Raw genomic sequence first — 70,345 nt, 5'->3', positions numbered from 1 at the left:
TCCTTCTTCATCAGCAGCGTCATCATGTCACCTGCAGGGGGCGCCACACTGAGCTATCAGCACCAGGAACACAGTAACACCCACGAATACAACTCTAATCTGCGCCTACGTGGAAGTATGCAAAAACAAGTGTAGAGAGCCACATGAGCTCACCACACACACACACACACACACACACACACACACACACACATGAGCTCACCACACACACACACATGAGCTCACCACACACACACACACACACACAACACAGACTCACTAACAAGGACTCACAAACACACACCTCCAGGCAGGAACTCCATGAGTAAATAGAGGTTCATCTTGTCTTGGAAGCTGTAGAACATCTTTACCACCCACAGGGTGTCGGCTTGAACAAGGATGTCTCTCTCTGCACGGATATGACCCACCTACATAAATATAAAGATACGACACTTAAAAAGACACATGCGCTCAAGGGAAAAAAAATACACTGATGAAATGGCGTCCTTGAATCAACAGGATAAGAGGAGGCAAACAATTCCACAACAGCTTAAAACAACAGCTAGCTCTAGACAGGAAGTTATGGAAAAACATAGAATATGAATATTTAAATGGGTTCTGACCAATGAGGTATTATTAGAGGAGAGATATACAAGGCCACGCCCATCATACACTCCGCCCCACCAAAAAATATCCTTGCAGGGTTGGCCCATGCATAACACATCGCCATTTATCAAGTTTAATTAAAATAAGATTAAAAGATAATATTTAATTATAATAATATTCAATGTCTGTTCCCCATTTACTATTAATGAGGAGTCACACTCATCAACCGGGATAGGAGCTACTTGGCCAGACCTGTCCCAGAAAGCATTGCACCTAGGCGGCTTCAAAAGAACTTCCTGTTTGTTGGGGTTTGGTTCTGACATGACGGAAGAACACAGGAATGAGAGGCATGTCTACAGCCTTTGATATATGACAGAGAGGAAAAGATAAGAGAAAGATACACATACTGTATTGTATTTATACACACACACCTGCTCTTTCTAACTCTAACCCATACACACACACACACACCTGCTTTTTCTACCTCTAACCCCCCCCCCCACACACACACACACCTGCTCTTTCTAACTCTAACCCATACACACACGCACGCACGCAGGCACACACACACACCTGCTCTTTCTAAATCTAACCCATGCGCACACACACACACACACACACACACCTGCTCTTTCTAACCCTAACCCCCCCCCCCAAACACACACACCTGCTCTTTCTAGCCCTAACCCATTCTGTCTTTCTCACACACACATACTGTACACACACACACACACACACACACACACACACACACACACACACACACACCTGCTCTTTCTCAAGCATGTCAGCTTTCCGCAGGATCTTCATGGCATATACATGACCTGTGTCCTTCTTCTGCACCAGACGAACCTGGAGGTTAGAGGGTAGAGGTCAAGGGTCAAGCCTTCAGGGTTTGAGCCAACATGGCTGCCTGGAGTTTACCAGGTCAATAACCTGATACGAGGTGACGTGTGAGCACCAATCTCACCTCTCCGAAAGCTCCTCGACCAATCACCTTTAGGGACTCAAAATCGTCCAATCCCAGTCTGGTTCTCTTCAGTCGGAGGAACTCGGTTTCTTTGAGCGCGTGCTGAGAACGGCGCATTCGCTTCTGGAACGCAGACTCTGTGAGTGTGTGTACTCTGTGTGTGTGTGTGTATGTGCGTGTGTGTGTGTGTGTGTGTTTGTTACCTCTTCATCAGGCAGTCCCTCTTCATCCATCACCCTCTCCAGCTTCTGTTGCCTGGCAACAAGGGGTCAAGGGTAAAAGGTTACAATGGCCTCTCATTCACCCGTTCACACACACATTCACACACCAATGGCGGCAGCTGCCATGCAAGGTGCTAGCCTGGTTATTGGGAGCAATTTGGGGTTCAGTGTCTTTGCCCAAGGACACTTCGGCGTGTGGACAGGAGGAGCCGGGATTCGAACCCGCTGACCCTACGATCACTGGACGACCCCCTCTGAGCCACGGGCGCCCCAAGGCTGAAGGGTAATAATAATTCACAAGTCATCTAACCGCCTAATAAAACTCAGCTGTGGATAGAATAACCCTGCAGCATAACTTAAACCGTTCCGTATGATTTTATATCTGCACTGGTAGGTATAAGAGACACAAAGAGGTCTGTTTGAATGAATGAGGCATTCATCTGGTAGCGGAGAGAAGAAAAAAAGGATAAGCATTTAAACTGGAACATTACAGCACGTCTACCTATAACAGTCACACTGAGATACACTCGCATATTTCCTTCTGGCATAGGTCTTGGGCAGCATGAACAATATTCTTTGTTCGGACTTCCTCTTACGACATGGTTGGTTGAAAGAGTGGCTAACCGTTTGCTTTTAGGAGCAACTTCCTTATTCAACCTCGTTTACCAGCTTCTGGTGTCTTAAATATGACACAACGGCAACCGCCGGACTAGCCTGGAAAAAGGTCAACAATCCACAGACTAAACAAAGTCCTGCAGAATACACACAGCCCAGAGCGGGAATGTTTGACCACGCGCGTGCCAAAGCCAACGGGTGTTCGCTCCAAACCGCTAAAGAAACATATTGCAGAGCTGCGACACATTTAACATGACTTGCACAGGGCGCAGATCAAACGATATCCAGGAGTTTTAGGGTTGGTGCTAGAACATAAAATAATTACCTCATACAGCTTTTGGTTGAATATGCTTGAAACACTATGTCGGAATATGAATAGTGCAGGTAGGAATAGGAAAGGTCTAGAATTGCTTGGTTGGTGCATCATCCATATTTTATAGGCTGCACTATTACAAAATATCAAAATCTGTTAATATCAAATGGTTGGCATATATGTAGTAGGTGGGGGTCAAATGTAGGGGTTTGGTTGCCCCCAACCAAGCAGGGGTTTGGACCAGAGAGGAAGGCATGGAGGTCAAGGGTCAGGGGTGTGGACCAGAGAGGAAGGCATGGAGGTCAGGGGTGTGTCGAAAGTGACACCTCTGCTCTCACTTCCTCTTCCTTGTGACACTGCGGTGGATTATTTCTCTGCTCAAGTCGTTCTCTGTGGGATTATTAATCCCTGTTTTCAGTTCCAGACTGGGCCGAGTCTGCATCCAGGAAGTCAGAAGAGCTGTCCTAACGTCTACCTGTCTGTGCTCTAAAGTACAGTGTGTGTGTGTGTGTGTGTGTGTGTGTGCGCATGTGTGTGTGTGCGTGCCCACCTCATCTCTCTCTCTTCGTGCTGAGCGATCAGGTTGCTGTAGAAGTTCTCCAGGGTCACTTTGGCCATGGTCACTCTCTCCTTGGTGTGGTTACTCATTGAGGAGCAGGAGGAATGACCCCTCGTCGCCATGGTTACCTGCCCCCCGACACACACACACATACACACACACACATTACAGTCTACTTCCCACTACGTGTCTGACTTATCCCCTCATCACTCTTCCTTGGCGACAGCTGGTAACTCAATCCTCCTGTTGCTGGTGAATAATTGATGAGCATAATTGATGGATCAGAACTGCTAAAACTCTTTAATGAAGATACTGTAGCTGATCAAATGCTGTGGTATGTGTGTGTGTGTTTGTGCTTGAGCTCAAGAGTTGAATAACTGTGTGTGTGTGTGTAATGCAGACTGCTGGCTGTAGCTATATACTGTAGCTAATGAAATACTGTGGTTGAAAGTCTGTGGTGTGTGTGTGTGTGTGTGTGTGTGTGTGTGTGTGTGTGTGCGTGTGTTGCAGGCATATGACACAGTTGGCTGTAGTTATATACTGTAGCTAATGAAATACTGTGGTTGAAAGCCTGCGGTGTGTGTGCGTGTGTGTAATGCAGGCATATGTCACAGCTGTCTGTAAAGAAAGCTGTAGCCTCCCACTACACTGGTAAGCATGAATCACACATGTCTTCACCATGCTTTAGTGTGAATTGAGAGAGAGAAAAGAGAGAGAGAGAGAGGGAGAGAGAGAGAGAGAGGGAAAGAGAGAGAGAGAGGGAGAGAGAGAGCAGAGACAGAGAGAGAATGTATCTCAGAGTGAGACAGACTTTGGCAGTGACTTTCTCACAGAAAAATGAACTCATGATTTGTGGTGGGTAATTCTAGACTGAGGACATTCAATTATCACTAAGTTTAGAACATAGCAGAGCCGAATCTGGGAGATCCAGCTGAATTCCGTGAAATGAACAAGGGAGGCAGTGCCAGACTGCGATAAAAAGAAAAAAGTCTAAAAATAAAGTTGTTTTACTTCGTTACACTCACTGTGTGCTTCTTGTCTAAATCAAACACATCTTTAGAAGACCAATCATATTTCTAGCCAACTTCTTAAAAACATGTTAACAATACCTATTATGAAAAACAACAAAAACATATGATAATAACCATATATTTTGTGTTTTTAAATGACGGGCATCAGCTACAGTCTAATGTGGGTTGCTATTGGGGGAAATAGCCTGCTTTCAAACAAGTTTCAAACAACAACAATAAACCCCAGCGAAAGATAGCCTACAGGCTGATGTTGATAACGTATATCACTGTTATTTGTTTGTTTTTCATACAGTATTAGGTAGCCTACACATATTAAACTATAAACAGAGTGCAAACTGTTGGGTTCACCCCATGGTTGCCAGGAATTTCAGGGACAACTTGAAATAGCCAACAGGATCCTTTGTTACCCTCGCGAACGTCTTCCGAACTTTTAAGAGAAAGGACAACTATAGCCATAATAACTACATCCAACACATAGCCTAAAGCAAAAGACAAAAGTTGTTGGTGAAATAGCACTACACACGCCTGTGTCCTTGAAAGGTCGATGGTCTAAGCTAATGGTCTAGTAGGGACTAGCTACTTCAGAATAGAAAAGACATAACATCTGCCAAGCGTCACGGCGCATTCATCCTACCCCACAACTTCCAAGGAACGGCAACTCCTAAAAGATGGTTAGTGCAGCTTTATTCTCTTGTCCAACATCAACTTTGTTCCTTACCAGTTGTCAATTTTATCAAATGATATCCACCTCCTCCGTTATTGGCATCAACTGCACTTCAAGTCTATGTAATTTCCCCTGCTCGGGTCTAGTGACGGTCGGTGTCCATTCGAATACGGGAAGTGAAGTGTCGGCCCCTCCCCGCTGAAGACTCGACATCACCCCGGAGGTCTCCGAGCTACCTAAAGACAGGCTTCAGCCTGGAGGTCTCCGAGCTACCTAAAGACAGGTTTTCACCCTGGAGGTCTCCGAGCTACCTAAAGACAGGTTTTCACCCTGGAGGTCTCCGAGCTACCTAAAGACAGGCTTCAGCCCGGAGGTCTCCGAGCTACCTAAAGACAGGCTTCACCCCGGAGGTCTCTCCTAAAGACAGGCTTCAGCCTGGAGGTCTCCGAGCTACCTAAAGACAGGCTTCACCCTGGAGGTCTCCGAGCTACCTAAAGACAGGCTTCACCCTGGAGGTCTCCGAGCTACCTAAAGACAGGCTTCACCCTGGAGGTCTCCGAGCTACCTAAAGACAGGCTTCAGCCTGGAGGTCTCCGAGCTACCTAAAGACAGGCTTCAGCCTGGAGGTAATGGTGGTGATGATTAGGGTGCTGAGCTGATGGGGATAATGATTATGATGATTATGGTGGTGTTGGTGGTGATGCTGCTGCTGATGATGGCCTCCTAAGCAATAATCAGGATACTAGGACTCTAAGAAAAACTAGGTTAAAGCTAAATACGACTAAATGTTTATGTATGGATTACATTCACATTAAATTATACTTTATTTAGGCTACTAGTGTGTAGGCTAAAACAGATTGAATGTTAACCTAAGGAACATGACAAGATACAATCAAAGGCATTGGTGACATCGGTGGGCAAGTGGACACCTGGACATTATTTTAGTGTAAAATGAATAAGTGTCAGTTAACGTAGTTCTGTGGAGGTGAGTAGTAGTCTAGTAAGTAGTAGGCTAGGATACCCTTATATGGAGTAGCGTGAACTACACGTACTTTGCTTTCTTGTGCACTTTTAAATATAAACACTAGGGGGCACTCGAGTCACACCATGACACCGACCCACTACACTTCCCAAAGGTTATAACTTCCAGTTTAAATGTCGGAGGAGGACAGGAACTCTGTTCAGATATAGATACTTTAATGTGATTTCTAAGTTTGCGAAGTCATTTTTTCCCCATGATACGCAGCTCAAAATGTTTTATCCTCTAAAAATGCAGAGCCGATCCAGCGTGAACCAATCTACCCGGTAGCGTTCTTGCCGGGAATTTCAAAATAAAAGCCACACAAAAACAAATGCACTTTTGGTGATTTGTCCAAATATACTGTATACAGAAATAAATAACTTAAATAATCAATTAAAACAATTTTTTTTTTACATCAAACAGGTTAAATCCAATGAGCATTTGAAAGCCTGTAGTGGGTGCATGATTGGTAATACTTTAGTGTACCATATTATGTATGCATCTTGTTATGCATCTTACTAGTCCATCTAGTGCTGGTCTTCAGCTCCTTACTATATGTAATATGAACTATAGTACATACTTTGATGTGGATGATATCAAGTATAATGCCAGCAAGAGTGTTGTTATGATCTGTAGAAAGAGATCAAAGGTCTAAACTGTCCTGGCTTCAAATTGTCTGACAATAATCTTGGGGTCTGTAATAAGGTTAAATATCTTGGACAAGTTATTTCAGAACACACAACAGATGATGATGATATTTATGGGCAATGAATGCAGCAGGTTGTGTGCACAAGCAAACATGCACTCGTGAAAGTTCAGTATGTACATATAGAGTGAAGGTGTCTCTGCTAAGAGCAAATTGCACACCACTATATACTACACACTTGTGGTCAAACTACAGAAAAAAGCAAGCGTACAGACTTCAAGTAGCGTATAATGACGCCATGAGAATATTCCTCAAGAGACCTAGATGGAGCAGTGCAAGAGAGATGTTTGTGGCTGCAGCTGTTGACACTTTACAAACCATTTGAAGAAATCTCATATATATTTATGTGTCGGCTCTCTTAAATACTTGTAAATACATGCATAAATACATGTATACATTTATTTGTTGGCTGTAAACTAAAATGTAATCATCTTGGTTTTACTAAACCATAAACTTAACCTAACACTTACATTCATGCTACCAATCCCAGCTGGAGGCACTGGTACATGTCTTTAAAACCATGATCTCTTTAATTTTTTTATATTTTGTATGTTAAGCATATTCCCTGTATTATATGTTGTGTCTGGGCCCCGAGTCTGCAATAAATGTAATTTCAGTCCATGCTCTTATTTTGAAAAAGGATTGCGTTGTCTACGGAAGTGACCGGTGTTTTTCTCACATCAGCTGGTTGCCTAGAGCTAGCTTAGCTAATAGCCAGGCAGGGACGTGTTGTTGATTCCAATTGCAGTAACGCTATCGAAGTGCTTACACACTCATTTGAAGCTACACAGTGGAAGACTGCAGCTGAATCCAACCCGAGGAGTTACGGTGTGAAGTGCCTCGTTTGTGGCGTCGTATTTCTCCGCGACTCGTTTGATTTTATTCGCCAGGTCAGTTGGTCCTTAAAGCGGGTTGTCTGGCTAGCTAGTGCTAGCGGTGCTAGCTTATGGTGCGTTCGTTTGTGGTCGGAGGTGGGAAGTCGCAAGTGGCAAAATACCTACCTCCGACCTGTGTGCATTCGAGCTATATACCATTATATCACAGTTACCTAGTTATATCTATATACCATTATATCACAGTTACCTAGTTATATCTATATACCATTATATCACAGTTCCCTAGTTATATCTATATACCATTATATCACAGTTACCTAGTTATATCTAGTGCATTCGAGCAACTGGGGGCTGAGAAACATATCCGAATTTGCGACGAGGAAGTGCGAGTTCATGAGGTGTTTTATTTAATCATTCCTAGTAGCAAGTCGCAATTTGCCACCTCCCAGTTAGAAACGAACGCACCATTAGCTACCGGACTGTCAGCGCCGTGGTGGTGGTGCCAGTAGTGGTTGGGGGGCATACTCGACTGTGAGGTGGCATACTCGACTGTGAGGTGGCATACTCGACTGTGAGGTGGCATACTCGACTGTGAGGTGGTATACTCGACTGTGGGGTGGTATTCTCGACTGTGAGGTGGGATACTCGACTGTGAGGTGGCATACTCGACTGTGGGGTGGTATACTCGACTGTGGGGTGGTATACTCGACTGGTATACTCGACTGGTATACTCGACTGTGGGGTGGTATACTCGACTGTGGGGTGGTATACTCGACTGTGGGGTGGTATACTCGACTGTGGGGTGGTATACTCGACTGTGGGGTGGTATACTCGACTGTGGGGTGGTATACTCGACTGTGGGGTGGTATACTCGACTGTGGGGTGGTATACTCGACTGTGGGGTGGCATTCTCGACTGTGGGGTGGCATACTCGACTGTGGGGTGGCATACTCGACTGTGGGGTGGCATACTCGACTGTGGGGTGGCATACTCGACTGTGGGGTGGCATACTCGACTGTGGGGTGGCATACTCGACTGTGGGGTGGCATACTCGACTGTGGGGTGGCATACTCGACTGTGGGGTGGCATACTCGACTGTGGGGTGGCATACTCGACTGTGGGGTGGCATATTCGACTGTGGGGTGGCATACTCGACTGTGGGGTGGCATACTCGACTGTGGGGTGGCATACTCGACTGTGAGGGGGCATACTCGACTGTGAGGGGGCATACTCGACTGTGAGGGGGCATACTCGACTGTGAGGGGGCATACTCGACTGTGAGGGGGCATACTCGACTGTGAGGGGGCATACTCGACTGTGAGGTGGCATACTCGACTGTGAGGTGGCATACTCGACTGTGAGGTGGGATACTCGACTGTGAGGTGGGATACTCGACTGTGAGGTGGGATACTCGACTGTGAGGTGGGATACTCGACTGTGAGGTGGGATACTCGACTGTGAGGTGGCATTCTTGACTGTGAGGTGGCATACTCGACTGTGAGGTGGCATACTCGACTGTGAGGTGGTATACTCGACTGTGAGGTGGTATGTCAAGCATGGAGCTACGGCAAGCCATCAGTGAAAGGAGAAAGACATGACCACGTTAGCTTAATGAATTCCCGATTACTAGTTAGCTAGTACTAATCGGGAATTCATAAGTAACTTGAACATATCTTAACTACGTAGTCTAATGTTACTTAACGTAACCTAATTAGTTGTCAGTGCACGGTTGCAGCTAACACTCATTATTATGTGTAGCAATAGCTGTAGCTAACGTTAGCTAATTATCTAAAACGAAATCTGCTGCTGTACTAACGTTAGTTAGCCAAAGAGCTGATGTTAGTTACTGATTAGATTTAGTGGGAGAACAGTCAAGCTTAGCTGTTGGCTAGCTTTATCTGAGAGATCCTTTCGCCCAGTCCTACGTTAGGTGGGGGGGTGGCTCCATAACGTTACAATGTATAACGTTACAATATAGTTACGTAGTCCATCTTTTTTCCATTAATGTGTACGATTTTTGTCTTAAGCTTCAAGTAGAACCTTAAAAAAAAACTTTTGATACGGACAGATCCATCATACTAGATGGCATACTAGGTCATAATGCCAAGCTTTTATTTCAAAAGTGTAATGTCCCTTTAATGGTCCCACCTTGGGTAGGGTAGGTTTATAGAGGCCTCAGGTGCAATGGAGTATGAGAAGGCCTGTCAGATCCTGCCCCATGACGTTCACCAGGGTGGGAGAGAGCACCCGTGTTTTCACTACGGTCCCTGGAGAACAATAATACCTGTGTGTGTGTGTGTGTGTGTGTGTGTGTGTGTGTGTGTGTGTGTGTGTGTGAGAGAGAGACAGCGAGACAGTCAGTCTTTCACATAGACTGAACCTTTCCAGGCCTACACACGCCAAATGGGCTAGGGACGTGCACATTCGATCTTATCTTGCATATGCCTCCAGGACATGTACTAGAACTAGGCGCCAGACACGGGCATCGCTCCGCACACCTCACAGGTAACTAACCTCCTCCCTCCTCCCTCAGTGTGTGGCCCCATTGTGGATCCCCAGCTCCAGTGCGTGGCGGCGGAGGAGGCAGAGGCAGCCTGAGGCAGAAGGCGCGGAGCTAGCAGCCGGCCGGGGCGCCGGGGGGTGGGGGGGGTGGTGGGGCTCCATGAGCACCGCGTGGAATCACCAGCAGCAGGGGGGCGCGCGGTGGCAGCGAGGCCCAGGCAGGGAGAGGGATGGCGGGCAGGGCGCGGACTGCTGGCTGGCCCCCGGTGCTCTGCGCAGGCTCATCCAGCTGCCCGCTCCCCCGCTCTCCCGACACCAGCTGAAGAGACTGGAGGAGCACAGGTGAGATGGCCGCCGGGCGGCTACGCTCTTCTATTGTCATTTTGTTTTTGTTCTTTTTTCATGACGTCAGATCTGGACCTCGTCTGACAAAACTGCTTTGAGCTCCATGAGATCATTATTAGGCTTTAGCTCAAAGATGCCCGTTGTGCTTAAGGATTAAAAAAAAAAAAGGATCCAAATTGTCATTGAAATCCAATTGTAATCGTTTTTAATTATTATTATTGTATATTGTATTTCTTCTGTTGTTATTTGTGTATCTGTGTGAACTCGTCAACACTAAATGTGGGAAACCTCATTGCTTTACGAATATAAATAAATTTGTTTATTTGTTTTCAAATAGTTTGAAATTAAATGAGTGTTCAATTCAAAACCGACAAATATTTGTTGTGGGGGCCACAGGGCAAGGGGGAGGGCAGCCCCTCTCTAAGTGTCGTCCTTCCAATCCCCCTCCATGCAGGTACAGCAGTGCTGGCCACTCCCTCCTGGAGCCTGTGATGCAGCGGTACTGGGAGTGGCTGGTCAGCTGCGTGCCCGTCTGGATCGCCCCCAACCTCATCACCATCATCGGCCTGGCCACCAACGTCTTCACCACCCTGGTGTTGGTCTACTACTGTCCCACTGCTACAGAACAGGTAGTCACAACGTCAGCATGCCCTTGAACGAGTACGCTATATTACCTGAATAGTCAATAGTTTAATAGAAAAAGCTCTAATTCGGTTGTCACTGTGCAGGCGGGGTGTACAGTAGCCTCGTGAGACCGTCCCGATCTTGCGAGCTCACATTCTGTTTCTCTCGCAAATCTGTCTGGACGCTCTCCATAGAGATCCGTTTGTGCCGGATCGCAAAACGATCTGGCCAATCGGGGGTTCTAAGAGGAAATACAAACAGCTACGCCGGGCGGGTTTAGGCGCGACGACGGCGAGGAGCGGTTGAAGTTATACCGTGATAGACGGCGATAGACAGATGGTTCAACCAATCACCCGACAAGTATTTTTGAAAGCGCCTGCCGTTTTCCAAACAGTTTCCAACGGAGAGTTCCCAGACGGTTAAGCGAAGCGAACCTGGTTAGGTGTACAGTACTAACCAGGCTCCCCCTGGTACCAGCGCACCAGTATTGTATAACACCGTCTGTCATTAAAGTCGTGTTTCCCTGTCGGTGCCCTGGTCAGCATGTGTTCACTGCGAGAGCACAGTTTTATAATCCGCCGGGCTTGTTTACCCTCTCCCGGCTTTAGGAGAGAGGAGCGTTTGGCATACCTCAGGGTTCCTGTTCTAGAGGAACACCTCGTGCCCAAGGCTCTCATGTTACAGCCGGTCCACATCTGATACCCCCCCCCCCCCCCGGGGCTCACACAAGAGCTGGGTAGCACTCAGTCCCGGGTTGTCACCCTAGCACACAGTAAACACCCAGGGAGGACACCGGGAAACATGCTAACTGTTAGCCTGGCTAACAAGCGTATTACTGTGCCTGATTTTTAATCTGCATTACTCTGTTTGTGGAGAGAGGAGGATGCAAGAGCACATGTTACTTGTTAGCTAAACCAACCGTGCCTTATTGTTTGCATAACACACGGACAGCAAGGAGACGTGACAGAAAAACATGCTCACTTTTAGCCTAGAAGACTCGTCTGTCAACAGGTTATGCCTTTACTTGCGGTTAGCAACATAGGCCTTAGCATAGTGTTGAGAAGATTGACAGTGTTAGAGAGCAAGGACACATAATCACCGCGAACATCAACCACAAAATCAATTTCTTATTATTGGGGTTAGGTCAATCCAACGCTCACTTTTGAGGCAAAACATACGCTCAGGTCTTACACACTACCTGATTTAAAGCAGCCTAGTTCACCCTGCTTGCTTCTGAATGGGCCTTTAAGTTGAAATGAATACCCTTATAACCAACAAGCACAAATTCACAATAGCTGCGACCACATACATGCATATGCAACCACACCAAATTTTTATGGACCAACCAACCAACCGAGCTATAGATCTGGTCACAGCTTAAAAAATGTGTGCTGGTAAGCTAACATTAATACTATTTACAAACAGAGAGAGGTTCTCCCATTTTAAATCTCATTGTTTTTACAAGTCAACCTGTGCAAACCAGCGTACTATATAGACTGTACACTTGATCCCTCTGCAGTGAAGACGGGATCTTAGAATACAAGAGAACCGCAGAATGCCACGACAAAAGATACTTGTTTTGCACTCTAAAAATAGAACTCTCTCTCTCTCTCTCTCTGCCCCCCCCCCCCCATCCACCCTCCTCCAACTCCTGTGTTTCCTTTGTAGGACAAAGGTTGCGAAACAACAAGAGCTTTGCTGAAACGTGGTGAAATACTTCTTTTGTAATCTGCTGGACTCTCAGTCACAGTGGCCATGAGTTGAGTTTAGTACAGCGAGAGGCTTGATGATTTTGGAGGGAAAATATTAACGATAGACCGCACTGGAAACGGGTACCGTAATTCTGATTAGTTATGAATGTCATATTTCACGCGTTCGACACGCGAGTGACAGTCACGATCACGGCAACGTATCTTAGACGTGTGTCTGGAGCAGGTGAACACTTTTTAAACCCCAATAGCAACAAAATACCTCCCAGTGTTACCCTAGAGGGGGGTGAAGTCCGGCGGCGTGAATGAGACACTGTAGTGTCCCGTTTCCTGTAGCCCATCTGGCCGGGAGTGACGCGGAGCTACCTGGTGGAAGTCGTAGTACAAGACGACGCGCGCTGTATTTGAACAGGCGCGGGGGTATCGGGCGCAGACGGCCGAGTGGATCCGCGTTTCGTGTGAATGGAAACGTGGCGTGGCGCGGGACTACGCCGGAAGGGGCTGGCGAAGGAGGGGCTCTTCGGCCTCGTTCTCCTCCCTGTCCCCTCCTACATCCTAGGCCTCGGGTACAACACACACACACGGGCTTCTTTCTGACCCCCGATCCCCGTTCCCTTCTCAAAATCCCAATGTTTTGGATGAGTTACAGGATTCATCTACGAGCAAGAGTTCTGCGGTCGTCCAATAACAGGGCTTTAAAGCTGGCGTGTTGCAGCCACGTCTCATGTTTAGGGCAGAGTGTGTGAGCGGCGTCCATCGTCCTGCCAGTGAAGACAGGATAGAGGAAATGAAAGCATGCAAAATGGATGAGGCTGGGAACATATCCCAGTGCTTGTGGATTCATGCCAGGCATAGCGAGGATATTCAGAGGGAAAAAAACAAACCTTCTAACGTTATTTTCCTGATTTGTTAACCCTGACCCTGATTTGTTAATTGAGGTAGCATTTTGTACATTTGTCTTGAGCTACAAAGTGGGTGGGTGATGTGAAAGATTTATCTTTGAAATGTCGAGATGTGATGTTCTAATCTGTACTCTGATCCCGGTACCCTAACACATATCATTTTCCTTCAGGCACCTCTTTGGGCATACCTTTTGTGTGCAGTGGGCCTGTTTGTGTACCAGTCGTTGGACGCCATTGACGGGAAGCAGGCCAGACGAACCAATAGCAGCTCACCCCTGGGCGAGCTGTTTGACCACGGCTGCGACTCTCTCTCCACAGGTACAGACTTGCTCCGAGAGGTGAATGTATTCGTGTGTTTGTGAGTGTGTGTGTTTGTGTTTGTTTGTTTAAGATGGGACAGTGCACATTAACAAACATTCGACAATATTCCTAAATGTAAATATGCCTGATTATATCCAAAGGCTTATTTACATCATGAATCCCACAGGCAAGTTGGTGTATCAGTAAAAATATGACACAAAAAGCATCCATCGATATACGCTCAACACAAACATACAACCGAGCGGAAGAGCAGAAAGAAGAGAAGACGAGAGAGAAGTGAGATTACGCCTGGCTCCAGGCTAAAGGCACAACCAGACAGCCACATGTCTGATCTGCCTTAAGCCGCGCCTTCAGATGCATTTTAAAGGAGCGATAAGTGGGACATTCCCTTACCGCAAGCGGTAGGCTGTTCCATAATTTACTACCTTTAAGCGGAGAGTACATTTAGTGCAAACGAGGCGCTGTGAGGAGCCTCACTGGCCCCTCTAGGGGCCCTCATAGTAGAGCCACGGTTCCCACTGGTCATGGAAATTCGGGAATGTCATGGAGTTTCTAACTCCATTCCGGACAGGGAAAGTCAGGGGGTTTGATCATTTTCGGGACACGTCATGGAATATCAGGGAGTTTTGTTTGTAGCATGTGTCAATTTTAACTGCCATTTATCAAAATGTCATATTTCCCATGCAGTATTATTCTTTATTGGGTTATTTCAGCGTTTACCGTATTGTCACATGAGTGGTTGTTAGGGTTACTTGAATTTTCATCACCCATTTTATCGCCTTCCTGCTTGTCAACAACCGGTGATCTCTTCAGTCGCGGCGTCGTGGCACTCCTACCTCCTCGGGGGCCCATGGGCGGCGGCGCCGGGGGGGTCAGCCATCTTGGCGTCGGTGACGCGGCCACGTTGGGAGTTCAGGTTCCCCTCGGGGCCGTTCCTCCCACGGCTCGTTCCACTTGCGTCAGAAGGGGGGGGGCGTTTGGCCGCGGGGCCGTTGGGAGAGGCGTGAGGGCGAGCGTAACCCGAGGAGGGAACGCATGAGGGCGGGGGGGGGGGGGGGGTTGCGTTCCGGTCTGATGAGGCCCGTCGGTCGGCAGCGGCTCTCTAGGCGTTGTTAGCGCAGCTGCTTGCGGAGCGGGAGTTCGAATCCCGCTCAGGGTGAACCTACCCCCGTTCGTTAAAGCTGCTCAGTTCTCAATTTTCAATTTTTATGAGATGGGGCTAGTGGTGCAGCGTATCAGATATAAACAAGTGGGCGTTTTCACTCCATAAGGTGCAGTTCAGGGGGTGGGGCTCAGCGCCGGGCCGGCTTTGCTCAGAATAAAAAGAAATTCTGCATTTGCTTCACAGGCACGACACAGTTGGCTATATTTTCTGTACAGATAGTTATGCCTCCCCTGGACCTATTTATTGCATATATTGGATTTTTTATTTTTTTACAAAAGGTGCAGTAAATCGAACAGAGCACCTTTAAGAATATGCCGTCTCCCATACCTGCTCAGCGCTAACCAAGGCAAACATCCCCGGACAATGAACATTTCAAGAGCTTTGGCTACAAACGGATGACTTCACAGACTTGGGGTTAGAGTAGATGACAGAAAGGCTAAATGTAAAGCTTGTGAAAGTGCTATTGATCTGTGAAGTAGCCTACGGGAGTGGGAGACAGTGGGAAGCGTGAAGCCGACGGCGTCGTCTTCCACCCAATTAGTCTGATCAGCACAAAGGTGGCCTGTTTTTCCCTTCATTAAAGATCTTGATAATTCTGCTTTTTCGTCAGGACAAAGTCTGGCAATTTGACATTTGACTTAGAGTGGAAACCCTGTAGAGGCACTGTCAGCTCTGCTGAAAGCCCCATTATGTAGAGGTCCAGCTTTGTGCACTTTAGCGGCCCCTAAAGGCCACTAGAGCCATTACAACCGCAGTAACATTGTCGTAAATGGTGGGGTGCTAGCGATTTGTCGACAGGGCCGGGGATTTACCACGTTAGCCTACCGGCGGCCGTTCTGTGATTCTCCAGAACCTGCAGATGGCCAGCACGGCCCTGGCGGCGGTGGGGCGAGGCCAGTCATTTCTAAAATTCTCGCAACTTAGAATAAAAATAAATTGATATTTCTCGAGAATGTTATAATGATGTGAAGCTTTTTCTTGGGAGTGATCCTATTGGTTTGAGAATCGTTATGCCTGTCAGTGTTCAAGTGTCTCTCTCTCTCCCGCTCTCTCTCTCTCTCTCTCACCCTCTCCCTCTCTCTCTCTCTCTCTCTCCAGTGTTTGTGGTCCTGGGCACCAGTATTGCAGTGCAGCTGGGCACCAACCCTGACTGGATGTTCTTCTGCTGCTTCGCTGGCATGTTCATGTTCTACTGTGCCCACTGGCAGACCTACGTCTCTGGCACCCTGCGCTTCGGCATGTGAGTGTGTGTGTGTGTGTGTGTGTGTGTGTGTGTGTGTGGTGTGTGTTGGGGGGGGGGGGGGGTTGAGAAGTAGTGTGTGATGTAATGATTTGACTCTGACAATGATGACTTCACCGTGTTCCAAAGTAGTATTCAAGCACACGTTTGTACGTGTATGTCTGTGAACAGATTTGACGTTACAGAGTTACAGATCTGTCTAGCGCTGTTACAGATGTTGACGGCCGTCGCCGGCGCGCCACTGTGGAACGCAACGGTAAACCCCTCGGCCGCCGTCCCGGCCTCACAGACGTGCAGCGAGCCTCGGCCAATCAGCGCCCCGCTCCCCCCCCCCCACGCGTGCACTCTGACCTCCACAGGATCCCCCCCATGCGCGCACTCTGACCTCCACAGGACCCCTCCCACGGGGTCGCTCTCGAGACCCCATCGCTTGTCCCCCTCGCTAACCGCTGCTCTTAAGTCCTTGTTCTTCTCTCCTCTCCTCTCTCCTGTGCAGCGTTGACGTGACCGAGGTGCAGATTTCCATTATAATCATGTATTTGCTGGCTGCACTGGGAGGATCTGCTTTCTGGCAGTCGCCGGTAATTGTGATTGGCTCAAATTTCCACTGATTGGACACGGATCAGATGAACGGAATAGCCGACTGCCGCTAACAAATCTTCACATACTGTTGTGATTTAGAGCTAGTTTGTTGCCATCGTTTCCTTCATATTCTCAAATGTTAAGAAGAATTGAATAAATTAAAGTTAATGTGGGAGTGTAATAATATGCTATTGCGATGCTTGTCTTATAGTTAACACAATATACCATACCTGGTGATTAGAGGCACTGGTTTGAGTTGTGAATACCACTTAGTTTTGGGGGCTGTTGTATTTAGTGTACTTGTAGTTGAACTCTTGTTTAATCCCACAGATTCCCATCATCAACATCCAGATGAAAATAGTTCCTGCCCTGTGCACCTTTGCAGGGGCCATCTTTACATGTACCGGTTACTTCCGGGTCATTTTCACCGGAGGCGTCGGCAAGAACGGATCAACAATAGCAGTAAGTGTTGTCCAATCTCAAATAGACCCATAGAATTGTCGTTTTCCTAAAGTTAGATTTGATTTAAATGTGTTTTAAATAAGATAATTTGTCCCAACTACATTAGGTAGTTCACCTATTACACGATATAAACATTTGGATGGAGTTTGCGGTGCCTGTTGTAATGCCCGTCTACCTTTTGGTGTAATTCTGCGTTAACTTGTGTACCTTTCACGTCCACTGATCTACTGTTGTGTGTCTTTGGCAGGGAACCAGTGTACTATCACCAGTGTTGCATATAGGCTCAGTTATAGTACTCGCTATGATGATCTACAAGAAATCTGCTGTCCAGCTCTTTGAGAAGCACCCCTGTGTTTATATTTTGGCCTTTGGGTTTGTGTCGGCCAAGATCACCAATAAATTAGTTGTAAGTACGACTTTTATTAGTTGACCCAGTATTTCCTTCCGAACACACTATGTGTAGTATATCATGGTGAGGTTATCAATGATGACAAACTGACTCTTGCTGTGTTTCTCTCCAGGTAGCACATATGACGAAAAGTGAGATGCATCTGCATGATGTAGCATTCCTGGGGCCAGGCCTGCTGTTCCTGGATCAGTATTTCAACAGTTTTATTGATGAATATCTGGTGCTGTGGATTGCACTGGTAGGCACACATGCATGCGCGCATACACACACACACACACACACACACACACTCTCTCTCTCTCTCTCTAACACACACACACACACTTAAGCAGGCTTTTGCTGAATGGATGAAGCCCAGCAAGTGTCATGTAGCATTAGTTCACATGCAAACCTCAGGCACCAGTTTAGAACCCAAGCCCTGGCTAGAGGCCTGCATGGGACAGAATGTGAAAGGCATCTTTTACAAGCATCACTCATTTATTTTGAAGGCAGTTTTCTCATCATATTTCACCTTGGAAGTTAGTCTTTGACTTTAATATTGTCCCTTGAGCTCTATTACAAGGACATGCAGTAGTAAAAAAAAATCCTAATGTGAGCTAAATCCCATCTGTTTCTCAGATGCATATATATAAATATATATATATATATAATATCCCCCCCAGTCTGTTCTCAACTGCATGTATATATATTCCCCAGTCTGTTCTCAACTGCATGTATATATACGCCCCCCCAGTCTGTTGTATTTCTACCTAGTCTTGATCTTTGATCTAGTTTTGATCTTCTCTCACCCTCCTTCCTGCAGATCCTGTCGTTCTTTGACTTGCTGCGTTACTGTGTCAGTGTTTGCAACCAGATCGCCTCCCACCTTCACATCTTTGTCTTCAGAATCAAGCCTTCGACCCCCTTGCCCCCCCAGTGAGAACACGGATGCCATTACTGACTGCCTCCCACTTCCATTCTTACTGTTATTTCATTTCTTTTCAGATTATTTTTGATTTCTTTGGTTTCTTTCAGTGCCCCCTTATTATTTAACAGGGCTGACTTTAGGCTGGAAGTGGAAGTGGTGTCACTAGGACAAGCTCAAGCCAAGAGAATGTGAGGACAAATTATATATTGTTATCACTATTGATACATTTTATTTTATCCATCGTTGCTGAGTGGAATCTAGCTTAATTCATCCTGTTACAGTAGATCCCCAAGCGTGAACAATTCATTTCTGAAATGTATGGCTACTTCTGAGGAAATTTACTGTATGTGTTTTATGAGAATGGTTAATCTAGGTTACAACTGAATGTGTGTTGTAAGAGTTATGTAGAGGAATTGATTGAAAGGATGTCAGTCTTTGCTTTCTAATTTGTCTTCGTCTTTTGGGGGGTGTAGTCTCTTGTCAAAAAATATATGATTTTGCAATATTTGCAAAAGCTCACTTTTTGCTATCAACAATATAACTTATGATGTTGATGTTTGTTCTATTTTGTCTAAATTGGTTCAGAATTGCTGCTTTGGTTTGTCAATCATTTCTGCATATGTGGTATTTTACATTTATGAACCTAGTGTCTGTCTAAATATAATTTTAAATTCAGATAATATTGCAGCTTTTCTGACTTCCAAGAAATGTCTAATGCGCACACCGACAAGGACACTGCACCATATGCAGGATTGTTAAAGGTTAGTCTATAATTATTACTATAATAATAATTACTTATTACTATATACAACATAATTTTCTGTATATTCTGTTCAACATTGCTGCCTATAGTAAATAAAACTGCTATCTATAAATATACTGTATTAAATAGAATATTTGTCTTTAGTAGGTAAATGAGTTGGGCTTTTTGCTTTAGAATTTTTTACCTGTTTTTATTTTGGTATCAACTGTCCTCTCTGTTACAGTAGTGTTGCATTTGATGATCAATGCTCAATGAGAACTAAAATGCCAAGTGTTGATGACTCATATTGGTGTGCAACTCTTTAAAAAAGGAAAAAAAAAAGTGATGTCTCATCAGAAGCTAAATATGTTTGTCTCCACTGTTTTGACTGCTGTGAAGCAGTTCAATTGCTAGTGTTCATTAGTGTGCCTGATAAACTAACAAGCTAACTTGTGGCTATTTATTGGAATAAGGAGACTAAACCCCATGCTAGGTGGTGCTGCTGCAGCATACGTTTAACAGTATCAAGGCCCGTTTCTTACAAGGTTTTATTTGACATGGATATTCATGTTATGTATTTAAATGCAGTTTTGATTCAGTGACTAAGGTTCTCTTTAATTATTCTTTTGTAACATGTCTACAGAAAACATGACCTCGTCTATAGCATTCTGCCCAGTGCCAGGCACTGTACACTGAGGCGTTATGTGTTGAACTCTGGGTAATTGGGAGGGAGCCTGTGTAGAACAAAAACATACTTTTGACTGTGCTCTGATATCTGTGTACATCTTGTTTCTATACCTGCAGTATAACCCACATAGGATACATCCCACCTTTTTAAATTAGCAGAAGACCCTGAGCTCATACATCATAACATGTACAGTACTATACAGTTACTGATGCCAGGTCAGCTCTCATGGCACCAGTCATTCTGAGAATAGTAAAAAGGTTGCCTTAAACTTTTTTGTTTTTCTTTAGTGTAAAGGCCTAGCCTTTGACCATGGGTGTGTGTTCTTGTTGTGTATATCTCTACTGGCAAAGGCTTGAGTTTTTGTTCTTGTTAATTTACTTTGGCCACACTGTCAAGCTCAGGTATATAGTATAACAGTATCAGCAGTAACGGTGCACAGAACAGTAGGACTCAAGGTTATGAACTAAAACAAGATCACTTGACAATCTCTCCCAAACCTACCAATGCAAATAAAAATGTAATATTCTCACATGGAAGCGGCTATGTGTTTGTACTATTTGCGACCACATGTAGCACTTTATTACTCTTGAAATAGTTGATATTGGATTACATTAATTATACTCAGACTGCATTCCCTCCTAATCTGCTGGCATGATCCTCATGAATTTAAACCACACTTAAACCTTTCACAAAAGCATGTGAGACATTAGATTTTCGGATCCACGTTTCCGGGTTTGTATTTAATGAAGTACATTTCTAGAAATTAAACCAAAAGGTCAAAAATGACAAGTGAATGGCAGCCGTCTAGAATCTGAACACATCCAGTAGAACCCTAATCGACTCAACTATTGGGATGGTTGAATGAAGTTGTGGATGCCAGCGAGACAATGTTCTCTATGGAGGGACCAAACTAGCCTTACTGGACGACTACTGTAGTGTTCAAACTGAACCTAGCTCATGGAACTGTCCTCGCTCAAGCATCTAGAGTGTAACTGATTTCTCCTCGGCTCCTTGCTGATGTCATCCTACATCAGCATAGATTGCAGAGACTTGCGTACTGTGGCCATCTCCTGTTGTTGCTGTCAATCAAAATGTATAATTGTTGGTTGAAATTTTTCTCTTTTAATGTACTTTTTAATCAATAGCTGATTATACACACAATTGATATGCCATAACTCTGGTACTGGAGAACCGTGTAACTGAAATGAGACAGTGAGAAACCTGCACACCAGCTTTCCAGTTCCAGTATCATAATACTGTGTTAGTGTTAGTAACCACGACACTCACTGTGTCCATGAGGATCTTCTTTTGAAGCATCGCCATCTCCTGGCGCAGATCGCTCTGTACAGCTACCTGCTGACCGTTGTGGCTCCTCTCCATTTCATCCAGGCTCTGTCAGCGCAAAAGATCCACATTGCATGAGGAAAAAAAAACAACAACAGGGCAATAGATAACGTTTATAATGCTTCTATTGACCAGTGTCTTCCTTATTTTCCTGTAGGGCTGTAACGATTATGAATTATGGCTCTTTAATATCATGAATGTTAACAATTACATAGAACATATATCCTCCTCGATAAAAAAAAAGCATTGAAAAATTTAAATTAAGAAAATTTGGAGTATACAAATAGCACATGAAGTGGACAATGCATCAGTGCTTCTTTACTTCTTTAATACAGTGTCTCTTGTCATTAGTTGCTATGAACGTATAGGACAAGTGCCAACAAGTTGAAGAATTCCATTGAACTAGGGTTGCTACCATATTAACTCATATGCAACATATTTTTTATTTTATTAAAAAAAAAAAACTTCTTTTTTTTTTATTACATTTTTTTCATAACTGCGGTTACAAAAAACAATCGCGGTCAGAAAAAAATAATCGCGGTTTGACGATTATGTAATAATCGTTACAGCCCTATTTTCCTGCTTTACTACTAGGTGCCAGGAAAAGCAGATCTAAGATGCTCTACTGTACTGGTGCAGTGTTTGTACCTGGGTGTATTGCTCCAACAGCTTCTTCAGAGCCTTCAGTCTCTGGCCCTGAGAGGCCCTCATGTGCTGAAACATCTTCTGCTGGTGCTGGAACATACTCTGTTGTAAGATGGGTAGGAGGGCGAGTGAGTATGAAAGTATGGAATAACACATTTGAGGAGGTGTGGTATGAAAGAGATGAAAGGAAACAGTTTATGATTCTACTCATACGACGGTATTTGTCTCCCTACAGGAAGTGACATTTGGATACATACTTTGAAAGGAAGAATGCACGTCTTGTTCTGTATATGGTTTAAGTCAAATGCTTGACAGCTCATTACCAGCAGTTTCTCTTCTTGATCCTTAGACCTTTGCACATCCGTGTCCCACTGGTGGAAGACTGCATTGAACTGAGTGCAGTAGTCCTCTGTCACTTTACTCCTGCATGGTTAAGATACGGTATGAATTCCTTCATCGTATTTGTCCCTCTCAATCATATCGATGAGGAATACCAGCTGTTTACCGGTCTCTCTGCTGAGACCTCCACAGCTGCTCGATCTTATGATGGTTGGTCTTCACAGAGGACTTGGTGAACGTCTCCAAGCGCTTACGTTTTGCCTCGAAGGCCTTGTTGATATCAGCTGACGGCAAAGGAAACAATACGAGATGTATATGTACTAAGCGCACCGTACAGAACCACAAAAATGTATGCAAGGTAACATATGTGTCTTCAATCATGGCATCAATGCAAATCATACATCTGGGGCTGGGTTTAAAAAATCGATTCATCGATTCTGAATCAAATGATTCAGAATCGATTCATGAATCCCAAAATCGATCTTTTATTTAATGAATGAATTAATAAATGAAGGTATGAATAGTTCATTAATTCATTCAATGATTCATTCATTCATTCATTTTTGGAAATCAGTATTGATACCCAGCCCTAGTATTGATGTGTTGCATAACTTGGCAGTCATGCAATTAAGGTTACAGCTAAGAAAAACAGGTTTTAGTAACACTAACCGAATCGATATTGAATCGAATCGAATCGTGATAATCGATTCTGAACCTTGTGAATCGGAATCGAATCGATTCTTGAAATTCGACTCCAAGCCCTACATACATCAGCAACATCCACATCTGTTCAAGCTCTACAGTATGTAACCTATGATGACGTAGTGGTTTTGTTGAGGGAGGTGAGATTTGGAGCTGACCTTACCTCCAAATCTGTCCAACATGATCATCACATCCCCTCTGAAAGTAGAGAGAAAGCAAGACAATATTCTGTGAGAATTACTGAAATGTATTGTTAGTTTAATCAGATTTGTTCACTGTTTATACCACTTTAACATAAAAAAAAATAAACGTCAGCCACCCTTTGGTGATGTCGCCGTCTTCTTTGCCAGGTGCGAGTCTTTTTCTTCCTCTTTTTAAAGTGTCTGTCTCAACTAGAGTGTAAAAAGCAGACATGTTTTTACAAATGTGTTGTTAAAGCAAAGTCATTTCTAAATTTCTGGTTAAAGGTCAATCATATTTTGATTAACACCTGCTTCAGAGAAAGATATAGGTATATGCCTACAGTAAGCTTGGGTTAGTGCCAACGTACTGTATACCATTACCTTGCAATGAGTCATCGGGGTAACGATCAGAGTCCTCCAGGAGGGCGGCTTTTGGTTTTCCTTTACCAGCAGGTCCCGTAGTCGTCATAGTTGGGCGAGGATTCTCACTTTACGTTGGGTTAGATGGTAGTTTAAAAAATGTTTGGCAGTTACCACTGGATAATTCACTAGTCAAGTCAATTCTACAGTCATCTAGCTCAGCTAAAACCTTAGTAGCTAAAGTTGCTTACGTTGTTAGCTAGCACCTTTAGCACTAACTAGCTAGTGCCAACCTCATTTTTTTCAAACTATCAGCTCAAAACGTTATTTATTAACTAGTCAAATTGTGTACATAAAACAAGTTGTGTATGTAAAGATGTTGAACAAGACAACGTACCTGGAGCTGTACTTGTGAAGTAAAATTAGCTGACGGTAGCTAACGGTTACTTGCTCTTTAAAGACGTTAACGGCTTGGCGCGAGGTCAGTGCTAGGGTGGTGCACGCGGATAACAGGGAGGGAAAGTGAGAACATGCGCCCCCTAGTGGATCTGTTCCTATCGGAGAGGAGTTTACATGTAAACTCCCATAGACCGGATTTTCTAATAATTATGGTGCATTCGTTTATAACTGGGAGGTGGCAAATTGCGACTTGCTAGGAATGATTAAATAAAACACCTCATGAACTCGCACTTCCTCGTCGCAAATTCGGATATGTTTCTCAGCCCCCAGTTGCTCGAATGCACTAGATATAACTAGATAACTGTGATATAATGGTATATAGATATAACTAGGTAACTGTGATATAATGGTATATAGATATAACTAGGTAACTGTGATATAATGGTATATAGATATAACTAGGTAACTGTGATATAATGGTATATAGATATAACTAGGTAACTGTGATGGTAGCTCGAATGCACACAGGTCGGAGGTAGGTATTTTGCCACTTGCGACTTGCCAGCTCCGACAACAAACGAACATACCATTACTACGAAGCCATTTCGGTGAAGTTATCAAAACAAAAACTTGTGAGTGTCTTTATAGTAATAACCTACTAACTGTGAGAATTTGGTGTACCTTCAACTTGGTGTTATTTGACTCCTTTCACAAGCACCTTCATTCGCGATAAATACAAAACAGGACACGTACATTAATTTGTACAAATATGGCATTATTAACCTACTTGAATCTTGCACTATGTTTGTTGTACAGTCAAGGCACCTGCTGTTACAGTTGGCTAGTTAGTGTAGATTAACTTCTAGTTTATCTACACTAGTTATTTGGATTTCTTTATATTTTTTATCTATTGTAAAATTGTACATTTGTATGATTGTATAATCTGGATTGTGTTACTGCGTTGATTTGTTGTCCTTTGATGCTGGTTATTTCCATGGAGGTAAAGGTTATTTCGGGTTACTTGTCAACGAAAGGAGTTTCATTCAATCCGGGTACTTCGAGACCACGCCTCTTCTGAACCCCTAACAGGAAGTGGGTGAGAGGCTGTTGTAGTTTCGGAGCTGGAGTGGAGGTGCATGACCGACAGACTCTCATCTGTGTCATGTACATTTAATTATAGAGACCAAACGTGTCCACTCCAACTTAACCACTGTTGCTTTTTCTTCTTCATTTTTGAGGCCATTCATACCACATGAGACCTGCCGCATGATGATGAGGTGACACCGAGAGGCGCATTTTGATAAAGTAAGTGTACTAACGAGCTATACCACACAACTAGTTCATGGTGATTTATCTAGAGAATAGGCAGCCACGTCGTGGCGCATTGTATTCTGTTTGGAAGAACATAACTAGTGAGGCAGCAGTGTGGATTATTACTGGCGCGGTCTTGTTTGCTTTCACCCAATTCTACCCGCATGATAGGCACAGGATGGGAGCAGCAAGAGGAAGTGAAAACTGAACGAACGTTAGTGTGAGAACAGTCTAGAAAACAGAATACTAGAGCCATACAGTTAGTTATTGTGTGCGCTTGCATCTAAGATAACACCTGACCTCACCAACTTTGTTTTGCTCTACAGGTGTAGCTAGACTTCACCAGCGTTAGTGGCCTGGTGTGTTGTTGACTCAAACACACACACACACACCCGAGGAGGATATGTGGTGGTTTCAACAGGGCCTGTGCATCCTGCCGGTGGCCCTGGTGCTCTGGACCACCGCCACGTTCATCTTCGCCTACATCACATCTGTGGTGCTGAGGCATGTGGATCCGCTGGTTCCCTACATCAGGTCAGACACCTCCCCTCCTCCGCGTCCCATTCACCGCATGACACACACACCCACACACACACCCACCACAGTTGAACAGTGAAAGAGGTGGTAAAGACATGTGCTGTAGCTCTCCAGCCTAACCGTTGTGTGTAATGTCCAGACGTAAAGATGACTCACTCTTCTCTGTTTGTGTTGGTGGTCACAGCGACACCGGATCACTGGCTCCTGAACGATGTGTGTTTGGGATGATGCTGGATGTCTCAGCGTTCTTAGGTAAACCCAGCTTCTACTGCTGCTGTGATCACTGTCTGACTCTTAGAAACGTAGTTTTAGTTTTATTTCAAATGTATTTTTTCAGGGACAGTACACATTCATGAACATGGCGGTAAATGCGTCAGTTTTAGCAGAGGCTGATTCTCAACTGTTGTCTGTGGGCCTGGTGTTGAAAAAGCCACAAAAAACGCAAAAACATAAAAGCAAGCAGAGAAATTAAAAGACAATTAAAAGAAATCGATACAAAACAGTAAAGAAGAAGAAGCCAATAGCACGTTAAGACACATGAAACTGACAAATTCTACACGACAGCATGAGCAATTAGCTGACAGACAAGATCCAGTTAAGACATAAGCACCAGCAGACACAGCAGCCACAGACAACAAAACACAAGCTCTGTCAAACAGCACAGAGCCAGACACAACATTTTACAGTATTAGAAATAAAATGACATTGACAAGACAGAAGCGCCAGTAGACAACACACAGTCAACAGGGATCCATGCAGCACAGTCAAGTTGTAGCTGTGTTTTTTATGGCTGTTCATATGGTTTAATGTTTTGGTTAAGCAATTGACCGCCATGGCTGTCCCGGCAGGTATTGCGACCACATACGTTCGCTATAAGCAAGTCCAGGCCCTGACGGATCACGACGAGTACAAACTCCACAAAATCAACCTGTTTGGTCTGGTGCTGGGCTGGATCAGCTCCTTTGGGATGTGTGTCGTTGCTAACTTCCAGGTTTGTGTGTGTGTGTATTTTTGTGTGTAGGGCTGCACGATTATGACAAAAGATAATAATTGCGATTATTTGCTTCAAAATGGCAATTGCGATTAATAATTGCGATTAATATTTCAAAGTAATAGCTTTAGCTCTGCACAGTTTGCATATGACCTGCTGGACTTGAGCGACATCATCTTTTTCGTAACCAAAATGCTCCCAAATCACGGACGTTGATCCCTTTCTTGCTACTAACTCACTGATCTTGTTTTCCGTAATTTTTTCACTACTCATGGCTACGGGTACTCTTGTGACACTGGTCTTGACCTACTGTTGTAGAAGTTTCTGATCTTAAGTCAAAAATAAAGTATTTGCCCAGGTTCGCACAAAAAGGTTCAGTCAGATTTATTAAGAAAACAATACGATTGCAAAAGGACCTCAAGATAAAACACAGAGTTGTTCATCAGAACAGAAGTGAGTCCAAGCTCCTCTGGTACCGCCTTATATGTGCTCAAACAAGGATGTGATGCTAGCTGACATTTGGTTGGCTGATTCATCTATCTACGTCATAGTAAGGTGACGGATATCAAACAGTGGTCGAGGGATGAAAAGCGCGGTACACTTTGAATATAGACAAACGAACAAAAGGCCTGAGCCAGGACGGGAAGGTTGAGGTGAGGCCTTCCTGTCCTGGTGAGGAAACAACAATAGGGGTCTGTCTTAAAAGAGAAGTGAGGAAGACAGAGGTAGAGGAGGTGTTTGGAATTACAAAAGAGAGAGAGGAACAAAGGTTTAAGGTGTTTACAATAGCAAAAGGCAGGGGACTGGATCAATAGGTTTTAAAGAACAGAAAGCTATCTGAATAGTCTTGAGACTAGTTGTAAAATTCTATGACACTACTGCTATCTGTCTTCTCAGTGAAATTGCTGCACACAGCGCACTCAGCGGGAACGCATGTGATTGGTCAGACAGCATAAGCACCTGTGATTTGTCCGTGTGGTCCTAGCACACTCAATTCAAAGCAAAATTATTAATCACATTAATTGCGGCCTTTTGCGATTAGTTAATCGCGGGGGTCATAATCACGATTTCGATTAATTCACGATTAATTGTGCAGCCCTATTTATGTGTGTGCGCACCGGTTGCACGTGTTCAAAGATAATTCACAAAACACTCTTCCTCTTTCTAATGTTTTTACCTGGTGGTACATTTGTGGTACATGGCATGTTTACTCTACTTCCTGTGCCTGTCACTTCCTTTCTTCCACTATCTCCCTCTTTCTTTCTTTCTTTCTTTCTTTCTTCCTCTTTTTTTCTTTCTTTCTTTCTTTCTTTCTTTCTTTCTTTCTTTCTTCCTCTTTTTTTCTTTCTTTCTTTCTTTCTTTCTTTCTTTCTTTCTTTCTTCCTTTCTCTTTCTTTCTTTCTTTCGTTCTTCCTTTCTTTCGTTCTTCCTCCTTTCTTTCTCTCTCTCTTTCTTTCTTTCTTTCTTTCTTTCTTTCTTTCTTTCTTTCTTTCTTTCTTTCTTTCATTCTCTTTTCCTTTCTTTCTTCCTCTTTTTCTTTGTCTTTCTTCCTTTCTTTCTTTCCTCTTTTTCTTTCTTTCTTTCTTTCTTTCTTTCTTTCTTTCTTTCTTTCTTTCTTTCTTTCTTTCTTTCTCCTCTTTCGCAAACTCATCTCTCACTCCCCACATGTCCCTCACCCCCCCCCTCTCTACAGAAAACCACGCTGTTCTCCATGCACCTGGTGGGGGCGGTGATGACCTTCGGCGTGGGGGCGCTGTACATCCTGGTCCAGACGCTGGTGTCTCTCTACATGCAGCCCCACGTCCACGGGAAGACCGTCTTCTGGGTCCGGCTCAGCGTCGGAGTCTGGACCCTCTCCAGCATCATCAGCAGTATCCTTCCCCAGCACGGGAAACGTCTGTATTAGGGACGCACGATATATCGGAAATCATATCGGTATCGGACGATGTTTCGGCCAAAATGTTCATATCGGTTTATTAGCCCATTCCTCTGTTTTCCCAGGTCACATCGTGCTGGTCTGACTCAGTAGCAGTCATATAATGGCCTCGCTCAGAAGCCCTGGCAACTTGGTTGATCCCTGTTCGGGATCAAAACGTTCTGTTATGTTGCATAATTTTATGAAAATGTTACAGTATGACCTTAACGCGTCCGCAGTGTTTGTGTCGTCTGTCATCATGTACAGCAGCCTGCCGGGGGTGGATGTGGCTCACAAGCTACACTGGATCCCAGGAGAGACAGTGAGTGTGTGTGCGTGTGCGTATGTGTGTGTGTGTGTGTGTAGGGCTGCCCCCCCGAAAGTCGACGAGTCGAATCGTCAGTCGGAGACCCTTTAGTCGACTTTTAGTTTATTTTTGCTCGGCTCCACCTCTCTGCCTTGTGATTTATATAGGACAGGACAGGCTGCTACCGTAGCTATTTGTTGTGCAGTAAAAGGAGACTTCAGACTGATATAGCGGAGGCAGGAAGTCAGGTGACCCCTCCCCTCCAATCACATGCATTTCCCAAATGGAACTAAGATATCCGCTGGAAAAAAATATTTTTTTTACCCATAGATTGAGCTCTAACGTTCGAAAATACTTCAGTGACAAGCAAAACATGTCCTTGTTGACTGCTGCCCAACTCATGAGCCTATTCACGCACGCTTTCAAATGCACAGTTGAGGAGACTCGTCAAACCGCCCAACCCTAACGTAGACTACGGGAAGCACTGCAGAAAACATGGGGGCATCTGGAGTAGATGGGCAATGTGGGCTGGATGATTCATGTTTAGCAAGAAAAACAGGCGTCTTTTATTGTTTGAGTTAGTTAGACAGCTGTCCCGACTCCCACGATCTCCTCTCAGCCTAACGTTAGACATGGGGGGGGGGGGGGTCGAATCATCGAATCTCTGGTTTGAATAGGCAAATCTGATTCGACTCGAGTCGCGGACAGCCCTGTGCGTGTGTGTGTCTGTGTGTGTGTGTGTGTCTGTGTGTGTTGACTAACAGTTGTGTCTGTTGTTCCAGGGTTACACAGCCCACATCATCAGCACCATCTCAGAGTGGTCTCTGGCTCTGTCCTTCGTCAGCTTCTTCCTCACCTACATCAGAGACTTCCAGGTACTCCTACCTCTCTCTCTCCATCCTTCCTCTATCCCTCTATCCCTCTTTTCTCTATCCCTCTACCCCTCTCTCCATCCTTCCTCTACCCCTCTATCCCTCTTTTCTCTATCCCTCTACCCCTCTCTCCATCCTTCCTCTATCCCTCTATCCCTCTTTTCTCTATCCCTCTACCCCTCTCTCCATCCTTCCTCTACCCCTCTATCCCTCTCTCCATCCTTCCTCTACCCCTCTCTCCATCCTTCCTCTATCCCTCTTTTCTCTATTCCTCTACCCCTCTCTCCATCCTTCCTCTATCCCTCTACCCCTCTCTCCATCCTTCCTCTACCCCTCTACCCCTCTCTCCATCCTTCCTCTACCCCTCTATCCCTCTCTCCATCCTTCCTCTATCCCTCTTTTCTCTATCCCTCTACCCCTCTCCATCCTTCCTCTATCCCTCTACCCCTCTCTCCATCCTTCCTCTACCCCTCTACCCCTCTCTCCATCCTTCCTCTATCCCTCTATCCCTCTTTTCTCTCCCTCTACCTCTCTCTCCATCCTTCCTCAATCCCTCTACCCTTCTCTCCATCCTTCCTCTATCCCTCTATCCCTCTCTCCATCCTTCCTCTACCCCTCTCTCCATCCTTCCTCTATCCCTCTTTTCTCTACCCCTCTCTCCATCCTTTCTCTACCCCTCTATCCCTCTCTCCATCCTTTCTCTACCCCTCTCCATCCTTTCTCTACCCCTATATCCCTCTCTCCATCCTTTCTCTATCCCTCTCTCCATCCTTTCTCTACCCCTCTCTCCATCCTTTCTCTACCCCTCTATCCCTCTCTCCATCCTTTCTCTACCCCTCTATCCCTCTCTCCATCCTTTCTCTACCCCTCTCTCCATCCTTTCTCTACCCCTCTATCCCTCCCTTCTTTCCTCTTCCTCAGTCCACATCTTAATCTCTCCCTCCTCATTCTTACTGAATCCACTCATGTTTTACAGTGAATCAACATGTTGTTACGGTACTGTACTTGCTAAGTCTTTATTTGCAGGAGCGTTTTCGATCATCTCTTTCTGGAGATGTTTAAGGAGTATTTTATAGTGTTAACTCTGAGCTTGTTAGTATACAATCAATGCAGTTGTGCTGAAAATCGCTTTGGTCATTTTCATGTTCAATTACAATTCTCCAATTTCCTCCTTTGAAGAAAATATCGTTGCGAGCGGAGGCGGACCTTCAAAGCAGTCACCTCTATGATTCGCCGCACTACAGTATCACCTCACCCGTGAACCAATCAGAGACATCGCCGCTATTGGCCGGCAGCATCTGAGCTTCAGGGAACTCTGACCACCTGATGTACTCAGCCTTGTGTTCACTTTAACATGTCGGAGGCGTGTGTTTTGTAGAGGCATTTTGATATTAACTGCACTATATTCACTGACATTTTGTACTAGTATTGTATAAAAGGACATGAATGTTGTGATGGAAGCGTTCTATTTTTGTTAGGACTTGAAAGTGATATTTTAGACATTTTAGATGGGGGGTACTAGTTGACTTTTTACATAATTATGACGGCACAAGTTTGAGCACGAGTGTGAAAAGTCCTATGAACAGCTAGATGGCGCTAAAGATCTAGATGTGATTGCAGAAAATGTTGGTCCTTTTCACTGAACCTGAACATCAACCAGCCCCAATGTGTTGTTTATATTTCTGACAAAACATATTACGTTCCATATAGTAATGTACTCAAGCCAACTGACTCACTAAATGATTCATTTTACTGGTATTATTGGTGCTCTGCTTTTGGGGTGTAAAACTAAGATGTACTTGCTTACTGAGGCTGCTATTTCTTTTAGGGATGTTAAGTGTTGTAAACAAAGCATTTTCTTGAATTATGCACTTAAGCCATTCGATTTAGAAAACTCAGTAGTCTAGGTTATTCAGTATTTAAATAATGATATTGTTATACAACTTTCATAACGAGGCCTTAAATGTTAGTGTGAATCCACAAAGGTTGTGAATTTATGCTTTTGGAGATATACTATATCTGTGCTTTTAAAATACTTTTCAGATGAGTTCCTCAATAAGTCTGCTTAAGCCTCTTCAAATGTACTAGTAGCAGCACTAACACAGTGTGTGCTGTATTTGTATCTATTCACATCATGTACATGCATCTATTGACATAATGACAAATGATATACTGACTTGTATGTAACAGGTTTATAACTGAATAAAATTTTTCATTCATTTCACAAGAGGCAGATTAGTCATTTTGGAAAATTAATAGTGGTTGATTTCAGTTTGGATTAAGTGATTTACTTCTGTAAAGTAATACTTCAGAATTCTACACAGATGTATATCGTGCAGCAATTAACTATTAAAACAAAGCTAGATATGTATGTGGCACAATAAAGTTGTATAAACCAATTACAGATTAACATGTCAAACCAATTAATTATTATTTTTTAATAAATCCTTTATTAAGATCACCTTCATTTAGTGTTATCCATTTCATTAATCTCAAGGAAGAAATCCATAAAAGTTATCAAACTACAAAGATTTTATTCACATTTCAGAAAAGTGCTTCATATCCCCTTAACCATATCCTTCTCACTGTCTTTCCATAGCTAAAATGAACATAAAAATGTATCTACAAACGCACTATTTTGATAAACAATTTATACAAAATACTAGATAAATGAAATACTCAGAGGTATGTAACTTATGAATGTAACAGCATTTTTTTTCCACCAAGCTTACAATTAAATTGGAATAAATAGTATGTTTTCTTGTACTGACAGTACAATCTTCTAAATGTAGCCATGCTTGTGTAACGTATCTTCAGCTTTCGCAAATCTTGGAAAAATACAGCAGACAACCCAAGCTAACATAGTAGCAACGTAGCATCAACTTCGGTGTAACGACAATTAAGACTTGTGTTTTGACCAGCCTGAGAGAAGGACAGCAGGTGTGAGGACAGGGCGTCTCACACCACCAGGCCCCTCACCCACCCCGTCTTCGCCTTCTCCTTCCTCTTCCTCTCTTGGTACTCGCAAACCTTTTTGTGAAAGAAACCTGCGAATAAACGGATCTTGGTTCAAGAAAGCCGAGAGGATATTCTGAGAACCACCTCAACTTTTGAAACACGTTTTTTTTCTATCTGAAAAATGTTCACATACATTCATCATTATTGAACATACTCCTATTGTCTTTGTTCAACCACTAACAATTTAACATTATTCTCATCACAAGGGCAACATTCATACCTTCCTGTGATGCGGGCTGCCTCTCCACTTCCTGGATGAAGAGGTCGAACATCTGGGTCTTGATGAAGTCCTTGACAAACTGGCGGTAGGCCTTGGGCTCTGCAGCCTTGTAGAAGCTCTTTTTCTGGAACACTCCGGGCTGTCCGCGACCGCTGTGTTTCACGTGGGACATGAAGTGACCCACCGTCTTCACAAAGAAGGCCAGGAAAGCCTCGGACACCACCTTGTTCAACTCCTCTGGAGCTGGACATGGAAACACACACACACACACACACACACACACACGCACACACACAAAGAGTTAACATTAAAGGTACAATACATAAGCCACCAGATCAGGAATGAATAAACACACACAATGAAAAGTATAGAACCCACACACTTGTTTACACCACAATATACTTCGCCTGACGTTTCGAGCATCTGCTCTTCGTCAAGTCATATTTGACCTGATGAAGAGCAGACGCTCTGAACGTTGTCAAGTAACGTTTATTCTGGAGCGTACGAGTGTGCGGGTTCTATTCTTTTCATTGTGATTATTACCTACAGTAACCCAGTACACCAAGAAGAGATGTGCATATCTTTTCTACTTTTCAAAACACACACACACACAACCCTTATGGATCAGACAAGTTCAAAGTGTCAGCTTTCGTTGGAAGCCCCTTCAGTTGCATGGGGGGGGGGGATACAGCAATGTCGGGGCGGAGTTACATCGGGGTCTGGCACCAGCTCAACTTCCATCGCACCGAGCCAGACTCTGGGATTTCCCAGGTCATATCCTGGTCCGCTCGGCGCTACACACGCCCTCCGCATTTCACAACAGCACATCTCCTGGGGGACAACCTACCTTCTAAGTGATTCAATCAAATCTGGGTCCACATTCCTAATGTTGCGTAGCACGTCCCTAATCCTAAACTGTCCATTTCAGGACATTGTGCGTTGTTTTAGGCTCTTGGTATTCAGATGAACGGGTTGGCCGATCAAAGGCACAGTGTGAGTATCGCTCGTGTGAAAGGATTTCCATGTAACTGGTCAGTCCTAAGTGAAGCAACAGAGCAGGAAAACCTTGCCTAGTTCAATAATGAGTGCTGATAAAAAGACAATTGACATAGTTGATATTAGGCCCTAGTTCCCAGGTATGTTATTGAGACAAACCTCCATACAGATGTCTGCCACACTATGCATCAAACGGAGGATGATGAACTCATAATAATAATAACTTTATTTTATATAGCGCCTTTCGTGGGACCCAAGGTCGCTTTAAAAACATATCAGGAAATCAACAATCGACAAAGAAAGACAACAAATCAGACGGAACAGTAAAAGGGACAATAAACAATAAACTAATGGAGACCGGCAGACACTCACTGGAGTCTGGAGTCTTGGAGCACAGAGCCTGAAGCAGATCCTCCTGGAGCTTCTCCGGTAAGATGGAGCTCTCATCCCCCATCTGAGTCAGAGAGAGAGGGGGTGGAGAGATGGAGAGAGGGGGAGAGAAAGAGAGACAGAGAGAGAGAGAGAAGGGGAGGTTGGAGAGATCGAAAGATAGATAGGGATGGAGATAGAAAGAGTGTTTGACTTACGGCGCTCGTGTAAACCTACTTGCACACGTACTGTATGCAAACATTCACAAAGATGATGCAGAAACAAGACATGAATTGTACCATCATAGTATGGTATCTGATTGGTACGTGGCCATCGCAATGGGTGGGGCTTAGGAGGCCGGACCCGCCCCCAAAAGTGCTAGTGCCCCCGACTGCCGCCTATAGTTTGAAAATTAATTTAAAAAAGTGTATTAATTAATTATAGTATTTTTCTGTTAATTTAAAATAACTTAAAAAATATATAAATTTATATTCAGTATAAATTAAGACATTAAAAGAGAAACAACAGTGTTTTTGTTTGACGGGGTTCTATTATGTGAGAAACAGTGTATCTCTGGCCGGAGGCGGCCTCCATATTGGAAAAGGAAGCTACGCTAATGTAGCGGTTAACGCGCGTGTGGTTTCAGTTGGCAGTTGAGCTGAGCTGTGCTCTCCAGCTCTTGCCTTAACTTTGTGGACATCAATGGCAGAGTATGAAAACTCCCTTTCAACACTTCTAAACGTTTTCCTCTGAGCGTCGGCATAGTATGTTGTACAAACACACGGCTCAGGTTGATTCGGCCCGCCTTTGAAAAGGTCAAAGTTCAATGATGGGACATTTTGATGAGAGGATTCAACGCTAAGAAACGCCACCTTCAACTTTAAGAGTCAGATGGGCAGAGTGAGAGAGCTCACTATAATAAGTATGCCTCAGCGCTGTGCAAATACAAAAGCATATAGTATTATCTTAATATTGAATAATAATTATGCCCCCTCTTGGAGGTCATATGCTCCCCTTAAGTACTGAGCCTTGACCACAGGTCTGAATTGATGTTTGGGAGAACAGGAGGAATGTTGTGGTCGCTCGGGGAAGAACACCCACGCTAGACAAAAGCAGAACATGCCTGACCTGGTATGAACTCCAAACATGCGCACACGCATTTGACTAACAAAAGGCAAAGAAAACAAAGATGGCTTTCAAATAGGAATCATGGGAAGACGGAGTCTAGCTTTCTAATCTGATTGGAGATAAGTAGTTGTTTTTAATGTTGTGTATTGTTGTGTGTGTGTGTGTGTGTGTGTGTGTGTGTGTGTGTGTGTGTGTGTGTGTGAGAGAGAGCACCGTGTGCTCCATTAAACTCTTACACTGGCGATGAATCTATTCTCAGCTTTTGCTGACAGATCCACAATCAGCATCTGTTTAAGGACAGAAGAAAACACCACACATCTTAGTGTGTCACATGACAACATAACACTCAGTAGAGAATGTAAGCAACATGCTATACGACTGGCACACACACACACACGCACACACGCACACACGCACACACACACACACACACACACACACACACACACACACACACACACACACACACACACACACACACACACACACAGGTCTATGCAGGCTGTAATTGTGTTAGTTTAATAAGTGTCACTAGGCAGCTGGAAGAACTGTGAAAAGCAGGAATGTCTGACCCAAACAACACAGTAGAGTCATAACACCATACTGACCCTTCACCAGCCTGGGTGACTGAGCTCCATCACATCATCAATTACACAGCTCAAAATTACACAACTGAGTACAGTCTCTCTGCATCCAAGCACAAACCCTCGCCATGCTTCAAATGTAGCTACTGAAGCTGGTACAGTCAAACATCTTCTGACACATACTCCAAACGCTACACACACACACACACACACACACACACACACACACACACACACGTCTGCTCCCCACTAGACCCAGTCACAGACACACACACACATACACACAAACACACACACACAAACACGCACACACACACACTCACGTCGCTCCGCTCGATGACGTGGTCCAGCAGGTTTCTCTGCACACCTAGCAGATAGGGTGTGGGCGCCATGACGACGTCGATCAGCACCGTGGGAACGATGGAGATGAATGTGTGTTGCCATGTGAACGGGTAGAGCAGCGCTGCTACTGCATGGAGCACCTGGGACAGGGTGCTACACACACACACACACACACACACGCACATGCGCACACACATGCGCACACACACGCATACACATGCACCCGCACGCACAAACACATGCACACACACACGCCACACACACAAACGCACACGCACACACATGCGCATGTACAAACACACGCACACACACACGCATATACACACCAACACGCACACACATGCATACACACACACACACAAACACGCACGCACAAACACACACAAAATACCATTACACACATTTTTACAAAATCAAACACACAACACACAAGCTAACCCTAAGGATTCATTTGCATACACAACTTTACAACCCATTACAGCCCTAAAACAAACACCGAGGTACAGCAAGTACAGTAATACACTACAGTAACTTCTAACTTCACTACAGATGTAAATTGTAAATTATTATGGTTTTTGTCTGTAACTTTTTACGCCGCCATTTTGGCCAAGACTCCCTTCTCTTTGAGATATTTGATCTCAATGGGACCACCTCGTGAAATAAAGGTTCATTTTATTTTGTTTTAAATGCCGTGTACCTGAGCTCATCGGCGATGAAGATGATTCGTCGCTCGAGCACGGCGGCGGAGAACACCACCAGCACCTCCTCGTCCGTCAGGTAGTGAAACAGCGTCCGGAAATCCACGTGCTCCAACCACGAGTCACACGGCCTCGTCAGACTGATGATCTGGAGAGACGCGCCGCATGTTTACACGAGGAAACAGAGCGAAAGTTTACGACGCTTTTATCCAAAGCGCTTTACGCTGGCCTCTCGTTCGCCCGTTCACGCGCACGTTCACACACACTTTCACACACCGATGGCAGCTGCTATAGTGCGGTTTACACAAGTAAACAGAGTGTATTGTGCCTTTTGCAGTTTGTAGAAGGCATGTGGTGTGTGTTAGTCTGTGTGTGTGTGTGTGTGTTTGTATGTGTGTGTGTGTGTGTGTGTGTGTGTAGGTGTTTAAGACGTTGTCTGTGTGTGTGTGTGTGTGTGTGTGTAGGTGTTTTTAAGACGTTGTCTCTGTGTGTGTGTGTTTGTGTGTGTGTGTGTGTGTATGTGTATGTGTGTGGGTGTGTAGGTGTTTAAGACGTTGTCTGTGTGTGTGTGTGTGTGTGTGTGTATATGTGTGTGTGTGTAGGTGTTTAAGACATTGTCTCTGTGTGTGTGTGTGTGTGTGTGTGTGTGTGTGTGTGTGTTTCCCGACCTCAGTCCCAGACTCGGGGATGAAGCTCTTGATGTTGACGGTGTCTCCGGGGGCGGGGAACGCCGCCTCTCTCAGACTCTGCATGAAGGGGTAGATCATCGCCATGGAGATCTGCCTCCGCTTCTCCACCTCGTCAAAGATCTGTCAACAACAACAACAGGAGGGGGCGGGGCTTTCTGCCATCAAAATATCACTGTGGGAGGCCAAGTAGATGCAGAACCCCAACAGCTGATTTGGAGTAAGAGGAAGCTGGACCTACTATGGGGCAATTCACACTTCAGCCTCAAAAGACATAATGAGTCAAATCTATTCTTAGACTGGCCAGACTGTTTCTTGATCAAGGCTTGATTCATCTAATTTACGTAATAACCAGTCGTGTGTGTGTGCGTGCGTGCGCGTGCCTGTGTGTGTGCGCGTGTGTGCCTGTGTGTGTGTGTTTGTGTGTGAGTGCGGTACTGTATGTGTGTAAAGCTGTCGGCAGGATGACCTGAAGCAGCGTTTTGACCGTCTTTACATTTTGGTTGAAACAAAACAGGCAGCGATAACGTTGCGTCTTAGGCCTGATTCATACTCGCTACGCTGATGCAGCTGTGAATGCGGGCTCTACGCAAGCGCTTGCGTTAAGTTACAATTTTATTCACGACATACAGTACGCAAGGATGTATCAATGTCCCCTCGCGTAGCCTCCCGGCGCTAGCGTAGTTGGCTTAGAGTTAGCGATGTAACGATAACCGGTATAATCATAAACCGCAATAAAATTCAACCAAGTTGATCACAATAAAATTATCGTTAAAACCGTGTTTGATTCCCACGCTTTGAAAAACTCACTGTACTTACTGTCCAGCATCAACCACTAAGTTAGGAACAGTCTCAAAGACACATTATTTTATCAATCAAATCAATCAACCAATCAAAGCTTTATTTGTATAGCGCATTTCATACACAGAGGCAACACAATGCGCTTTACAGAGAGCAATGGGAGGTGGGCAAAGGTCCCACCCCTACATATTCCAGAGGGAAGCACAAAAACTGTTTCACGCAGGGGCCAAAAAAGTGAGCTGTAAAAATTCTTCCCTGACCTCTCTCAACGAGACGATCGAGCAAGCTCCTGGAGTATATTTGTCTAAATTTTAATTACATTAAATTACATTTTCAGAACAAAAAGGGCTAAAAACATCATAGGACAGACATGGCAAACACTGGTGTATGTCTGTGTGTGCGTGAGTGTGAGTGTGCCTGGGTCCAGGTAGAAGCAGGGGTCAGGGGTAGGGTGGGGGTAGGAAAAGGATACGGACCCGGGTTAGGGTGAGGGGAAGGGGGACTGGGCCCAGGTCCAGGCCTAAAGCCGGAAGTGGACTGGTGTATGTCTGTGTACGTGTGTGTGTGTTAACTAAATGCACAGAGTTGGAAGGAGCTAGTGTTTATGCAAACAAAAAGTGCATAGTGCTGCTATTTTTATCCGTGGTTGTCAATATAAAACTTGGTGAAATGATTTCAGTGTCTGTATTAATACCTTTTAAATATTTCCAGCACATTTTAACAATACTGCGATAATACTGATAACTGTGACCATTTTGGTCACTATAATCATGATGTGAAATTTCAATACCGTGACATATCTACTAGTGTTTGCATGTGTGTGAATGCATGAGAATGTGACCACGCACGTGTGTGTGTGTGTGTGTGTGTGAGGGAGCGTGCGTGCGTGCTTGCTTGCGTGCTACATTGGTCTCACCTTGGAGAAGAGTCCGAAGCACGCCACGCTGCTGATGATGCAATAGGCCTCTGGAGGCCGAGCCCCTTTGCCGTGTGGCTACAGGAAGTAATAGACAACAACAGAGTCATGTGACATTTTAACCCAGCGGCCCTTAATTAATATAACGAGGGTCACACAGACTGACAAGACTGCAGAGTACTAGGGAGGAACACGTTTCTAGCAAGCAAGCTAGTAAGTGCACACTGGCTAGTACAGTAAGTGCTTCACACTCCACCTGTTCGCCGAGGGATAGAAACGGGCTGATATTTACAGGGTAAATAACGGGTGTGAAGCAGAGGTACATCACACCCATGGTGCAGAACAAGTGTATGCAGTAACTGATTACAAAGTAACAGATTACTGTAATCAGATTACTTTTTTCAGTAGCTTGGAATGTTATGGATTACGTTTGAATTTTCCGTAATCAGATTATAGTTACTGACCTAATAAAAATGTGATTACTTTGAGGTACTTCTGCGCGTGCCTGCTCCCTTTCATGTGGTTGATATGTGCATGTGGTGTCTGGGGTCACGGCTGAACTGACTGTTCATGTCATCAGGGTCAAGATGTGCCAAGAGTGCTGGTCTAGGATCAGATTTTCTTGTGTCGATTATGATCTAAGATGTAAAACTGATCCTAGATCAGCACTTCTATGATTTGGGTAGGGAATGATCTGGTTTTACTGTAGAAAGTAACTCAAAAGTAAAGAAATTAGTAATCTGATTACATTTCAGAGAGAAATCAGTAAAGTAATCTAATTACAATTTTGAGAAAGTAATCAGTAACTTTACTTGAATACTCTTATTACGTACAGTAACTTGCCCAACACTGTACGGGAAGCACTCTGAAATATCTCGACAGATATGACTAGTATTTCCTATCTCTGCAGATATGACTAGGATAGTCCCTTAAGCGAAAGGAACTGCTTGTTATGTTTTTATGCAAGGTTATTTACCAGTAACCTTCTGCAGTAACCGTTCCTTCTGCTGCCATCTACCTCTGTGAGAACGAAGGAGAAGGTCTCACTGAGAGAGAGAGAGAGAGAGAGAGAGAGAGAGAAATTATTACACATTACAGAAAACCTGCAGTCTTAAGTCATGTGTTTTATTCATGTTCGTTCAGCATCGTCTCTATCCAACGTGAACTGGAGCCGAGCTGTTCCAAAAACAAAAAAGAGAGAGTTGATAAAAATGTGGCTGTAATAAAACGCGTCTCTCCTTTTCACTTTTCCTTCCGGCTATTCACTCCTTCATTCTCTGAAAATCGTCCATCATCATCGTCACAGGGAGAGACGGACAGCAGAAGGATAAGGGATGACAGCAGGGAGGGATGACAGCAGGGAGGGATGACAGCAGGGAGGTGGAGGAAGGGGAGAGGAGAACGAGGCATAGATGGAAGGTCTAGATGTGATTTTGGGGTAGATAACCTGGCCTCGTTTGCATTTGGCCTTAACAAAGTCCGTCTGACTGGACCACTAAAGGGATCCATTGTAGTGGTGTTATGATTCCATCGGTTCCCTGTCCAAAAATGCGATTCTCTTTTTCAGTTCCTACAGCTCTGCGATGTGAAAGCAACGGGCGGTACTGTGGGTTTTCTTTCTGGTTTGGTGCAGGAGATGGGGAAAAAGTAGGTCATGCATGCACCCCCCCCCCCACCTACACACACCAGAGATAAGACAGAGACGCACACACACACACACACACACAGATACGAATCACAACAACGCACTTGAGCAAGCAGTTTGTTTGCAAGGTGTACCTTGCAGTGTGGTTGGAGGTGAGAGATGCAGTTTGGGTGCATGGGGGAAACATGTAACCACATCCTGAGTAGGCCTGCAGTCTGGATGGCGGTGTGTGAGGAAACGTGGCGTAGCTGGTGACAATCGCTCCTCAAAGGGGCGCCGAAAGCCCCTCCCTATTGGCGCAACTGTCGGCGTGTCCGCCTCGCGAGCGGGAGAGCTTGTCGAGCGTGGGTTCGAATCCGATCGTTCAAAGACCTTACATGGGTTTACAGTAGCATGGAGGGCTGTGTGTGGCGGTCTACATCATAGAGGGTTGTGTGTGGAGGTCTACATCATGGAGGGCTGTGTGTGGTGGTCTACATCACGGAGCGCTGTGTGTGGAGGTCTACATCATGGAGGTCTGTGTGTGGAGGTCTACATCACGGAGGGCTGTGTGTGGTGGTCTACATCATGGAGGTCTGTGTGTGGAGGTCTACATCGTGGAGGGCTGTGTGTGGAGGTCTACATCATGGAGCGCTGTGTGTGGAGGTCTACATCATGGAGCGCTGTGTGTGGAGGTCTACATCATGGAGGTCTGTGTGTGGCGGTCTACATCATGGAGGGCTGTGTGGAGGTCTACATCATGGTGGGCTGTGTGTGGCGGTCTACATCATGGAGCGCTGTGTGTGGAGTTCTACATCATTGAGGGTTGTGTGTGGAGGTCTAAATCATGGAGGGCTGTTTGGCGGTCTACATCATGGAAGGCTATGTGGCGGTCTACATCGTGGAGAGCTGTGTGGCGGTCTACATCATGGAGCGCTGTGTGTGGAGGTCTACATCATGGTGGGCTGTGTGTGGAGGTCTACATCATGGAGGGCTGTGTGTGGAGGTCTACATCATGGAGGGCTGTGTGTGGAGGTCTACATCATGGAGGGCTGTGTGTGGAGGTCTACATCACGGAGGGCTGTGTGTGGAGGTCTACATCATGGAGCGCTGTGTGTGGAGGTCTACATCATGGAGGGCTGTGTGTGGAGGTCTACATCATGGAAGGCTGTGTGTGGAGGTCTACATCATGGAAGGCTGTGTGTGGAGGTCTACATCATGGAGGGCTGTGTGTGGAGGTCTACATCATGGAGGGCTGTGTGTGGAGGTCTACATCATGGAGGGCTGTTTGGCCGTCTACATCATGGAGGGCTGTGTGTGGCGGTCTACATCATGGAGGGCTGTGTGTGGAGGTCTACATCATGGAGAGCTGTTTGGTGGTCTCCATCATGGAAGGCTCTGTGTGGTGGTCTACATCATGGAGGGCTGTGTGGAGGTCTACATCATGGAAGGCTATGTGGCGGTCTACATTGTGGAGAGCTGTGTGGAGGTCTACATCATGGAGCGCTGTGTGTGGAGGTCTACATCATGGAGCGCTGTGTGTGGAGGTCTACATCATGGAGGGCTGTGTGTGGAGGTCTACATCATGGAGGGCTGTGTGTGGAGGTCTACATCATGGAGGGCTGTCTGTCTGTGTGACAGTCTGCAGTCGTAGCTGGTGGGGCCCACGTGGTCCATACCTGCAGTACTCGGTGAGGGGCGCCCAGTCCACCCCCTCCGGAAAGCAGAAGAGGGTGATGGCCTTCAGCGACGTCTCCTCATCTTCTCTCTGTGAGCGTCCCATGTCTGCCAGCTGCGGTCAGACACACACACACATTTTTGTGTCAAGTGCGTATGCATGTGTCCATGCATGCCTGTGCGTTTGTGGGCCTATACGTATATTATTTGCATGTATACAGTAAGTCAATGTACACTTGGACAATGGACACAACAGAGGCCATCCTAAAGAAGGCACAACAACGCCACTACTTTCTGAGGTGTCTGCGGAGATGGGGCATGAGCTCACAAACACTTGTGAACTTCTACTTCTTCACTTTTGAACTTCTACTTCTTCACTTGTGAACTTCTACTTCTACACTTGTGAACTTCTACTTCTACACTTGTGAACTTCTACACTTGTGAACTTCTACTTCTTCACTTGTGAACTTCTACTTCTACACTTGTGAACTTCTACTTCTTCACTTGTGAACTTCTACTTCTACACTTGTGAACTTCTACACTTGTGAACTTCTACACTTGTGAACTTCTACTTCTACGCTTGTGAACTTCTACACTTGTGAACTTCTACTTCTTCACTTTTGAACTTCTACTTCTTCACTTGTGAACTTCTACTTCTACACTTGTGAACTTCTACACTTGTGAACTTCTACACTTGTGAACTTCTACTTCTTCACTTGTGAACTTCTACTTCTACACTTGTGAACTTCTACACTTGTGAACTTCTACACTTGTGAACTTCTACACTTGTGAACTTCTACTTCTACGCTTGTGAACTTCTACACTTGTGAACTTCTACACTTGTGAACTTCTACTTCTTCACTTGTGAACTTCTACTTCTACACTTGTGAACTTCTACTTCTACACTTGTGAACTTCTACTTCTACACTTGTGAACTTCTACTTCTACACTTGTGAACTTCTACACTTGTGAACTTCTACTTCTAAACTTGTGAACTTCTACTTCTACACTTGTGAACTTCTACACTTGTGAACTTCTACTTCTACACTTCTGAACTTCTACACTTGTGAACTTCTACTTCTACACTTGTGAACTTATACACTTGTGAACTTCTACTTCTACACTTGTGAGCTTCTACTTCTACACTTGTGAACTTCTACACTTGTGAACTTCTACTTCTACACTTGTGAACTTCTTCTACTGCAGCATCATTGAGAGTGTCCTGACTGGAGGCATCACAGCCTGGTACGACAACACCACCGCCCACGACAGACGTGCCATCCAGAGGGTGGTGAAGAGCGCAGAAGATCATCGATTTCCATCAGATGTCTTAAGGACAACAATATAGAACGAGGAAAGCAGTTTCGTGTGTGGGATATATTCCGTTTTAGAAAATCCAATTGGAAAATCGACGTGATAAAACACAGAAGCTTTTTTGCGCAGTGAATCTAAACATGGAGCCTTGGAAATCAAACTTTGCCAGTACGCTCCCTCCTCAGCCAATCAGAAAGGTTCGGCGCTGCCGCCCCGCCCACAAGTCCCTCTCCCCCGGCGAGAGTACTACCTCACGAAAAGGGTGTTTTTTGTGAGGGGTGGAAAGTCCCCTGCGAATCGGCCCGTAGACCCCGACCCTTTGGTGTGAAGACGGTGGGTTACCCCCCAAAGGTTTGTAGTTCGGGGCGAAGGTACCACAGTGAGAATATTCTATTCTGTGTGTGTGTGTGTGTGTGTGTGTGTGTGTGTGTGCCGCAACCCACCAACCTTGGGGAACTGGTAGGTGATCTGAGGTTCATAGACACCGTCTCCCGTCCTCTTTCGAAGACTGACCACTATCAGGTACTCGAAGAAGAACTGCCCGCTGGGGTGAGCGCTGTCCTGGGGGTGTGACCGCGCCGGGGCCGGGGGTCTGGGCAACGTCGACTCTCTATCGCCACCTACAGCCCAAGCAGGTAGAGATCATAACCTTTAGGCCCGCTTTGACCTTGAAACAGTAAGCAACTGGTCTTCCAGAGTGCTGGAGTTGGTCTGATGTTCGAGCAGCATTATACAACAGTTATAAATGTACAGTATATTCCCAATATACCACAGGTATAGCCTCTTTACAGTTCCATATGCATTATTACTGCGCCACATTAGCTAAATAGCTAGCTTTCTATCCTTGTGTAGCTACTGTAATGTGGCAGCATTATTAACATATCTAGAGAGCAGCCACATCCCTATGAACTCATCCCAGATAGCAAGCGGATCTGGGCCATATACAGGCCAGATCTGGCCCTTGTAGCTTAGTTCCGGCCCATATATGGCCCAGAATTATTACACATCCGCTTGCTATCTGGGATCTGATACATTGCAAACGTTTTCTGTTGGCGTTCCAGGATACCTCCAAGCTACAATGTTTCCAAATACTTTCTGAGCGTCGCACCTGTGAATGCACTCTAGTATTGCTTTCTTTGTCGGTGGATCTGTTGTTTATCATGAAGGAAAAACAAGTTGTAAAATGATTTGAGGGCAACTATTTCTAGTTGGCTACATACTGTAGCACTAAAGTAACTACAGTAGCTATTGTTGTGTTGAGGTCGCCGCACCTTGTGCCGATATGACCGCAGCACAACCAGTGAGATGTTGGCAATGTACCACACCGTCTCATTTAGTGCTTCAGTATAATATGAGAGCACCTGGCTGTCATCGCTGCTTAATAAGAAACAGTGTGTGTGTTGTTTTATGTTCCAAACTTTATCTTGGTTTAGAAAGGAGGAGTTTAGGTTTGGTCCTAAATGATGCCTTGCCACATACTTTGAATACTAGAGTGTGAGGACCATAACAAAATGATGCAGCCAGCATCAGAATGAAACACACACACACACACACACACACACACACACACACACACACACACACACACACACACACACACCTAGATCTCAGCTCAACCTGGAGGAACTGAGACCAGGAAATTCCATGTCACATGGTGAGATACAAGGTGCCCTACAGTCAAGTTTATTGTAGTTCCTCCACAGTAAACAAGTTCAAGCGTTGTCCATTTAGAATTGAGCAGGTTTGAGTCTCTGGCTTTCTACAGAGCCGTCATAAGCACGCTGAAACTACAGCACATCCCCACTGAAAGACATCCAGCTGGCACACAGCCTCGCTAGCTCTCGATGAGAGAGTTTCTGTGATGGTCACTATAGCTGTGTTCGGAATCGTTCCCTCGTTCCCTCACTCCCTATTCCCTATATGGGGTTCACCATGTAGTGAACTACCTAGGGAACGGAGAAAATGTAGGGTACATGCACTGTTCCCTGGAAATCAAGGTGAATTGTGGGTAATAAATAGTGGACTATATAGGGAATGAAAATTCCGTGGAGAATTCGGACACTACAAACAAAATGGCCGACGCCCTATATAGTGCACTTTATAGTGAATAGGGAGCGATTCCGAACACAGCTTATGTCAGGGGTGTCAAACTCAAATACACAGTGGGCCAAAATTTAAAACTTGAACAAAGTCGCGGGCCAACATTGAACAAATGAAAATTTTTATATGGACCCAAACAAGTTTTGCTTTGACATTGAATATGCACTTATCACTTTCGCTTTTGGTGCGCATCAATGGTGTGCACTAACATATGTGAATACGCCCTCAGACACAAGTGTTGGTGCTCCATCTGCTCAGTAGAGAAGCTTGTAAAACCCTGACTGTCCTACAGCCAGGCAGACAGACAGACAGACAGCCGGCATGCAGACAGACAGCCAGGCAGGCAGACAGGCCGGCAAGAAGGCAGACAGGATTGAATGAACAGGAACAGAGCAAACACAGCGGCCGGCTAGGTCAACACAGGTGTCTATCACAGTGAGACGTTACATAACGTAAAGCTTCTGTTTTCTGTAGTATGAGATTATGAGATGGTTGTAGTATGAGATTGCTACAGTATGACTACTGTCACAGAAGAGAGGGCGTTTCTGGGTCCTGTCTTGATTGACGCGCCAAAACAACAGCAGAGCATTATGGGATTTGTAGTATTAGCGGTGAATGCGCTGTATAATACTGGCGGGCCAGCTCTAGTAGTCATTTGGTATTGCCTCGCGGGCCAAATATAATTACACTGCAGGCCAAATTTGGCCCGCGGGCCAGAGTTTGACACCCCTGGCTTATGTCTTCAAGCAAACCTGTGTCACAGTGACCAAGGTTCCACAAGGGAGTGTCATGTTATTTCTCCACATGCCAGCAGGATGCTTCACACAGTTGAAGGACGAGTTCTCCTCGAGGAACACGCCAAGATTTGGGGGAAATCAGACAAGAAGATGCACACCCTTCTCTTCTCTGTGCGTGAAGTAGGACACATTGAGACCAGCAACGTTAGCCTAGCTTAGCAGCAAACACTGGAAGTGGTTTATACCAGTTAGCCTAGCTCCCTCAAAAGTGACCAACTCCAAAACTTTCTCATTTACATGTTGTGACTTGTGTATTTAGCACATGTGTTAATCCCCCCTCCCTGAATACACGCTACACCCTTAACACTAGGTGTACAGTACAATGTCAAGAACAGACAGAAACACGTCTTAAACAAATTAGCACTGAACACCTCTGATAAAACATTTGAGAAACTATTATGTTTTGTGTTCGCCTAGTTTTGCGCATTCCAAAGAGTTGACACCACAAGCTTAAAAAAAGGTGCCTCATACAACCGTTACAACAGAAAAACCCTCTGAAAAACAAAACCCGTATAGAACCCTTTTCAGGTAAGGTTCCACAGTATATAGAACCAGGAAAAAAATGCTGGGTTCCAACCAGCACCTTTACAAGCTGAAAGAGGTTCTTTTCTGAACTGGAGGTTACAAACAGTTCTACATACAGTAGCACAATTTTTACAGTGTAAAAACATGTAAATAAACCCTGGATTACCCTGGGTGAATTCATGGGTGGAAGAATCGGCAGTGTGTCCGTCTAAAAGAGGCACTCCTTGTTTCAGCAGTGCGTTTGCTGGCAGTGGAAGATGCTAAATGGATTATTTCTGCAACGGGCAGAAGAATGGCTTCTTAGTTCATGTTGCTCATCAACCCTAGCTTGCCTAGGAGAAACTTCCCTGGGATTCAGCTTGAGTTTGTTCTCCTACGTTACAAAGACTGTGTATTCGGGATTTGGGAGAAGCTTCTCTCTCCTACGCTTAACAAAACAGACTAGGTGAAATAAGTTACTGCACTTTTGGGGCGCCCCGGTAGCTCACCGGGTAAGGCGCGCCCCTTATGAAGGCTAGTCCTTCGCGCGGCGGACCAGGGTTCGATTCCCGGCTCGGGTCCTGTGCCGCATGTCCTCCCCTCTCTCTCTCCCACGTCTCCTGTCTCTCTAAACTGTCCTGTCCCATTAAAAAGCTGTAAAGCCCTAAAAAAAATAAGTTACTGCACTTTTAAACAGATCGGGATGCACCGTAGGGCGCTCAAGGCCAAACCGACACTCACGGTCTCTGTGCAGTTTCTCCTGGAGGGAACTGAACATGGAACTGAGTCGTCTCATTGGGCCGTGGTCCCCCGCACCAACATCACTGGACATCCTGGCACCTACGGAGGAAGGAAAAGAGAGGTCGGGGGTCAGATCAGAGTTGATTACGGACAGCGAAGGAGAGTATTACACACCGCCGTGACGGAAAACCCCCCCAACACAGCCAGCCTGGCTACTTTCACTAGCGCAGATGTTGATCCTGGAAATGCCCTAGAATACAGGAACGTGGAATGACGAGTGGAGGGAACGACCCATTCCAGACAGAGCTGAAGTGTTATGGGAAAGAGGAGAACCCACTATCACTTTCACCTCCCGAGTTCAGGCAATGTTTAGAGTTCACTTGGTTGAGGGCAGGAAAACAGGTCATCCGTGACATTGATTTATCATTTCCTATCCATAGGCTACCGGCATTTCTCACTAAAAGGCATATTGTTTACTGGAAATACAGCGAGACGGCAAAAACACAAGACATGAGAGGGAATGAGAAACAGAACCGAGGACCGTAACTCATAAACACAATCTTGACAGAGTACCAGTCTGAGAAAGAGCTGGCCTAGTGAGATCATTGAAGGAATGTAACAGAGAAAGCTCAAACTTGATAGAGGAGGAACACGTTCACAATTATCGTTCTGTTGCTTGACCACCCAGGTGTAACAGGTGTGACTGCGTCGCTCGTCTGTATAACACCGTCACCCTCACGTGACCCACACTGCGCTCGATCTCGGGTCCTCCGACTTACGAACACAGCTCTCATACAACACCGATTTAGCCAGCTATGCCACGGAAAAGCTAGCAATTCGATGGCACTGGTGGTGAGGGCTGTATTGATACTGAGGAGTGAGTTTAACCAATTCAACTCGGTTACCGAAGCACAAAGCCCATCAGTCAGGCTCATCGGTGTGACAGAAGAGGGGATTCCAGCTCTCCTCACTTCTGGATCCAAACAGGTCACATGCAGAGCAGATTAACAGTCCCCGTCACACATGATGTGATAATAATCTATAATGTCCCCCTACTGCCAGCTCCAGCATCGGTGGGATGAACACTCAGCACTTCCTGGTGAAGGAGAATCGGTCTCATGACGAGTTCAACTATAGATCTGAACGGACTGGATGAGTGGCAGTTACATATTGTATAACCTCTGGTTTAAAAAAAAAAGTGGTAAAAATGTGTTAGTAGATGCTTCAGTTTAGGGTAAACTGGCTCAGAATAGGTCTTTGAGGGGTGATGCGCACGCATTTTTTCATATTCTTCGCTGTCTGACTGAGCTCACTTTTCACAATCGTGGGAAATCTCCTGACATGACACAAAATGGATATGAAGCCAAAATGTTTAAGATCCTGATAACCTGTCTATTAATTATCTTGATTACTAGTGGTCCAAACCATGGACAATGCAAGAAAGAGGGATGGGTTGCACTTGAAAAAAGCTATCAAACACATTTGGAGAGGATTTGAATTGCTATTTTTATTCTCAATGTTTTGCATTTTGGCACTGGTGATTTTCCTTTGGCTCTGGCTAAAATCTCTTTGGGGGGGCGCCAAAAAATCCTCTATGGAGGAAAAACCATGCACATGCACACACACACACACACACACACACACACACACACACTGTAATTAGTAACCAACCACGTTCCCAGGGTGAAGTCACTAAGCCAGTAACACCGGATAGGTGACTTTTGTTTAAAGGTCCAGGTTAGGCTGTACTGCACAATCGTTTGTGTGTTCAGTTGAAACTCTCAGGTGTGTCTCTGCTCACTGAACTTTTGAAAACCGTAAACAACAGCATTACATGACAAGTCATCAAGTTATCAATGACATCATGGTGTGTATATAACATAAGAATGTTGAAAGGAAAATCTGAACTAAACACAGAACAGCAACTTATGAGGGGGGAAAAAACGTCTGATGAATGCATTGTTGTGTCTTTTGGGAAAGGTATTGTTTCACTTTTAGTTTGAAAGTGTGTAATCATCAATTTGGAATGTAAACGTGATGACCGAGGACCAATTGGAGACTTCAAATGAAAGTATAGTTGTTTTCACACCACTTCAATATTTCACCATATCAACACCAGCAGTCACAGCTAATGGACTATGGGTGTGGTTGACCAATCTGACAGTGAATCATGAGCTTTCGTCATCAATTGTATCATACTGTGTGAAATATGATTGGCCAAAATAGTATAAACAGCTAAAAGTCTTCTACATGATGTGAGTTGTCTTATCGGTTGGCTACAGTTGAACCGTTCAAAGTCAATAAAGAAAAACAAGAAAACATTTGCATTTACTGTACTTTAGCCTACATAAGTAGTCTAACCCATCTACTGAAAGTCAGCAAGAGCAATCTCAATTTGAGCATTTCTCTAGTTATCTGGATTAAAGACAAACTCGATTGAAGAACCTGCGAATCAGCAACATCAACCACGACGACGACAACAACAACAAAACATACATCAGCAGCAGCAGCAGCAACAACAGCAGACATAATGTATCGTACAAATACTCACTGGTCTCAGTTCTCGCAGGTCTCTAGGCTAACTGTTCACAAGCTGCTATCTGACGTCTTCCATCCCACAGCGACCGACTTGCGCAGTAGCCTAGGGTTCAACCAGGGCAGGTGGATCGACTTTCCACCTGGGGGTGAGAGCAAGGTGGGATAAAATATATATATAGAAACAGCGTGAAGGGTGAATAAAGTATGAAGCCGCCTATTCATTTACCTGAAAGTTTTCGCTTTCAAAACAGAAGCGATGAGTCAAGCTCTTAACAAAGAAACGTGCGCTGAAGAAGAGTTGGTGTAGGGGCGGTGATAGACACGCCCCGTTCGACCTGCATCACACTCGCTCGTACCCTAATTAGAAGAGGCGGGGTTTTCTTTTCAGATTCGTTTTTTGTTTTGTGGTATTTAAAAAATGTCTATAATGACTTGCTTTTTGTTTTAATGCTTTTAATTTGTCCTGCCTTTTGTTTTAAATGTCTATAATGTCTTGCTTTTTGTTTTAATGCTTTTAATGTCTCATGTAAAGCACCTTGAATTGCCCTGTGGCTGAAATGTGCTATAATAAACTTGCCTTGCCTAAAAAAAAAGAAAAATTTGGATGAATAAAATAAGTGTTTTTCTCAATTGCACAATACAGTCGACCTATGGGAATTAATGTTAAATATTTTACATTTAAATGCCGCCCTATCTCCAGGCTCGAGGCTGTTTGTATTGTATTTCTACAGCCTGGAGCTAATATGGCGACTAGACGGTTGGATCTCATCCTGGACAGCCTATTGCCCGCAGCTAGGGCGACAGGGAGATTTCCAGTCATTGTTGTCCCAACCTACGCTTTTCCCCTCTGGAGAAGAACTGCAGACGTCGATTCTTATGAATTATGTATTTTGGGACTATTGAACTTGTAGAATAGCATCGGCATATATTTGGAGAGGGCCCTCCCCCTAGTGGAGATATATGTTATTGACAGAACCATGATTGCTTAGAGAAAAAGAGTGAGAGAAAGGGGGTTAGTGCGAGAGATTTCCTTATCCTGATGCAAACCACCCTTTCATTTCAGCATTTTATCTGTTTGAGTATCAGTCTCGCTTTATATTGAAGCCAGTTTGCCTTCCCTGAGGGCTGAGGCTATAACATCATGTAGCCTACAAGTTTTAACTTTTTCAGACAGCATTTTTACTGTCTCTTCAGAAACCCATCACCCAGTTGCAAAATTCTAGCCCTGTTCACTGTATTTCTACCCCTGCCCCCCTCCAACCAGCCAGCCTACAAATTGTGTTGTTGACAAACGAGTGTCACGGTTGGATTACGTCTTGGGATGCTGTCGGCCTTGGGGATGGTCTCCCCGGGGGGGTAGTCAGGGAGCTGGGGATGGTCTCCCCGGGGGGGTAGTCAGGTAGCTGGGGATGGTCTCCCCGGGGGGGTAGTCAGGGAGCTGGGGATGGTCTCCCCGGGGGGGTAGTCAGGTAGCTGGGGATGGTCTCCCCGGGGGGGGTAGTCAGGTAGCTGGGGATGGTCTCCCCGGGGGGGTAGTCAGGTAGCTGGGGATGGTCTCCTCGGGGGGGTAGTCAGGTAGCTGGGGATGGTCTCCCCGGGGGGGTAGTCAGGTAGCTGGGGATGGTCTCCCCGGGGGGGTAGTCAGGTAGCTGGGGATGGTCTCCCCGGGGGGTAGTCAGGTAGCTGGGGATGGTCTCCCCGGTGGGTAGTCAGGTAGCGGGATGGTCTCCCCGGGTGGGTAGTCAGGTAGCTGGGGATGGTCTCCCTGGGGGGGTAGTCAGGTAGCTGGGGATGGTCTCCCCGGGGGGGTAGTCAGGTAGCTGGGGATGGTCTCCCTGGGGGGGTAGTCAGGGAGATGGGGATGGTCTCCCCGGGGGGTAGTCAGGGAGCTGCTCAGGCGGGAGGGGTCTCTCCTGGGTCTCTCCCGGGTCTCTCTGTGGGGAGTTTGTTTGCATGTTGACTGATGAGGCTGCACACTGCTGCTGGCCGCCCCCTGGACTAGGACGGCTTGGATGGGTCGACTGCAGAGGACGCATTCCACCGGCGACTGCTGGAGATGCGTGTGTGTGTGTGTGTGTGTGTGTGTGGGCTGTTGCTGCTCATTCCCATGTGTGTGTGTGTGTGTGTGTGGGCTGTGTTGCTGCTCATTCCCATGTGTGTGTGTGTGTGTGTGTGTGGGGGCTGTGTTGCTGCTCATTCCCATGTGTGTGTGTGTGTGTGTGTGTGTGGGCTGTGTTGCTGCTCATTCCCATGTGTGTGTGTGTGTGTGTGTGTGTGTGTGTGTGGGCTGTGTTGCTGCTCATTCCCATGTGTGTGTGTGTGTTGGCTGTGTTGCTGCTCATTCCCATGTGTGTGTGTGTGTGTGCTATGTTGCTGCTCATTCCCATGTGTGTGTGTGTGTGTGTGTGTGTGTGTGTGTGTGTGTGTGTGTGTGCTGTGTTGCTGCTCATTCCTGTGTGTGTGTGTGTGTGGGGGGGGGGGGGGGGGTGGCTTACCTGGCGTGAGGCACCTGCAGGGCTGGAGGGGTGCTGGTAACCGCTGGCAACGCCCCTCTGTCTTTTACTGTCTCTGCGGGTCGTGTTTCTGCTGACCTCGTGACCTTTGACCCCTATAGGACAGTGAAGACCAACGGAGGGGAGGAACCTTTGACCTGTAAGAGGTTTCTTCAGGTTACATCCAACATGGGAGAGCCAGACAAGCTCGCCAAGGAGATCACAGCAGAGAGGTTCAAGTAAGAGAACACACACACGTGAACACACACTCATACGTGAACACACACACGTGAACACACACACGTGAACACACACACGTTAACACACACTCACACGTGAACACACACACGTGAACACACACTCACACGTGAACACACACACACACGTGAACACACACACGTGAACACACACTCACACGTGAACACACACACGTGAACACACACTCACACGTGAACACACACACGTGAACACACACACGTGAACACACACTCACACGTGAACACACACACGTGAACACACACTCACACGTGAACACACACACGTGAACACACACTCACACGTGAACACACACACACACGTGAACACCAACACAGTTTTTGGCTGAGATACTCTAGCATAAAACAGGCTTTTGGCTAAATCATGCATTGAATCTAAATCCAAGTTGTGCACCTGGATCTTCATCTGTTCCAGGTTTGCCTCACTGTGGAATGTGGTTATGAAGTACTGTAGCTACATGAGCATCAGGTCAAACCAGGCCAAACCATGTGTTTTGCTTCATGAACACTATCCTTCTCTGAGTTTCTTCAAACCGAGAGATGATTTAGTCGAATCTAGAGATGTTTTGGATCATTGCTCTACTCCTCATCATGTTAGTCCGGTACGGAACGTTCTAGTAGTGTTTGCACCAATGGAACTTTAGGCAGCACACAGAGAGTTCCTACCCTAGCCTAGCTACGAGACGCTATCTGCCCTTCTATTGTCTGTTCAAAGGAGTCTTAAAGAGGCTAGAGGGCTAGAGATGGCATACAGAGGGTCGTTGTGGTTTATGTGCTGCTGCACAGAAGGTTATGTGGTCATACGGTCTTACCCTGGGGATAAAAGCTTAGATACAAAGCAGCTTGAGAGCTAATGAGAGCTAAGTCTTGAGAGCTAACTCTTGAGAGCTAACTCTTGAGAGCTAACTCTTGAGAGCTAAGTCTTGAGAGCTAACTCTTGAGAGCTAACTATTGAGAGCTAACTCTTGAGAGCTAACTATTGAGAGCTAAGTCTTGAGAGCTAACTATTGAGAGCCAACTCTTGAGAGCTAACTATTGAGAGCTAACTCTTGGATACGGAACACACTTTGGTCCTTTATCAAACTACGGAAGGACTTTGTAAAGAGATAAATAGCCCGATGATGAACAAGAGTAAGTAAGTAAGTAAGTAAGTAAGTCAGATGATGAACTAAATATGCAGTGGATAGAGTGAGTGGGTGACATGTATGTGTAAATGGGTCCTTAGAGGCTACACCCTATAAATAATGGTTAATTATCACAGTTATTTTGGCAGTGTTGATACTTAATGTGGGAACAGCTTGTGCGTGTATGTGTGTGTGTGTGTGTGTGTGTGTGTTTGTGTGTATGTGTGTGTGTGTGTGTGTGTGTGTGTGTGTATGTGTGTGTGTGTATGTGTGTGTGTGTGTGTGTGTGTGTGTGTGTGTATGTGTGTGTGTGTGTGTGTGTGTGTGTGTGTGTCGTAGCTGCCAAGGTAACAGGTGCCTCTGCCACTAGGCTGTGTGTGTGTTGTCTTCCACACAGATGTGTGACCGAGTGTGTACATTCTGCATTCTGTGTAGGTGAATGTGTGCATGTGAGTCCATATGCTGGGAAACGTTAACTGATGATCTGAGAAGAGTGTGTGTGTGTGTGTGTGTGTGTGTGTGTGTGTGTGTGTGTGTGTGTGTGTGTGTGTGTGTGTGTGTGTGTTTGTATGTCCTGTTTCTAGAGCTGTCTATCAACGATTTTCTTTTTTAGGCCTATTTTCTGTGTTTTTTGTACACAAACACACACAGTAGTATTTACCTCCTAGTAAGCAGTTATGTGGTCCAATCAGAGGCCGTTTTCTCTGTGTGACCCAGACAGCCGGTACCCTCCCCCCCCCACTGTTCTCCGCTGCGGACGGCTGAGAACCACATGATGTGGTGCCAGTCCAGTGACGCTACCAGGGGGGGGGTCGGGCATGAGTCATCATCCCAACTCTCCGATGGAACAAACGTGTATCGCCTTGAATTGGAAAAGTGTCCTGGTGTCTCGATGTGGTTCTAAAGAAACTGCCTCCTACGTGTGTACGTTCTCCTATGTGAGAAGATAACCTACAAACCTGAGGAATAATCCCTCTTTGTTCCGGCATATCTGGTATCTTATTGTATTGTATGTGTAAAATGGTAAAACCTTTAATAAATGGTAAATGGACTACACTTATATAGTGCTTTTCCACCTTAGCGGCACTCAAAGCGCTTTACAATGGCCTCTCATTCACCCATTCATACACACATTCACACACCAATGGCGGTAGCTGCCATGCAAGGTGCTAACCTCCATTTGGGGTTAGATGTCTTGCTCAAGGACACTTCGACATGTGGACAGTCGGAGCTGGGATTCGAACCGCTGACCCTTCGATCGTTGAACGACCCGCTTTACCAACTGAGCTACAAAAAAAACTCAGATGGGACTGCAGTGAGGATTGGTTGTCGGTGCCTTGTTTAACCAACCCTCACGCTACGACCTGAACACTTCGACCGACGCACAGACCCAGGGGGCCAACACCTCAGGTGACCCCGGCTCTCATCGGACCATATCTCAACCATAACCATAAACCAACCATGACCCAACAATGCACCAGCATCTTCCCCAAACATGCACTGTAGAACGATGGACGATTATCACCTTAACACTGTACTGCAAACATTACTCTGACTGTTTATCCTACCCTAACTGTGTCACTTGTACCCTGACCCAACCATAACCTTAACCCAACTATACCCAGATAGCAAGCGGTAGGTAATAATTCTGGGCCATATATGGGCCGGAACTAAGCCACAAGGGCCAGATCTGGCCTGTATATGGCCCAGATCCGCTTGCTATCTGGGCCCCCCCTCTCTTTCGGTGTGTGTGTGTGTGTGTAGGAAGTGAAGATCTTCCCCTCAAAGTACATCTGAGAGCCCGGTAATACGTCTCCGGGCGTACCAGATGACATCATAATGACATCACAAAGCGAGGACAACCACCAGACAGTGACCTGTTATTTGAGAGGCCGCTTTTTTCTTACATCACTCTCGACGTCGCTATCTACCTGCCCTGCTGGCGCGCTATCTACCTGCCCTGCTGGCGCGCTATCTACCTGCCCTCTGACGCTTAACACATCATGACTCATTTACAGAGGACCTGATTGATAAGTACTGAATAATCATCACCTTGGTAAGAGTACAGATCACCTACTGAGCTGTACGGTGATGGGCACACACACGCACGCACGCACACACACACACACACACACACACACACACACACACACACACACACTGCCATCTCAGCTCAGTCCTTGCCACTCAATTGCCCACGTATCAGAGTTGAGAATGTCTATGTGGATATATGCCCATAACTTGAAATAACCCCTCCCACCCAGGGTCAAGATAAGGGATTAAGGGTCGTTTTCAGTCAGTCAGGGTAAAGGTGTCACCTGTTCTCATCAAAGGGTGTGTGTGTGAGAGTGCGTGATAAGTGTGCCCCATTATCATGGGTGACATAGTGGCTGGTATTGGGTAACCCATGTTTCTATGCCAACATGGACAAAACGCTGAATAATAAAATGTGTTACTGAGATGCTGTGTTAACCCACTCTTTCTGTTAGTCGCCATCAATGGTGTGAAACTTCTTTGAGGGACACGCATGTGGTTGTCTCAGCTTAGTCAGTTGTGACAGAGCTGGACCAAAGCCTGCATAGACGTGGTCAAAGTTCCAGGGCAAAGGCGAGACACCGATTGGGTCGGACAGCTCTCGGGAGGCTGTTCATTTTCCAAACTCTCAACCCCGTTTTAAAATATTTTTTTATGGGTGAAAGGACTCAAATTATAGTATTGCATTCTCTATCTTATTATGCCTATCGTGAATGCATTTGGGACAGAACTGATATCAGGTAGTTACGTTAAATATAAAATTGATGGTTGATACATCAAACACATTTATTTCCATTTCCATCTATTAGGTGGGCTCTCTTGGGGTCTTCGGGGTGAAAAGGCAGCGTTCTTATCAGATGCGGACATGTCTGTTTCTAGAAAGAAAAAAACATGACTTTGAGCTTTCTTTATGTGACGCAAGATCCGGAGAGCAGGGGAAAGCAGCGCTCCAGCGAAGGCGCCACGTCGGCAGAACCAAGAGAAACCGTACAGGGTATACTTTAGTAGGAGAAGTTACAAGCTTCGTGTGAAAGGTGTTTACGTGCCCGCGGACAGGGAATAAGTTATTCAGAAATTATATAGGCCTGCAGAATTGGTGCCGCTTGGACAATAAGCAAAAACCTGGGAAAACAGTTAGTGGAAGGATCCAAGACGAGCGAGCGCACCAATCATTTGTTCCAGGTGTGTTTTTGGAAGACGTAACGTTATCTTGTCTTCTCTGCAAACAGTCGTCAGAAAGTACTGGAACAATGGTGAAGGTAAATATTTGTCTGTGTAATTGTTATTGTGTGGACGACAAACATGTTAAACCTCTCCGCAGAAAGATCGATAGGCTCGTATTGAAATTAGGACGAGTCGTGCTGCAGAATCGGAGTCGGGTGCGATGCTTCTTCTGCTGTTTTAGTTTTGCGTGTTTGTTTCTAGCCTTATATTTTTCCAACAAAATCCTTTCTGGGAAATATAAATTCCATGTAGGGTAGCCGAACGTTTATTCTTTCTTTCTGTTTTCTGTCCTTGCTGGCACACAGGGCAGGCTCACCAGGGGGGAGCTTTTTTGAGAGAACGTCACCTGAGGAAAAAAACTTGTGGCCCACTTCTTTTTTAGGCCTATAACTTTTTTCCAACTATAGGACAGGATATGATCAAGGCATTCATTTGTACGTAAGAGTTTGGAGATTATTGCAATCGGTGGGGCTGAGTTTTGCGCAGGATTAACTTAGAATAGATGTGATGCCTAGATCGGATAGGTCTAGGCCTACACCTTCCCTGATTTTTATTTTTTAACAAACAGTCTTGTACAGATGTTAACATTATTCGAAAAGCCTAATCAACATGCCAGTCGACTGGGACTTGGGACATGCAGGGTTAAGCATTGGATCAACATGTAGGCCTACTTATTTTTCATGCTTCACTTTGCAGCCACGGCACAGCGGGAGCTGTTAAAACGTATCTATTTCGTTTCAGAACGTCAATGTCAGCACTGAAGTTCAGCCTGGAACCAGTCTCGTGGGTGAAGAACCCGAACCCGCAGAGAACGAGCCTGCGGCAGGTAATTAAGAGCTTTTCGTAATGTGCTTTACGCAGTTCTGTGTACGTGTGCTCGATTATTACGCGTCTATATAAAGCACCAGTGGGACTATTCAATCACTGGGGATATGGTGCAATTCAAGGGAGGGGTGTCTCTTTGCTATTTCAGCCATTCAGAGATGTATCAGGGGAATTTGTTTGTTTGTGTAAGTGTTCTGTCGCTGTAGAAGTCCGTTTTGGGCATTGATAGGCTAATGTCCTATGTATTAAAATCCCTATGTGTTACAATTGTAGTACTCTTAACTTAGTTGCATATTCCATAACCAGCATTATATTGTTCAGAATCTGTTTGCACGTGTTGCATGTGTGCACGATGGCCGTTTTCTGTTGTGTGGCCCCCATCACATGTGACATCATTTGGAACCCCACGGTGTGTTTGCCCCATAAGTCATGTTCATCATTCCTGAAGCCGCGCGCTGGTGAGAGTTATGTTTCAGCTCTTATTCATGTCATCTTTGGTTACTGTCTGGCCTGTGTGCCATGGCTGACGAGGACCGGGGATTCAAGGCGATATTTCCCCGAGTGTAGTTTTTTGCGTCATTCTGAAGTTACCGACAATGGTGGACTGACCAGTGTTTCACAGCTCTTGTGGAAACTCGTGTTTCTTTTATATATATATATATATAGGCCTATATATATACTTTATTGTCACATTTTTTCATTTAATATGTAACAATCCAAAATCGTTTATTTTAACATCCCAAACACACAAAAAAACACAAAAAAAACAATTCGAACATAGATTATATTGACGCAGATAAATAAAAGACATGAATAAGAAAAACAAACGGTTTCTGGTACGGAGGTGTGACGCCCGTCTCTGTCTCTCCACAGTGGACACGGCGAAGGAGGAGGGGAAGGATCACGTGGTGGCCCAGCCGGGCATGGTCTGGAGGGTGACGGGCGGCCTCTTCAACGTCACCAAGGGCGTGGTGGGCGCCACCGTGGGGGGCGTGGCCTGGCTGGGCGGGAAGAGCCTGGAGATCACCAAGTCCGCCGTCACCGCTGTGCCCTCGATGGGCGTCGGCCTGGTGAAAGGGGGCGTGTCGGCCGTCGCCGGGGGCGTGTCCTCGGTGGGCTCCACGGTAGCCAGCAAAGTGCCGTTCACGGCGAAGAGGAAGGACAAGGCGGAGTGATGATGACGACAATGACGACGACGACGAAGATGATGATGATGGACTTATACGATATATAAATGCATCGCCCCCCTGAGCCATAACAGAAAGCCATGAGGGTCAAGATGAGAAGCTGGTCGGTTGCTGTTTTCAAAGTTCAGAACGGAGTATATTTTTAATTTCTGTTCAGATTTGTGCAGCACCTTCACTCTATTTGTGTCGGGGAAACTTGAATAGCTCCCCTGTTTCCATGTGCGATCGCTTTACTCCCATTGTGTTTTTCTCAGGTGTAATTCTCTCTTTTCTGTTTGTGAGTTTCACCTCTAGTGTGTGTTCTCTGGTCATTCCAGTGTGTGTTCTCTGGTCATTCTAGTGTGTGAACTCTGGTCATTCCAGTGTGTGTTCTCTGGTCATTCCAGTGTGTGTTCTCTGGTCATTCCAGTGTGTGTTCTCTGGTCATTCCAGTGTGTGTTCTCTGGTCATTCTAGTGTGTGTTCTCTGGTCATTCCAGTGTGTGTTCTCTGGTCATTCTAGTGTGTGTTCTCTGGTTATTCTAGTGTGTGTTCTCTGGTCATTCTAGTGTGTGTTCTCTGGTCATTCCAGTGTGTGTTCTCTGGTCATTCTAGTGTGTGTTCTCTTGTCATTCCAGTGTGTGTTCTCTGGTCATTCTAGTGTGTGTTCTCTGGTCATTCTAGTGTGTGTTCTCTGGTCATTCCCGTCTGCGTTTGTCCAGTGTCAGAGGGTGAGAGCGCAGTGGCGTTCAGGTCACAGCTGGCAACCCGCCTTCTCCTACTGTATCCCTCTCTCTCTCTGTGTCTCTGTCTCTGTCTCTCTCTCTCTGTCTCTGTCTGACTCTGCGTGGTTTTTACACGCTGACGTGCAGATCCTGTGCCAGCTTTCCCCACTCCCGGTCCCAGCCTCAATCATGACGGGGTCAGTCTTGGAAACTGTTCCTGGATCAGTCGGTGTGTTTCCCAGGGTTAATCTCGACCCACTGCTTCTCTCTCACCAAAATGGACGCCTCGAGCCTCCGATTTCAAATAGAGCATTCAAAGTTAGCTGGAGACGCTGGATTGCGCTTCACTTGTGAGCAACTATATAAATATTGCAGTTGAAACGACATTGTCCTGTCATGTATAAGCTTCTCTAGTGACTTCTCTCTTTCTCAAAATATAACGCTGAACAAATCCTGTATACAACAGTTAGAAAATGCTGTTTTTTCTGATATCTGGAGATATTGGAGATAGTGGGATTTTTACATGGGAAAACGGAGCCCTATTTGGTCTCTGTAGTGAGAAGTAGACATGGTTGGTTACTCGAACAGAACATGTAATTCTGAAGTTTGGGGCGGTTTGATTTCTGTGCAGTTCGTGCCAGAGGAAGTGACTGATTTTTGAAGGACCAGCTTCACTCTGGTTCTGCAGCCTTTTAAATATTTGTATGTGAACATTTCTATGAATCTCAATGCAACACTTATGATTTAGTTAAGTTTTTGGTGTTTTTCTTCTGCAACCGTGCCTTTGCTGGTGGAAAATACCAATGTGAATGACTGTTTTGTACTTTCCAATATCACAACAATAAAATATTTTGGAAAGTTTGACAAGATTGTGCCCGTCTCATTCCTACTGTATCTGAAGGTACACTGTTCACTCTGCCGGAGCAAATGATTCCTAACATGGGATCCACTTGGCCTCTGGGCAGACTGGGTTTAACAACACCACACTGTTATCTGGTTCCGTCTAGACAACAGCTTGACTATAACGCAGCAGCAAACTACTGGCAGGTAGTCCAGTGTGACACATTGTGCTTTCACCAGTCCACAGTGGCCCACTTTGAAAGGTACTCTTTGTTCTGAGAGAAGCCGTGCGCTTGTGTCAGTGTTAAAGATCACTGTTATGTCAAGCCTATTTAAACAAGCTGATAAGCCAGCGTTGTCTTATCGCCCCCTCAGAAGAGAGTTGTGCGTCAGTCTGGAATTCAAAAACTGATAAAAGGAGCATTCAGTAACATTTTTGATTGGCGGTTTAAGGTATAAGGCAGTTGATATACTGGTTATCTCTTAATGCTCTTTCTGAGATAAATAAGACTTGTAGTAAACTAAAAGAAATGTAATAAAGTTGTTGCACAGATTCTTCACAGATTGTCTCTCATTGACAGTGCTGCTCTGTTTTGTGTCTTCAGAAACAGGATGGTACAGTTATATTCATACACTTACTGTACTGTAACGCTAGTAGGCTTACTATATCTGAGGAAAAATAGAACGAACATTCGTTTCTCAACTTACTCAAAAGCTGATTAATGTTTTGGTTGATTTACCTGTGGACACATCCACGTTATTTGTCATGGAAATTGGGACATATGATTCTTGTTGCATCAATTTAATTTCAGATTAAACAGTCTGTATACAGTACACGGTCAGAAAAAGATAATACTGAACAATATATTAACACAGTGTAAATCTGTCATATTGTATGACATTTAAAGCAAAGGCTATTTTGGTCATTTGGTAGAAAATATCACAAAAGCAGTAGGAGACATTGACAACATACCAACAATGAGGACAATGAAGCAGAATATTTATGAAACTTAATAAACATGTCGGACGATCAGTGTAAAAAGTATTTTAAAAATGAAGCCTGACTAGAGTTTTAGAAGGATTTGGGCTTCTTTCAATGGCTATTCAAGAGTATGTTCCTTTTTCTTTAACCTCAATTTTGTAAACGAATGACACAGAAGAAGCACATGAAAATCAGAAGGTATGACTCCTATATCTTACAGTGATCCTCCATAAAGCTGATTGATTTTTGACCAATCGGATTCCTTTAACCCTAGGAGGTGTGGCCTTCCATTCACCTAAATATCAGATCAATGGAAGCATTTTTATTACCGCTCAATACAAGAAGCCGTTCAGGAGTTTCCTATTTCTTCCTCTGCAGAGACAATGCCCAAAACAATGAAAATTCACTTTAAAAACTGACTGAATCCCTGTTTTCCTTGAACAATATATACACCTGTATTATCTCTGTCACACACATATACAGCTATAAACATATGTACAGTCCACAGTGTAAATAACACGTTTACAGAGCAAGTCATCTTCTGAAAGCAAATGGGGCCCATTTATCTGTGCGCTCTGAAGCACTTGGCTAGTGGACAGAGAACAGGGTGAACAAAATCATTGATAACTATCAGATAAATATTCCTATTGTAGGTATTGCATTTACAAACAAAATAATAATAATAATAATAATAATAAAATAGAATTTGTGTTTGCCGTTGTAAGGGTTAATTTCTACATATTGAATTTGGAAATCAACCAAACTGTTTCATACACATTCAAATAAAAATAAAAACTTTTTCTTTACATGTGACAGAGAGAAGTTCTATTTTAAAATACAAAAAAACGCAGTTTTGAACACGTTTGTACAGTATGTATATAAGGTCTAACAGTCAGGACAGCAGCTCAGGATGACACGACCACGCCCTCTTCCTGTCCAACACTGCTCTTCTGAAACACACAACAACACTTCATCATTAGGTTGTATTTTACAATTACAGATCAATTCAGATCGTGTTTTCCAGATTATTTTTTGTTTTACAAAACACACACACACACACTTGCTGTCTTTATAACTGTCTGAGTTTTGACCAATCACTGACCTGCTTGTTTTGCCGTTGCACCTTGAAGGCGCAGGACGCCATGTCGTTGTCCCCGCCCCCGTCCTGCTCCGGTTCCCACTTCCGCTTCCCAAACACGCCCCTCGCCCCGTGACCCCGGTGACCTTAGGACAGAAGAGCACGACGTGATGTGTTCATGTTCCCTACTGTATATCACATTGTTATCTACAATATGTATCGTTATCTTTACAGTATCTATTGTTATCTATACAGGATCTATTGTTATCTATACAGTATCTATTGTTATCTATACAGTATCTATTGTTATCTATACAGTATCTATTGTTATCTGTACAGTATCTATTGTTATCTATACAGTATTGTTATCTATTGTTATCTATTCAGTATCTACTTTTTATCTATAGAGGATCTATTGTTATCTATACAGGATCTATTGTTATCTATAGAGGATCTATTGTTATCTATTCAATATCTATTTTTTATCTATACAGTATCTATTGTTATCTATTCAGTATCTATTGTTATCTATACAGTATCTATGGTTATCTATACAGTATCTATGGTTATCTATTCAGTATCTATGGTTATCTATTCAGTATCTATTGTTATCTATTCAGTATCTATGGTTATCTATACAGTATCTATGGTTATCTATACAGGATCTATGGTTATCTATTCAGTATCTATTGTTATCTATTCAGTATCTATTGTTATCTATACAGTATCTATCCAATGTTTACCTGGATGCTGAGGCACAACAAACTCATGGTCACTTCTGGACTCCTGATTGGTCACTCTTCCCTGCTCTGCCTGGGAGGTACGGCAGCCTACAATGGCCAAAAGAGGGAAAAAAAGAAAAATGAAATTATGTTCATAATTTATTAAATGTAGTAGAGTAATAGAGTATATATTTGTATACATATATACTCTATATTGTATAAATCCTGTTTATTCTAGAGAAAGGACTATTAAGACTACAGATCAGTTATCAGTAGTTACTGTGTCTGGTCTTACTCTGTTGGTCCGTTGGTCCAGGTTTCAAACCACTGGGTCCCACCTGCTCCCTGCGTTCTCTATGGCCTGGAGAGAGGAGGAGAGAGGAGGAGAGAGGAGGAGAGAGGAGGAGAGAGAGGAGGAGAGAGAGGAGATGAGAGGGAGGAGAGAGGGAGGAGAGAGAGAGGAGGAGAGAGGAGGAGAGAGGAGGAGAGAGAGGAGGAGAGAGAGGAGGAGAGAGGGAGGAGAGAGGAGGAGAGAGGGAGGAGAGAGGAGGAGAGAGGAAGAGAGAGGGAGGAGAGGAGGAGAGAGAGAGGGAGGAGAGAGGGAGGAGGGAGGAGGAGAGAGGGAGGAGAGAGAGGGAGGAGAGAGAGGAGGAGAGAGGGAGGAGAGGAGAAGAGAGAGGGGAGGAGAGAGGAGAAGAGAGAGGGAGGAGAGAGGGAGGAGACAGGAGAGGAATATGAGTTGGGGAGGTGTTCAGCTGGATTGTTTGTGGTTCATATAAATGTAAATATTTAATTTACATAGTCATTATTCATGAATATTTCAGCCTAAACATATGAATTCTCCGTGGTGCTCACCATGATGGCCGTTGGTCCCACGGTGTTTCTTGCCAGCGGGAGGCAGCATTGCCCCCCTGTTCCCGTTTACATTCAGGTCCTCTGTGGGAGCGGCCGGCACATCGGCTAGCAGGCCTGGGGGGGGCACAGAGAGGGAGAGAGAGAGAGAGAGAGAGAGAGAGAGAGAGAGAGAGAGAGAGACCTTAGCTGAGAACTAAGAATCTTTGACGAAAAAAAAGGAGACTTTACAACCAGAAATGACAGAGCCAGACATGCCAGAAGAGAGACCAGAGAGAGGAGCAGGGGGAGGAGAGAGAGGAGCAGGGGGGAGGAGAGAGAGGAGCAGGGGGGAGGAGACAGAGGAGCAGGGGGAGGAGACAGAGGAGCAGGGGGAGGAGAGAGAGGAGCAGGGGGGAGGAGACAGAGGAGCAGGGGGAGGAGAGAGAGGAGCAGGGGGGAGGAGAGAGAGGAGCAGGGGGGAGGAGAGAGAGGAGCAGGGAGAGGAGAGAGAGGAGCAGGGGGGAGGAGAGAGAGGAGCAGGGGGGAGGAGACAGAGGAGCAGGGGGAGGAGACAGAGGAGCAGGGGGGAGGAGACAGAGGAGCAGGGGGGAGGAGAGAGAGGAGCAGGGGGAGGAGACAGAGGAGCAGGGGGAGGAGACAGAAGAGCAGGGGGAGGAGACATGACCCGAAACATCCGACCAAAGAAGGGGACGTACTCAAGCTGCGGTAACGAGACAGCTGCTGGTAGATCTGTCTCATGCGCTCGATGTTGAGCCGGCTGGACTCGGCGTGGTTGACCATGGGCCGGGGGTAGTCCACGCCCACCACGCACCGCGCCGCCCGCTGCACGCCGTCGGGGGCGTTCCAGGGGTCGTAGATGTACTTGGTGGGGAAATCTTTGAAGACGGGTAAGTAGCGCCTGAGAGCGGAGAGAGAGAGAGAGATCCGTCCGTCATCGCGGGAGCTTCCGGAAGCCTGCGGCGTTCCCTTATTTATTTCTTTTTTTGGGGGCGTCCTGCGTTTGTGTGATGACCGTGTATTTGTGTGCGTGAGTGTGGTGCGCATCTGTGTGTTTGCGTACGTGTTACACTACATGTGTGTGTGTGTGTGTGTGTGTGTCCCTACCTGATGTAGTCCCCGCTGGCGTCCATGCGGCGTCCTGCGTTTGTGTGATGACCATGTATTTGTGTGCGTGAGTGTGGTGCGCATCTGTGTGTGTTACAGTACGTGTGTGTGTATGTGTGTGTGTGTGTCCCTACCTGATGTAGTCCCCGCTGGCGTCCATGCGGCGTCCGAAGTCGACGGGACAGTAGCAGTGGAAGAACTGCTGGAAGAAGGAGCTGCAGGAGTGACACATCCAGCTACCGGCGTTCACGCTCCAATCAGCATCCAGGAGCAGCTCGTCAAACACCTGCACACACACACACACACACACACACACACACACACACACACATACATGCACGCACACACACGACCACACACACATACATGCACGCGCACACACATGCACACACGACCACACATATACACACACATACATATACATACACACACACACACACACACACACACACACACACACACACACACACACACTGTCAGGTAGATACCTACAAATACACAACACAGCCACAGGCACATAGACAGAGCAGACAGAGATACACCCCCCCCCTCCTCTCCTCTCCCTCACCGCCCCCCCCCCCCCTCACCCCCTCACCCCCCTCACCTTCATGCCCTCCTCCCAGCTGACCCACAGGTCGCCCCGGGTCAGGAAGCAGGCCACGGCGTGCCGCGCCAGCGGGTGGATCCAGCCCTCGAGTCTCAGCTGCGTCATGATGGCGTCGATCCAGGGGAAGCCCGTCTTGGCCTCCGCCCACTTGGCCAGCGCCTGGGGGTTGCGGTCCCAGGGGATGCGGATGCAGACCGGGTTGCCGTCCATCTTGTCGAAGCGCGGGTTGTTGGTGGCGGCGGCGTAGAAGAACTCGCGCCACAGGAGCTTGGATTTCACCTGGGGGGGGTGGGAGGGCGGGGATGTGAGTTCAGAGGTGTGTGTGTGTGTGGTATGTTGGACGTGAGTCCTTGAATTTGCGGTTGGCGAGTCTGAGTGTGTGTGTGCGTGTGTGTGTGTGTCTGTGTGACTCTTACTACTGTTGGATTTTGATATTGATTTGTATCTTTGATTGAAAATCCAATAAAGAAATTGGAATGTGTGTGTGTGTGTGTGTGGGCGTGTGTGTGTGTGTGCGTGTGTGTGTGTGTGTGTGTGCGTGTGTGTGTGTGTGTGTGCGTGTGTGTCCGTGTGTGTGTGTGCGTGTGTGTGTGTGTTTTACCTTACTGTTGAGCTCGGCCAGCTTGCTGTAATACAGACGGCAGGAGAGGCAGCCGAAGCGCAGGTAGGGGCTCAGGTCCAGGGAGCTGCACAGCAGGGGGCTCTGCAAGGGGGCGAGGGGGGAGGTCTGCTGGGAGAGGGAGGAGGAGGTCTGCTGGGAGAGGGAGGAGGAGGTCTGCTGGGAGCTGGAGGAGGAGGTCTGCTGGGAGCTGGAGGAGGAGGTCTGCTGGGAGAGGGAGGAGGAGGTCTGCTGGGGGTTGGAGGAGGAGGTCTGCTGGGGGTTGGAGGAGGAGGTCTGCTGGGGGTTGGAGGTCTGCTGGGAGCTGGAGGAGGAGGTCTGCTGGGAGCTGGAGGAGGAGGTCTGCTGGGGGTTGAAGGAGGAGGTCTGCTGGGGGTTGGAGGAGGAGGTCTGCTGGGAGCTGGAGGAGGAGGTCTGCGGGGAGCTGGAGGAGGAGGTCTGCTGGGGGTTGGAGGTCTGCTGGGAGCTGGAGGAGGAGGTCTGCTGGGGGTTGGAGGAGGAGGTCTGCTGGGAGCTGGAGGAGGAGGTCTGCTGGGAGCTGGAGGAGGAAGTCTGCTGGGGGTTGGAGGTCTGCTGGGAGCTGGAGGAGGAGGTCTGCTGGGGGTTGGAGGTCTGCTGGGAGCTGGAGGAGGAGCTCCGGTCTCCCTCCACGTTCACCTGCTGTCGGGAGGAGACGGCAATCTTACAATCGAACAAGTACAACACCACACATGTTTGGGCGGAGTGATCTTTGAATGGACTGAATGCACTGTATGGTGGCTGTGCACACTGTGTGTGTGTGTGTGTGTGTGTGTGTGTGTGTGTGTGTGTGTGTGTGTGTGTTAGCGTACAGCGGAGAGCTCTGGAGCTAGCAGCTGCGCCTCGATCCGGGCCAGAGCTTCCATCTCTCCTCCAGGCCACACGGCAGGTGCCAGACCCTCGGTGTCGAATCCTAGACAAGGACACACACACACACACACACACACACAATGCCATTAGTCTACATTTGTGTTAGCCTGAAAAGCAAACCTAGCGTGCCTCAAGTGAAAGATCAAGTCAAGATCAGATTGACTGCAGGCGAGCGCAGCTACGTTCGAGACTAAACTCCTTCTTTGTTCCCAGTGTGTGTGTTTTGGTTGTGAAGGAACAATGGTTTTCAGGTGCAGTGTGGTGTTAAATGGGCACAGTCACGCTTGTTTCAATTGATATTATTTGGATTAAACGCTTGAATTCTGTGTGTAGGCCTTTTAAAAAACACTGTCAGTCTAGCTGTTTCTCTACACGGAAGACGGAATCGCGGAAAAACTCTTATAACACATAATATAAGCATTTAATCCGAATAATATCAACTGAAACATGTGACCATGCCCCTTTACGGGTTTTACACACATTGCTAACCTACTGTTCCTAATTATAGCAGTGTGCTATCAGCTCTGTCCTGCCATACCTAGCTCTTCCAGTAGGGGCACCCCATACTTTTCCCGGTGGCCCTTGGAGACGGGGGTGACGCAGCGGCCCAGGTGTGCCAGGGTCAGGGCTTCCATGGGGGGGTCCGGGGGCGGCATGGAGCCCACCAGGGTCTGGAAACGCTTGTAGGTGAGAGGAGCGTGGCCCCCGTTCAGCTCGATGATCCTGGAGGGGAGGAAGAGAGGAGGAGGAGGAGAGGAGGAAGAGAGGAGGAGGAGGAGGAGGAAGAGAGGAGGAAGAGAGGAGGAGGAAGGGAAGAGGAAGAGAGAAGGAGGAGGAGGAAGAGAGGAAGAGGAGTAGAGGAGGAAGGGAGGAGAGAGGAGGAAGAGAGGAGAGAGGAGGAGAGGGGAGGAAGAGAGGAGGAGAGAGGAGGAAGAGAGGAGGAGAGGGAACAGGTGAGATGTGCTGGTCTGATGTGTTCAGTCACCATACTGTACCCCATACTGTACATGACGATAAGTGAACCCATAAAAACACAGCAGCAGCGCCGCCCCTGCCTGTATGCAGACGATGTTCTGCTCTTCTATTCACTCTGAACTGCCACTTACTGTGTTGACCACATACAATGAAAGAATTTTTTTGAATGAATGAATGAATGAATGAATGAATGATTTTTTTATTTAAGTGTCATGCCTACTGTCGGCCCATCCCATATTGGATTATAAGACACCTTTACGACTTACTTCTGTACAGAAGTCATCTATTTACATGCAAAATATGTTTCCAGTGTCGCTGGTCAAGCTCATATGAACAAAAAAAGATGATACATGTTATTGGATAAACTGAACTGAACCAGATAAAAGGTCAAATGATGCCCCACTCACTTGTCCAGGTCGTACAGTGTGTGTGAGGTCCTGGTGAGAACCTCCACGCCGGCCTCGGAGGCCAGCTTCTGAATAGCCGCGTCTCTCTCCTTGCCGAAGGGCTCAGAGTCGCATTCGAACGTCAGCTGCGTGATCTTCCACTCCTGGGTCAGGAGAGAGGACATTAGGCTCGTTAAAGAGTCTGTAGGTGGTGGCGTACTAGCTAGGTGACAAGGTTCTAATCGTACAAAAAAAAAAGGTGTAATCTCCATGCTTCTGTGTTCAAACCCATTCGCTGCTACTTCTATTCTGCCGTTCTCTTGCCCTCGCTAACTCCACTGTTCGATCA

General features: G+C 45.7%; 7 protein-coding genes across 8 annotated transcripts in view; 3 read left to right on the top strand and 4 right to left on the bottom strand.

The window, feature by feature from the left end:
• stk38b (serine/threonine kinase 38b) overlaps window positions 1-5,109 on the bottom strand; it is a 9,976-nt gene extending 4,867 nt beyond the window's left edge. Inside the window, exons 1-7 of the mRNA XM_084445336.1 lie at window positions 5,013-5,109; window positions 3,255-3,391; window positions 1,759-1,810; window positions 1,556-1,678; window positions 1,354-1,437; window positions 284-407; window positions 1-31 (exon numbers count right to left, since the gene is read on the bottom strand). The exon at window positions 1-31 is cut by the window's left edge and continues 124 nt beyond it. Coding sequence (XP_084301462.1) covers window positions 1-31; window positions 284-407; window positions 1,354-1,437; window positions 1,556-1,678; window positions 1,759-1,810; window positions 3,255-3,385 — 545 coding nt within the window. The 5' untranslated portion in view covers window positions 3,386-3,391; window positions 5,013-5,109. The remainder of the gene's footprint in view (window positions 32-283; window positions 408-1,353; window positions 1,438-1,555; window positions 1,679-1,758; window positions 1,811-3,254; window positions 3,392-5,012) is intronic.
• Window positions 5,110-10,183: 5,074 nt separating this feature from the next.
• On the top strand, window positions 10,184-20,602 carry cept1b (choline/ethanolamine phosphotransferase 1b; the record flags this gene model as incomplete). Its single annotated transcript, XM_084445286.1, has 9 exons — window positions 10,184-10,365; window positions 10,823-10,997; window positions 13,774-13,921; window positions 16,188-16,329; window positions 16,826-16,910; window positions 17,242-17,373; window positions 17,621-17,779; window positions 17,895-18,020; window positions 18,585-20,602. The coding sequence occupies 9 exons, from the start codon at window positions 10,184-10,186 to the stop codon at window positions 18,699-18,701; spliced, it is 1,266 nt and encodes a 421-aa protein (XP_084301412.1). The 3' UTR covers window positions 18,702-20,602.
• Window positions 20,603-21,144: 542 nt separating this feature from the next.
• Window positions 21,145-23,800, bottom strand: LOC311315120 (synaptonemal complex protein 3-like; the record flags this gene model as incomplete). Its single annotated transcript, XM_084445722.1, has 8 exons — window positions 21,145-21,198; window positions 21,407-21,511; window positions 22,112-22,210; window positions 22,432-22,531; window positions 22,614-22,731; window positions 23,313-23,347; window positions 23,469-23,541; window positions 23,713-23,800. The coding sequence occupies 8 exons, from the start codon at window positions 23,798-23,800 to the stop codon at window positions 21,145-21,147; spliced, it is 672 nt and encodes a 223-aa protein (XP_084301848.1).
• A 1,417-nt stretch (window positions 23,801-25,217) lies between these two features.
• Window positions 25,218-32,195, top strand: dram2b (DNA-damage regulated autophagy modulator 2b). 2 transcript variants are annotated; one of them, XM_084445370.1, is made up of 9 exons: window positions 25,218-25,395; window positions 25,573-25,615; window positions 25,728-25,935; window positions 26,123-26,190; window positions 26,787-26,929; window positions 28,623-28,800; window positions 29,084-29,166; window positions 29,934-30,026; window positions 31,203-32,195. In XM_084445370.1, exons 3-9 carry the CDS (start codon window positions 25,805-25,807, stop codon window positions 31,323-31,325), a joined length of 819 nt encoding a protein of 272 aa, XP_084301496.1. In that variant the 5' UTR covers window positions 25,218-25,395; window positions 25,573-25,615; window positions 25,728-25,804; the 3' UTR covers window positions 31,326-32,195. The 2 variants fall into 2 exon arrangements, with proteins under 2 accessions (XP_084301496.1, XP_084301495.1); XM_084445369.1 differs by lacking the exon at window positions 25,573-25,615.
• Window positions 32,196-32,981: 786 nt separating this feature from the next.
• dennd2db (DENN/MADD domain containing 2Db) lies at window positions 32,982-51,350 on the bottom strand (the record flags this gene model as incomplete). Its single annotated transcript, XM_084445350.1, has 14 exons — window positions 51,303-51,350; window positions 51,090-51,216; window positions 48,539-48,637; window positions 44,844-45,016; window positions 43,085-43,197; window positions 40,758-40,827; window positions 39,782-39,859; window positions 38,047-38,187; window positions 37,378-37,526; window positions 36,662-36,833; window positions 35,991-36,041; window positions 34,630-34,711; window positions 33,262-33,504; window positions 32,982-33,070 (listed from the first exon to the last, which is right to left on the bottom strand). The coding sequence occupies exons 3-14, from the start codon at window positions 48,627-48,629 to the stop codon at window positions 32,982-32,984; spliced, it is 1,452 nt and encodes a 483-aa protein (XP_084301476.1). The 5' UTR covers window positions 48,630-48,637; window positions 51,090-51,216; window positions 51,303-51,350.
• A 6,387-nt stretch (window positions 51,351-57,737) lies between these two features.
• LOC311314849 (transmembrane protein 263) lies at window positions 57,738-61,777 on the top strand. Its single transcript, XM_084445360.1, has 3 exons — window positions 57,738-58,260; window positions 58,967-59,051; window positions 59,924-61,777. The coding sequence occupies exons 1-3, from the start codon at window positions 58,252-58,254 to the stop codon at window positions 60,223-60,225; spliced, it is 396 nt and encodes a 131-aa protein (XP_084301486.1). The 5' UTR covers window positions 57,738-58,251; the 3' UTR covers window positions 60,226-61,777.
• A 922-nt stretch (window positions 61,778-62,699) lies between these two features.
• cry3b (cryptochrome circadian regulator 3b) overlaps window positions 62,700-70,345 on the bottom strand; it is a 12,263-nt gene continuing 4,617 nt past the window's right edge. Inside the window, exons 4-15 of the mRNA XM_084445332.1 lie at window positions 70,018-70,160; window positions 69,174-69,358; window positions 68,578-68,678; window positions 67,730-67,831; window positions 67,126-67,407; window positions 66,656-66,807; window positions 66,113-66,315; window positions 65,418-65,531; window positions 64,858-64,923; window positions 64,584-64,670; window positions 63,865-63,986; window positions 62,700-63,712 (exon numbers count right to left, since the gene is read on the bottom strand). Of these exons, the coding sequence (XP_084301458.1) occupies window positions 63,668-63,712; window positions 63,865-63,986; window positions 64,584-64,670; window positions 64,858-64,923; window positions 65,418-65,531; window positions 66,113-66,315; window positions 66,656-66,807; window positions 67,126-67,407; window positions 67,730-67,831; window positions 68,578-68,678; window positions 69,174-69,358; window positions 70,018-70,160 (1,602 nt within the window). The 3' untranslated portion in view covers window positions 62,700-63,667. The remainder of the gene's footprint in view (window positions 63,713-63,864; window positions 63,987-64,583; window positions 64,671-64,857; window positions 64,924-65,417; window positions 65,532-66,112; window positions 66,316-66,655; window positions 66,808-67,125; window positions 67,408-67,729; window positions 67,832-68,577; window positions 68,679-69,173; window positions 69,359-70,017; window positions 70,161-70,345) is intronic.

The sequence above is a fragment of the Borostomias antarcticus genome (assembly GCF_949987555.1).
Source record: "Borostomias antarcticus genome assembly, chromosome: 11".
NCBI lineage: Eukaryota > Metazoa > Chordata > Actinopteri > Stomiiformes > Stomiidae > Borostomias > Borostomias antarcticus.
Note: the sequence above shows the minus strand (reverse complement) of the source record. Positions and strands in the feature narration are given on the sequence as shown.

Coding starts and splice junctions, on each gene's coding strand:
- dram2b (XM_084445369.1), top strand. CDS start 25,805: ATGTGGTGGTTTCAACAGGGCCTGTGCATCCTGCCGGTGGCCCTGGTG. Junction 25,936..26,122: donor CCGCTGGTTCCCTACATCAG/GTCAGACACCTC, acceptor TGGTGGTCACAG/CGACACCGGATCACTGGCTC. Junction 29,167..29,933: donor ACTGGATCCCAGGAGAGACA/GTGAGTGTGTGT, acceptor CTGTTGTTCCAG/GGTTACACAGCCCACATCAT.
- LOC311314849 (XM_084445360.1), top strand. Junction 59,052..59,923: donor AGAGAACGAGCCTGCGGCAG/GTAATTAAGAGC, acceptor GTCTCTCCACAG/TGGACACGGCGAAGGAGGAG.